A 71,916-nucleotide genomic window follows, 5' to 3' on the forward strand; every position below is an offset into this window, starting at 1 on the left:
TTCTCCATTTGTGTAGGTGGACACCACGTAGACAAATGCAATCTGACCATCAACCTACATGGTAGAAGGCCAAACAGTGTATGAAAATACCATGCAAAGTGCAAGTGTAAGTAACTTGATTATTCCCCTTATGCTTTTTGTTTGAAGGATAATTACCTTTGTCAATTGATGTACCGGGGGTGGTCCTATCAGAACTACGTTCAAAGAGAAAACACTTTCCAAACTGATATTTAGAATTGAATTATCTCTTCAGCCCTCAACTTTATAAATGAGTTGGCACACAAAGAATATCCAAACCCAAAAAATGTGCACTAAATAAGATAGCTGGCGTGAGACAAAGAAGACTTTAACTTAAAATATCAATCTACATGTGTGAAAAAAAGGTGCCACTACTATGTTTTTCACAGATTACACATGGGATTTTTTACTTTGGGAGAGTGAAAAACAACAACAAACCAACAACAACACTCCCACTTCATTTATTTAACCGAAAACTATATTATTGGCTTGACAGATGTCACCTGCCATACATATGTGTTCATTTCAGGAAAATTAAGTCTCTGGTTTCATTCTTTTGTTTAGCTCACTTTCATTTCCCCTCAACAGTGCATCTTATTCATTTGAACATTACTGCAAATGTATCTGATCTGTTATCTGAATGCATGTAAATGCTTAGAAAAAGGTACACACATTTATTTAACAGAACATAAAATAATATTTTGGCAATGGTGTGACACCATGATAATGAAAAAAAAAATCACATTCTTTCTCTATCATACACCGATTATTCATAGTTCCTCTGTGAATGCTATCTATTATTCTTCCTTTCCGTTCTCAGGATAATTATACACCAAAAATCTCTATTGACAAATAAATCTCACTCTGCTAGCAAATAGAATCAACATAAGTCAACATATAGTCAGCAATATATCATATATCATTTGATATAATGTATAGGATGTAACGCATAAATTCTAAAGAAAAAGAGATCAGCAACATAAATTTGATCCAACTGCCATGAGCTAGACCCTACACTATGTGAAACAAACAAATCTGAAGGAATCACTGGGAACTAACGTTACAGGTATTACACTTGTACAGTGCATTAAATCTTTAACTCAAATGTTTTGATATCTTATCGAGATATCACAGTTCTGAATGAAACCTTACTTCCTGCAAGACATGCTTCTCTGGATCAAAATCCTTCAAGTCGACCGTCTCTGTTGCAAACGAACCTTGTGCTTCATCAGCTAGCTGCACGGCAAATTTCTATTAAGTCATGAAGAAAAGGAAATACTTTATTAGATGAAATTAGTCACAAATTCAGATAATGGTTCGAACTCACTACTACATTGTATATACACTCAGTCTGCATCTACAAATCTGCAAAGAAAAAACCTACATGCTTTAATGATGCTATTCTGTTTTTTTAAATCAAAACTTCCTCATATTAATGAGAAATATTCAGAAATGAAAACTGCCATCGAACATTCAAGTCGAGAGCATTTGAACGGTGTGCTGCCATCTATACTACTGTTCAATAAATGTACATGTTCCGGGTAATGGCAGCCCCCACAACCCAAAATGACAGCTCCTTTGCACGGCCGCCTCCGCTTCTGGACTACGCCCTCTTGTGGTGTAATCTCTTTGATTACACCATACATCCCAAGAATATAAATGCCTGCTGAAAAGCACATGCCAGGTAAGCCTATTTTGTGGCTGTTCTAGTTCACGAACTAAGTTCAAATGATGGCTTTGATTTAAATCAGTTTTGAGAATTCAGGCCATGCTGTCTAGAACTGTCAGTCTCTTCATCATTGCATTAATTTCACTTCTGCTGTAGAATAGAAAACTACTGCATGTGAATTAGTGGAATTTCAGCTGGTAAAACTTCAAAAAAAAATGTGTCTTAAAAAGAATTACTCAATGTTGAAATTTCATTATTGATTTTTACTAATTACAATTGTACCAATGGGAAGTGGGTTTACCTTTGGAGAACTGTAACTCAGGAGCAACATGTCTATAGGGCATGTAATACCTTCACCTCCGCAAAAAAGAGAAACACAATGTTGTATGATACTTAGAAAACTGGGCACATCGTCGGTTTATGCCAAAAGGCCCTTAACACATAGACTTTGTACACCGTTAAGAACCTTTTGGCATAAGGCCAACGACATTTGAAAGATGTTCAAATACCTTGGCAGTTCCAGTCTGGGTGCCATAGAAGACTCTGAGGGTCTTTATTTCACATTTCCCAGAAGGCACTTGTGAAGAGGCATCGCCAGCTGATTCTTTCTGTTGGGAGTATATAACAGTTTTTGTATTTCAAAAGTATAGTCAGGTTGCAACAGGAACAAAGAGAAGGTACAACATCCTACATATCAAGTATAGAGCATGTACAGTTTGTACCTCACTACTGTAAAAGTGGATATTTCGCCCGAGTAATTTTTCATGCTCGGCTGGGTAAGATGAATTTCGTATGTTTTTAATTCCACAGAATCAGGACATTAACTACTGGAACGTATGGCATATAGTGATATATGAATATTTGTGTGCTTTTATTTTTGCGCTAGCTTCTGGTTGCGCGAAATGTGCTAAAATTTCCACTTTTACAGTACTATATGCCTTGCCGCAATCATAAACATTGAAATGATTATGACACCATGATAAACAACACCCAAATTACAATAACATTGTTCTTTATAGTGAGTAATACAACAACAGCGATGACAACAACAACACAAACATTAATCATGCACACAACTATGATGGTTTGTATCTCATTGTACAAGATGATCGGTAAAGACTTGTGTTTTTAATAAACTATTCAAGACGTAGCATGAGAGTCATGTGGATAAAATACTTTTTACATGTAAGAAAATTGTATTGTTTATAAAAGCTATGTGTAGTTGTATTCATCTTAAGTTTGACCAAAATGACCATTTATGGTGCAGTACATCTAATAAATCTGCATTATTTTTTTTTTTCAGTCATAGCATGAACATTCTGCAACCAGTTGAGTCAATAATAAATTGTGGATTAAGCATGTTATCTTAAGGCTACTTGAGACCTTGGAGACACGTCCAGTGTCAAAGTTCACAAAAATATTTCAGATTCTGTAAAGTGACAAGACAAAGGCAGAATCACAGTATTTGCAAACTAATTGATTTGAAACATTGGAAACAATGTGAATCAAAATAAACATCAAGATTCCATTTTGACAATGAATCAAGAAATGTAAAAGACAATAAGAAAATATACCTTTATCTGTACATCATTGCGCTTCTGTCTACTAAAAAAAATCAAGCCAATTGCCACAGCAATCACCGAGATGAAAATGACAAACATATCATTCCCCCAGGGTTCAGAGTTTGTATCTACATTGTGGTAGTAGAGAAAGGAAGAAAGAGGAAAAAAGACAGCAAAAAAATTAAAAGCCTCTGTAAATGGAAAAACAACAACACCCCAATTATGCAACAAATTCAAACTAAGCACTGTATACCCATCTCATATGTGAGTTAGATTTTCCTTGGCAAAGTCAGCTACAACCTAATTTATTTTGATGCCTGGCAATCAATCCATTACTGATAATTCAACATTTTCCTTTTTCAGAGTGATCATAATCATGATACATGTATGTGTAGACTCTATGTTTGGGTTGATTGTACACTGCGACCAGCCCGGCGCGAAGCTCCTACAGGCAGGGATGATATTGAGGTTTGTCAAAAAAATTAGAAATCAAAATTTTCAGGTGATTTTGATTACACGAAAAAGCAAAATGTGCATAGAATTCGGGAAAAAAAAAATCTGAAATCAGATTTAAATCCACAGAATATCATGCCTGTAATCTGTATAGCTGGACAGTATAAATGTGTACAGCAACGGAGCGCCCCAGGGCCGGGTTAGGTTGATTTTAGAGTTTGGAGTAATTTCAGGCCTATCTGTATTCAGCAGTTCATACCTTCTTCCACTTAGATAGTCTCTGCAAATTCTAGAACGTGCCAAAAATGACCAATTGGCAATGCTGGACAAACAATGAATATGTCGTATGAACTCAGGATCATGATTCATATTATTCACACGAAATATACAGCAATCATTGTCATTCAGTGTTAATTAGCAATCTCGGTGATCTGTGCTTTAATACTTGCTGGGGTAAACTGAAAATAATTTATACAAAATATAGGCCGTAGAGTAGAAGTTCTACATAAATCATAAAGTTTATCCGAGCCGAGTAATCACAGATCACTGAGATTGCTAATCAACAGTAATATTAAATCATGTAAATAGGTCTATCACTAAATCAGCATGATCAGCTTTATCAGTGTTTAAGGTTCTAATGTCATGATGTACAGGTGATATTCCTAAATAATAGAGAGAAGTTCAAGATACAAGTCAAAACTCAAGTTTTAACCATCATGGCTATCTATGGGCATTCGTAAGTTATACATAGATCTATGTAAATTTAAACATGATAAAAAGAGACATGGCCCATCGCCATCATGAAAATGCTAAGTAATTATTGGTTACGTACAATACAGACAGGATAACTGCGATCGGCCCGAAATCGAAGTCAATAAATAGACCACTAGTACAAGTCAAATAACTGTGACCAGCTAGCTGGTGACCGTGATCCAGTGACGAATGTGCTGTGCTGTGTATACTAATTTAAAGTAATTAAACGGAGCCTTGCCCTGCCCTGCACAGGGCTGCGTATCGCAAACATCAAACTCTTAGTGCGGGACTGTACACAACCTGGAATTCTACGCTATCAGTTAAAAAAAAAATGCTTATTGAACGATAGACTAACAATATTTGGAATAAGATGCGACAGGGGACACCGGTATATTAATTACCCACGGATGATTGTGTAGCACTACCCTGCTGGACTTCACTTGTCAAAAGCAGAAGCCCGAAAAGGGCCACGAGAGGAGACGCCGTCAGCGCCACATTTTTCATGTTGACCAATTTATCACACACACGTTCACACAGCACACACTCACTTGTATGTACACTACGTGGATTGAAGGTGGAACCAAAGGGTGTAGACGCGCTAGCTTCTATACTCTTTGCTACAACACTGTGGACTGAGACGGTCTGAACTTAGCCTACTATAAATTAGCAAAGCAAGGATGGAATAAGCCACCCAAGTTGAAAGTGCTGGTGGTTGATGTGAAGATTCATAATGCCTTATATTTAATATCAAATTATTAATTAATATTTAAGATAGATAAAAATTAATTTTAGTCATAAAAATATTTTGTTTTTTGATTTTATGGACAACCATGTACTCTGTTAAAAATCGCAGAAATAGATATTTCAATTTAGTAAGCCGGCTTTACCTTACGCGTGCAGTTTGTATTGGCCAACAGGATCTAGGATCGGTCACACGTGCGAATGGTTTCCACACAGTACGGTTGCATTATACACCGTACAGTTTACTTGTGTTTGCAAATGCCACGAGCTAGCTTGTCGTATATGTGTATGCGTTTACGTGTGTGTGTACGGTGTGTGTGTTTGTGTGTCGTGAGTACATACATGTGTGTGTATCTCAACCGGTGAAGCCCGCGTCCAGGCTACTTGTAATTATATTCTCTATTAAAGCAGTTTCTCAGCTTAAGTTTCGAGGGTGGAGCCCATTTTGCATCGTGATCATGAAATTGATGAAGCATATCTCCAATGTCATGTTAGTAACCGTCTGGTTTCTGATGCACGAGATCACAAAATGTGCCGGAATCGGTGAAGTCATATTTGCAGTGAACAGCGGAGGGCCTGGGCACGTAGACATGTACGGCACCCGCTACGAAGAGGACCCGCTGACCATCGGTATCTCCTCTGACTACGGAAAGAACATGCCCATCGCGAGGGTACCCCCAAGTGACGCTATTCTGTACCAGACAGAGCGCTATCATCTCTCAACCTTCGGCTATGATGTGCCCATTGAAGAGGACGGAGATTACGTGCTGGTGCTCAAGTTTTGTGAAGTGTGGTTTACTGCCCCAAAAATGAAGGTAATTGTTACTCGATCTCTTATCAGCCAGGTCGTCACTCGGAACTCCAGCCTAGCCTAGTACTACGGCCTACTGACACACACTGATAATAAACCGATATGATCAGCTGATTGATTCCTCCAGAAACAGCCTGTACCTGTGACTGTGTAGATAGGCCTATACATTGAACATACAAGCAGACCCCTTCCTCACACTCAGCTCAGAAGCAAAAAGTGTCGGTGACCATATTCTATACTCATAGATAATCCTAAGATAGATAGCCCAATAGGGCATTAAAAAACCATGGGCAATCCAGAGGACCAGGGTTTATTAAAATGTTTAGGGCTCATGCAATGTCATCTAAGATAAAGACAGCTATGAGCTATTCTCACAATTGGTCATTTTAAATATTGGATTTAAATATAAATAGGGTCTAGTCTAGATATATTCACATTCACAATCATATTTTTTTTTTTTTACAATCACACAAACATCAAATTAATTAATGAACCAAATCTCTAGGTTTTAATCATGTCAGTGCATTTTACATCTGACAATCATACATTTTTTACTTGATTGCCAAAATTAGAATTCCACGAAATTTCATATTTTTTTTGGTAAAAACTCAAAAAGTAATTTGCACATTCCATCGACTTCTTACAATGTATAATAATTATTACAGTCCCCAACTCCCCACCCTGCTTTTTATGACAGGTGCCCTTTCATCATGATGCTAGAAAAATAAAGATATAAATGCACTGATTCCATATAATGTTGGCTTCCTCTAAATTGTCTATTTATGACGTCAAGAAGTTTAGTAGTCTCCTTATTCAGCGATGACGACACCACAACGTTAAAATTTCATAACCTTAGAATTGATTGCCCGATTTTGCTCAAACTTCCACTGATGTATTCTGCTATTATTTGCTGCTTTCACTCAATTCACACTTTGGCTGTAGTTTCCTTTAAAAAGTGGTGCCCGAAATCTATTTCACCGCTGTCTAGCCTTGTATTAACCTTTTCTCTCCATGACTGACTTTTCACAGAAACATTGTATTAAACCAGGATGTATGATATAAACTGCATGATAGCCATTGAGATGATGAAAGTCTCCCCCCCCCCCCACTCCGGTGGTCATCCATACCGCATGCGCGTTTCCAATTATTTGGGAAGGGGGTATATTTTCGAAGCTCAGCTCGGGGGAAAATCCTCGAAAAATCCTTAAATTAACCCGTTCCTTACGGGAACCTGGTTTACCAGGTTCCCGTGGGAGCAACTGATATACGGGAACCTGGTTTACCAGGTTCCCAAAATGAAGACAAGGGTGCCTGCTTCAGTGGCCTAAATTCATGTTTCTTTGTGTTAAAATGCTCAGAAAAGTGGGTTTGATAAAAAGATCAGAGTTCATTCTATCAGGATTTGTTCTCCTGCTGTTTAAACAAAAAGGGGGTTTTACAGTATTATGTACCTTTTCCTGATTTAGTTTTTTGCTTGTTCTGCTGTAAACTCGTACGAACATGTACATAATGATCAAGGCTGAGATCAGTTAGAAATGCGGGTTCGCTGACCCCAGTCACCTCACTCAGGTACCTGGTTTTGTGTAGAACAAAAGATTCTGAGAGCTCATCAGCGCACGCTCTATTCATACCTCGCACCCGATCGATATTTCCATTGTTCACGGGCACATGTAGTTGACCGTAGAAAGGGGGACACAATGAACCGCTTGACTGCCTTCACACAGCTGGATTACCAACCTGTGTGCCTCTCTGTCGACGGGCGAAAATAATCTCGTTTGGCGGCATTAAAGGCACTCAGAGAATTGCGGAAGGAACGGGTTAAGGGGGTCTTTTATCATTTTCCCTGAAATATTTCTAATTAGGGGTTATTTACAAATCTTACCCAAACAATTCTGAAATAGCTAGATCAAGAAAAAAAAGAGAGAAAAAAAATCTGAAACAGGGGTGCATGTTTTGCTGTAAAGCATATCAGGCTCCAGCTGGCCTCGTTCTCTTAAAAAAAAACATGTGATGGGGGGCAATTCTACTGGTCTCCTTTCCAAAACCTTAATAATAGGAGGGTAATTTTGATGGCTCCTCTTCTAAAAGCCTGTGATAGGGGGTCAAAATCCTCGCCCCTTTCCCTCCAAATACCATCTTTTATATTCATAATTAGATAAAAGGTGAGAAATATTTTGAGGTGGCTTCAAAATTTGAAGCAGGCGGGAACAAGAAACATGTTCGTTATTTTACTTTGCCTAATAAAATGGTTTGTTTTGTTTTGTTTCTCTCTGTCTTTGCTCAGTGTGAAGACAGAGAGTAAGAGCAAAAGAGCAAACAATCAAATAACAATCAATCTAGGGTAAATTTCCTCATTCATCCTACACTTCAGGAGCATTTTAGCAACCAGCTTTATACCCATACAATTCATTACCAGTGGCAGGCCATTTCAGCAGAACATATGTAGGCATACGCGTATAATACTGTATAAACATCGTAATGGAAAGTAACGAGCAAGTAGCAAATCAGTAATTGCAATTCTTGCATTCGTCCAATATTTATGGCCACAAATTTGTTATCGATGGACAAAGTTGGTTCATGAAACTTGGCATCATTGAGTGCATACAGTTGTAGCTTAAAGGGATGGTACAGTTTCGGTTGAGGTGGGGGCTTCAGGTTTCCAACGTTTTTCGATGATTATCTATTTAGAATACCGGTAGATAAATAGAAACTTCTTATGAAATATGAAAGAGCCTATAATTCTAAGAGAAATTCAAAGTTTATTTGATAAAATTGGCTTTGAAATGGCTGAGATATCCAAAATAAAGCGATCCTAATAAAAGATGGGACCCACTTTTTATTGGGATCGCTTTATTTTACTTTGTTTTTTGATATCTCAGCCATTTCAATACCGATTTCCATCAAATAAACTTTGAATTCCTGTCAGAATTGTATGCTAAATATATTTTATCAATGCATTTCAAAAAGTGGTGTCTAAGTATCTTGCAAAAATGTTAAAAGTGTAATTCTTACCTCAACCAATACTACATGTATATACCATCCCTTTAAGCATGATTCAATACCATTCTTAACAGAAACTACTGAATCCATAGAATGAGTTGTACTTTTAAAAGGTCAAAGCTGTATTTTGTTCCTGATCCTCTGGAGTGTACATACCTGTATAATAACGTAGTACCGGTACTGCATTGTCTATTTTGAGAATTTATATCTAATAGGCTGTGACTCTCAGAAATGAAGTTTGGTGTGTGAATGGTAGATGTTATGATTCAAGGATCAATGAATGTAAGATAACAATTTTGTTAAAGGTACTGCAATCGGGAAAATTAGAAATGGAAGGGGGGGGGGGGGGGGGGGGACAATCACTGGCTTTGTCATGTGTATGTCTAGTCAGATGTTTCCTATGGTCTGAACAAACACCCTGCATATTCCTGTGTGTGTCTTCATCCCATAAACTTGTCAAAAAGTGACCTTTTTCACAGTATTTGTAACCTGTTGCCCCATCAGTCCATGAGTCTTGGTAGTCAAGAAATGTGCAGAATGAAGTGATTTGCCAAGTGTCACATATGATATTGTATGAATGACAAAACCTGAAAATTTATTAAAGGTACTGGTTACCATTGGGAGCAGTGATTCAAAAAATGTTCGAGTTATCACATTAATGCATACATGTGTAGGTCAGTTGTAACACAAAACATCCTACCATATAAAAATTTTGCAATAAAGCCTAAGATATGAGGAGATATCACTATTTTTCTCACTAAACCATAACTGTAGACGGTTTAGTCTAGGAACAATTTTATTCATATAACTATTGTTTACATTTTGTATGATATATTTAACAATACTTCAACAGTGGGAATCAGTGGGCATGCTGGGGGATGACTGTTCCAATCCTTGTGAGATTCATTTAAGAGTACCTTATATATCTATTGCTGTATGAAAATTATTTGCTTCAGAATGGTCTCATATTCAAGTAATGTGCAGTTCAATGTTTCCAGGTTAGCATGCCTGTACAGTGACGGGGCAATCGTTAACGGTAAACTGCACATTACTTGAATATGAGACCATTCTGAAGCAAATGATTTTCACACAACAATAGATCTAATGTACTCTTATATGAACCCCACAAGGATTGGAACAATCATTCCCCAGCATTCCCACTGATTTCCACTGAATAGTTACTAGCCATCCCCTTTAACATTGATTATACTGATTAACTTTTTAGCTCGCCTGAGCCGTAGGCTCAAGATTGCGATCGCTCTTCGTCCGGCATGCGTCGTCCGTCGTGCGTAAACTTTTACATTTTCATCGTCTTCTTGAGAACCCCTTGACCGATTTTCACTTGGCAGGTAGCATCCCTAGGGGATAGGATCTCAATTTGTTCAAGTGGGCACCATACCCCAGCTTGGGGCCCCAAGAGGGGCCCAAACCCCCCCCCCCCCCCCAAAAAAAAAAAAAAAAAAAATGAAGGAATCTTAACAAATCTTCTTCTCTAGAACCAGAAGTGATAGAGCTAAGTTAATACAATGAGTCAAGATATTGATGACTGTTGTTTCAAGTTTGTTCATGGGAGAATCAGGGGTGCCCTCCCCACCCCCTTTGGACCCAAGGAAGCGGGATGGGATGGGGGGGTCCAAATGCGGGCCTAAATTTTCATCTTCTTGCTGAAAACAACAATGGATTTTCACCCAACTTGTCAAGTAGCATTCCCATAGGGATAAGATCTCAAAGTGTTTGAGTGGGCACCATGCTTTCCTTGGGGGCCCCAGGGGGTCCACACCTCCTAAATTAATGAATATTGAATAATATTTTTTTCTAGTTCTAATCAAAAGTGATAGGGCTTTAAGTCTTTTTTCCCAAGCTGCATAATCCAACATTCTATAAAGTACAGTGTACTTGGCAGGTGTTTTTACCAGTGAGATGGAATATGTACTGATGGATACCATGCCCCCATTCTCAAAGCTACCCCCACCATAAGTTTCCAATGTTCTCAGGTAAGAGTCTGCAAGAATGCATGGAAGGTGAACTTGTGATACTCAGGTGAGCGCATGACCCCCGGGTCTCTTGTTTACACTGGTTGTTTCTATCCTAACTCACAGTTTAGAACTATTTTGAAGCACTACAGCTAGGGTTTTGTTTCATCTGCAAATGGTAAACAATGCTTTTAATCATCATTGAAGACATACACTTATATAGGTTACGTTCAGGCACAAAATTACCGGTAAGCATTGATGCAACAATGGTAGTATCAGACAGTTTTGAATTTGCCATGAAAAGGCACAATTAATGCCCTTGTGGTTGGCTGATGGTGAGCTTTAACATTGTCAATCTTGAGTCATTTGTGCAGTTACTACCAGGGTTCACGTATCTTTGTTTCAAACCTGTCACCTTTTTAGCTCACCTGGTGAGCTATTGCGATCGCTCGTCGTCCGTCGTGCGTCGTGCGTCGTGCGTCGTGCGTCGTCCAGCGTGCGTAAACTTTTACATTTTCATCTTCTTCTTGAGAACCCCCTGACCAATTTTCACCAAATTTGGCAGGTAGCATCCCTAGGGGGATAGGATCTCAATTTCTTAAGTGGGCACCATACCCCACCTGGGGGCCCCCAGAGGGGCCCAAACCCCCCAAAATTAAGGAATCTTAAAAAAATCTTCTTCTCTAGAACCAAAAGTGATAGAGCCAAGTTAATGCTATGAATTAGTACATTGATGACTGTTGTTTTAAGTTTGATCGTGGCGGAATCAGGGGTGCCCCCCTTGGGACCCAGGGGAGAGGGGTGGGGAGGGGTCCTAATGGGGCCCAAATTGGACATTTTCATCTTTTTCTTGAAAATGCCATAATGAATTTTCACCAAAGTTGGCAGGTAGCATCCCTAGGGGGAAAGAATCTTATTCCCATCAAATGGGCACCATGCCCCACCTGGGAGCCCCAGGGGCCTAAATTTGGACCGAAATTGTAAATTTTCATCTTTTTCTTGAAAACCCTATAAATCACTAATTTTCACCAAACTTGGCAGGTAGCATCCCTAGGGGGATAGAATCTCAATTCCATCAAATGGACACCATGCCCCACCTGGGGGGCCCCAGGGGTCCCACCCCCTCCCCCCCCCCCCTCCTGTAAGGAATCTCAGGTACATGTACAGATTTTCTCTAGAAATGGAAGTGATTGAGCTAAGTTAATACACTGAGTCAGTATATTGATGACTGTTGTTTCAAGTTTGTTCATGGGAGAATCAGGGGTGCCCCCCCCCACCCCTTGGGACCCAAGGAAGCAGGATGGGATTGAGGGGGGGGGGGTCCAAATGCAGGCCTAAATTTTCATCTTCTTGCTGGAAACAACATAATAGATTTTCACCATAATTGTCAAGTATGAGCATTCCCATAGGGATAAGATCTCAAAGTGTTTGAATGGGCACCATGCTCTCTTGGGGGGGGGGGGGGGGGGGCAGTGGGTCCACACCTAAATTAATGAATATTGAATAATATTTTTCTCTTGTTCTAATCAAAAGTGATAGGGCTTTAAGACTTTTTTTCCCAAGCTGCATAATCCAACATTCTATAAAGTACAGTGTACTTGGTAGGTATTTTTACCAGTGTGATGGAATATATGTACACCATGCCCCCATTCTCAAAGCTACATTGTACCCCCACCATAAGTTTCCAATGTTCTCAGGTAAGAGTCTGCAAGAAAGCATGGAAGGTGAAGTTGCGGTACTTAGGTGAGCGCGTGACCCCCGGGTCTCTTTTTTGTTGTTGAATTGATCCTTTTTAATGAAGAGCAAAGTACACAGAAGGCTTATTTATAATCTTCTGATCGATCTGTTCCTCTCTGCACAGGTGTTTGATGTTGTCCTGAATGAACAGCACACTGTGGTCCCAGGACTGGACATCTACCACAAGGTCGGGCGGGGGACAGCCCATGATGAAGTAATTCCCTTCACGGTCAGCAAGAGCAAACTGAGGGTCCAGGATGAAGTGTCCACTTTTGGAGGCAACCTGAGGGTGGAGTTCCAGAAGGTATTACTCAAATCTTGTTGTACTGTAGCAACACCTTTCTTGACCCCTCCCCCTTCCAATACAGTGCACTCCCGTTTAACGAATACGGTTACAAGTAACGAAATTCCGGTTACAATGAAGTAAAATTCAGGCTGCAACATTATCTGCACTGTGCATTTCTGCTGTTTAATAGTTCGGTTATAATGAAATTTCGATATAATGAAAGAAAACTGCCAGTCCCGAGGACTTCGTTATAACGGTAGTCCACTGTATTTCTGTTACATTTCATTTCAGGAGACATACAGTTTGCATTCTAAGACAATATGCGGTCAATTGTCACTGGCCAATCAAATATGGGTGTCTTTGCTGGATAGTGGCATGGCTGGTAAACATGCTCACTGTATGCTAAGTGTAGAAGTGACAGATTTTTATGCCTCCGCCCTAAGGGTGCTGGAGGCATTATTCAGTGCTGAAACTAGGTTGTAGTCATTTACTCCACTCCCCTCCCCCCCCCCCCCCCCCAACAGTAAAGGATCTAATATTAGTCCGTTTAATTGACAATATATGAGGAATAAAGTTTTAAAAAAAATTGCTGTCAGTGCCAGAACAGTGTGCAGGAAACCATCATATGCAATTATTTCCCATCTCCACATCTTTATTTTTTATTTTTTGAGGGGACAGGGGAAACTAATTATCGACATTAATGCATTTCATGCAATTTAAAATGAAGAAAACATTTTACAGATTTAAGTTTTTAACAATTCCACATTTGTAAAGTTGTTGCTTAGTGGGATTTTTTCGAACAAATTTTATACTTTGCATTAGGACAACACATTTTTATTTGAATCCTAAGGTTGTTATTGGTAGTACTTCGTATTTCCAGTTTTAGAAATTTGGTATTTCATGTTAACCATGCACGCAAATTTCCTTGGAAATTTACTTTACATGGTACTCTGTCATTTTACATAGAATTCAAGCAATCAGTGCTCAAGGAGCCATTAGTGAGGAGCTTTTGTTTCTAGTACATACATCCTCTCTTTGCCTTTCTCAAACTACTTTATAAAGGGCTTTCTGCTATCTTTCAGTCACCTTTAAAAGTGAAGAACAGCTATTTAAATTGTGCACATACAGGATGTGACAGTAGTGACACAAAGTTTCATGTTGTGATTAGTGTGGGATGTATTACGAGATGATGTGGTATGACACTCAACACTTTGTCAATGAGATAGCAGCATGTATTAGTCTTGAGTAGAAGCCCAGGAGGGCCTTCTCAAAGTCATACAAGATGATTGAGGTGATCCAGGTTCTGGGTTTAGAATCATGGTACCGTATGCAATCATGGCATGTCTGGTATGTGTAGTGCTGCAATATTAAATTCAGTGGCTTCATAACTTACAGCATGCTTTAGCAATGAGCAGGGCTGGGTAGAGTTTCTGCCTCTTGCAGACATGGTTGGTCAGTATTTTTTGTTCCATTGGATAAGATCAGCTTGTTTCTTGTAGACATGTCTGATGTTCTGCCAACTTCCATCCCCATTTGTGGTAATCTGTGTTTGATTGAAGGTACATTTACACTGTTGCAGAGCAGGTTCATAATAACAACACATTGTGGACAGTTGGTCCTACTTGTATTTGTAAAATATATTACAAAATCTCTTAAAATGTATCCCCAAGTATTGTATGCACTCCTCATCCTGGTATCACAGTGGTGTAAGAGACATGTACAGTGTAGTAATCTTGTGAAGACTTTACCAAGGTTATAAAGTATAAACAAATAAGGATAAGTCTAGAAAGACATCTAATACCCCTTTTATACTGGGCGTTAGCTCGCTTCAGGTGCGGACCTGAAGCGAGCTAACTCTCAGTATAAAAGGTCGAAAAATAGCTAGCCTGAGCTAAAGTTAGTCTTCTCTAGGGGGGGTGGATCAGGTCAGCTTCAGGTCCGAGCTACAGCTAACTTCAGTATGAAATGTTTCTCGGGAAAGCTTGAGCTAAATTCACTGACCCATGACCTGAAAGTGTGTACGGTGCTTCCGGGTGGCCAATATGTACGTTGACTGCTGTACAAGTGTACTGTTGCCACCGGCGCGCTGTGTATTACGCATCGCATGCACTGGTGTAGTATTTTACGCTGTCACTGTTCGCTGTTCGGTAAAACTGTCAATGAACTCTTTGAACTAGCAAAATATAATTGAATAAATGAATAAATAAATAAATAAATAAATAAATAAATAGACCAGCACAGTGGGTGGTCGAGATTGGCAGTATAAAACGACTTAGCCCAAGCTACAGTTAGCTCGCTTCAGAAGCGAGCTAAAAGTCGTGCACAGTATAAAAGGGGTATAAGAGAACTAAATTGTGTCATCTATCTAGTAGAAGCTATTCTGAGAGACATGATGGAAGTTACAGTTAATGAACAAGAGAAGAAAATACAGTAGGTTAAAGTCATGATAGCAAAATCTAAATTGAACATATATGTATTGCTTCAATACCTGAAAAAAAAAATGCTCTCTCAGTAAATATAATACTGTACGAGCTGAAATTTTCGCGGTGGTTTTATTTTCACGAATTTCGCGAATCGCCTTTGAACCGCAAAAATAACAACACGCGAAAATAACAACACGCGAATAAGTAAGTTCAGTTAGACCCTCGCAACTGCGAATTAACAACACGCGAAAATGTCCTCCAAGTAGCAATTCGTGAAAATATCTGTACGCGAAAATTTCAGCTCATACACTACTCATGGATGATTACCAAAGTCTCAAAGAAACAATAAGCTGATATTAACTTAATTCCAAGTAGATAATGGTATTAAATAGACTTGCTCAGCCAGATCAAATATAAAATTGGGTGCCTCAGAGTGCATGAAGACCAGATGGTCAGTAACATGACCCTGTGTACACCAAGCATACCTGTGTAAGGGAACAGATGCATCAAAATATATCTCAAATGCAGTACCAGGCTTTGCTCACTGAGGTTTTCCCACACTGCATGGGGTAACATTATTGACTTGCACTGAGATAGTAATCCACCAGAATCAAGGCCATTTATGTGTTTTCATACAGAAGGAATAATACACTTTGTGCTCTAAACTTGCCAGAAAGATGACATGATCATCATAGAAAATGTTAAAGGAACAAAATTTGTGGCATAACATGCTTATATTATGTATACATTTAGGGGAAATGACTTTACAGTGTGTGATTCTGCCACTTCTGATGGTACATCTAATACCTTCAGAAGTTGTGCAACACGTACACTGTGTACCAGCAACCTACAAGTGTATAAAACACTCTCAGCAGGAAAGGCACCTCACTGCATTTTTTCCAATCAATCAAAATGTGCATTTTTACTATAACATACATTGTACACAAGTACATTGTAGTCATAAAAATTAATGAATGAAAACTCTGCATCAAAAGATTGCCACGATTAGTTTTATGTGTTCTCCTTTCAGTTTGAGTGAAGTCATAAAAATTAGCGGGTGAAAGCTCTGCATTAAAATAGATTGCCATAATTAGTTTTATGTGTTCTTCCTTTGCAGTTAGAGTGAAGTGTGCAAAAGTGAGTCTGAAGAATACCCCTGACAATGAGAGATTATAGTGCAATTGCTGTTTGTGGCAAGACTGTAAGGCAGATATATTAGAATGTTGCTACAACAAATATATCAGTTGTAATCTTTTATTAATAATCTTTTGCTTTCATTAAAGATATCTCAGTCTGTTTTTTACTAAACGTGTTATTTTCTTGACTTTTGTATATATATAGGGAGAACTGGACAACCCCAAAGTGAATGCTATCGTCGTGTACAAGGGCTCAGTGGACGGTGAGATTTTATGTTTGACTACGAGTTTGGATAACTACAGTAGTCTCCATTTAATCGGGTATTGTCTGGCAGAGCATTTCTCACCCAGTTAAGCAGAGTACCCGATTAAGCATTACCCGGTTAAGCGGAGAGTACTGTACATGTATCTTTCATATGGCCACTGAGCTGAGGAAGCCATTAGAGAGTGAATATTTTATTGCTAGCACCACAGAACCTGGTTCCTTTCAGTCCCCTCCAATGGAGAAGGCATGTAGAATGAAATGCTTTGCCTACTAGCGCAGCTATAGTTTCCAGTGTAGTGAAACCAGGAACCTCAAGATCAGCAGTCTGTGGTCTTGTTGAGAGAAAATGAGTTATCGGTACCTCAAAAAGTCTAAATGTTTTGTGTGTTCTACAGGTTACATTGATGAACAAGAAATATGTTATCTTATTTGGAAATTGTCCTTGACCCCCCAAAAATGACATATCACCAAAAAAGAAACAAAAATAGAATATTTGATCTATTCAAATATGTTTTTTAAATGCTTTGTGCTCCAGCTTACAGTGTACGTTCACTTTTCAATCAAAAACCACTATTTGGGAGCATATAGTCTAACTTTGGAGATGTTCTGACTGCATCATCCATTATCCATTACAAGGATAAATGATTACCTTTCTTTTGTTGTATTTGTGCTCTTAGCTTTATAGGAATTTAATCCCAGTTTACTGGACATAAGAGTTCAAGATAGAAATTCTTCGCTCGTAGGAAAAGTCATGTTTTGATATATTGTAAGATAATTGTTAGCATCTAATACTATGCCAGTACAGACATCTAATACTATGCCCGTATTGCTTCCCAAAATTCCTTGTACATAGCCTTATTTGATGCTTTATATCATTTGGAATAGCTCTAAATTGATCTTTGATCTCTTTTTGCATGTTTGATCCTTCAGACGTGCCGAGGTTACCGGCGATCCCCGGTCTCGACGACGTCGATGAGGAGCCGGAGGAGGACGATGAGGACAAGGATGAGGAGGACATAGCAAAGCCAGCCAAGCAGACCCGCTGGAAGTCGGGACCGAAGGCTGTCGATCCGTACGCTGCTGATGAAACGAGCTTTTTATTCCCAGTACTAATAACCATAGCAATATTCATCCCAACTTTGTTTTGTCTTTGTAGATTATAATACATACCATCACCTTTCATTTGAAAATCTGAAAATCTGCAATTTTAACTGTTGAAAAAAAAAATAGAAAAGAATGGAGAATGGTACAAGTATTATCAACTTGGGTGTGCATTTTATAGGGTAATGTACGCTTAATTTTTTGCTATTACATTTCTTCTTGTGGTGGGTTGATCTTCTTTGTGTCATATGTTTAGATAGAGGAAAATGCATCGCTGCTATTTGTATCTGTTTCTAGCTCAGTCTCCTACTTCGTAGGACTCGAGGAGAACAAGCATTTTGATTTGCATTGCCAACTAGGGTACAGGCATATCTTTGCACCAGAAACGGGCAGTTTGCTCGAGTCATCAAACTTCAGAGTGTCTGGTACACCTTCATCTCTTCAAAGTGGCAAGGTTAACATTAGGTAGTAGTGTGGCAATATGCATACAATGTATGACTGAAATGTCCCTAGATTTGTGTAATGGATCGTTCTTTTTTTGTGTGTGGTTTTAAAAGAAAGAGTCATGATGTCCATTTGAGATAATAATAGGCTTGCATTCACGAAAGTAGGTTAGATTTACTCCATGGTTAATGCAAATTAAATGTGCACAAATGTGTGTGAAAGACTGCGTATACCTACATAATAACCATACATTGATACCTGCATGTGCAAGGTATGCATATTTCAAGCTTATTTCAATCCTTGGACTAAATACACACCATCGTTATAATTTAAGCCACCTTAGTGAATACAGGCCATAGAGTTTATACAATCATGATTGATATGTGTAAAAGCTGCTATTCTCAGAAGGGTTTAATTTTTGCAAATTTCGCAAACCACTTTTGGGCTGCGCATTTAGCAACACGCACAAATTTCACCACCTGATCTTGATCAAATTAGATTTACGAACAGGCATTAGTGCACTTAGGATAGGCTTGGTATCAAATCGCAAACACAACATCTTGTTAAAATGTCTGTGACCTCCACATGCAAGAAAATAACAGATTTTACAGTAATGCATCTAACAAGAAAAGACGGATAGATATACAAAGTCAGTAGGGATGCTGGCAAACCTCATGCACCTTCAGGCGCAATCTCTGTTCAAATGTTATTTGAGTAAGTCCCACCTATGCATATTTTTGTGTGTACAGTACAATACTTTCTAGGCCAAAAATGTCGCAGACAGTTCAGAGTGGTATCTGAAATACTTTCTGACCGAGCATGATTATCAACTTTGGATGTAAACTTCAGCGAAGCTCATGAAATGGTTTGTAATGGTTTGAAGCAATGGACATTTCAGAGACTGTTGGTAGATTGTTGTACAGGGGAAACTCGGTATAACGAACACTGCTATAACGAGATATCGGTTATAACGAGGAAATTTTCTTGGTCCCAAATTTCCTTCCACACAAGTCTATGTAAAATGCTACTCTTATAGCGAGATCGGCTATAACGAAATAACTGCTATAACGAGATAAATTTTGTGACTTCCAAACAAAGAAAAACATAGTAAATCAAACCTGCTATAGCGAGGTAAAGCAAAATGCCTTCGGTAGTGCTTTACTTCGCCTGTGCTATCATCTTACGAGATTGTAAAGCTTGATGCGCCAAAAACTGTCTTGTACACACATAATCATTTTCTTCAGTGCACTCCAGCTAGCACTGCATGTTGTACGTGTGAAGTGTGTGTGTGCACGCACACTGTATGCAGAAAATGTGGTGGGACGGCCATGTGTACACATGACATCATCATGACGTTTAGCAGGTGTGAGGCAATCTGATGCCGTGATTGGCCTTCTACTTTGGGAATTCCCCGTCTTCACACACACACGCAGTCATAATGTACATACAGAATGTGTCACATATACACACAGCATTGTGCAGACCATATTCAAGCTTTCCACACAACACACACCCATACGATAACCACATACCAATCCAATCCACAGACGATCTTGATACAATCGCAAGCTATATAAATTTACAAATTCAAACATCTACAATTAATGAGAAACACATTCTTGATATTGGATTGGCGGATTTCCTTGGCGAAAAACATCTTCTTACCCATAAAGGTGAGTAATTCCCTCACATACAATATCAAGTTATCAGTATTGATTGAAATATGATGGGTAGTCCCACATGTGCAAATTAATGTCTTTATTTTATGCCTTCTTTTATGCCTACTGATATAACGAGATATCGGCTATAACGAGGAAAATGACTCGGTCCCGACCATCTCGTTATATCGAGTTTCCACTGTACACTGATATTACACTAAGCTGAGAAAATTGTATTAGATGACACGATTTTGACTCCATCTGCAGATTTCCAGGCTGGTATTTAAATCCAAAATTTGCAACCATAGATACAGTATCTCAAAAAAGAGACAGAGAAAAAAAAATAGATATTGGACTTGAGAGAATGGATATTACTCATTTTCCATTGGAAGACTTGTAACAATTATGCTAAGTTTGACTGCCTCCTCCCCCCCCCCTTCCCACGCAAAAAAAAAAAAAACAAGCAAGAAAAACAAACAAACAAACATGCATTTACGCATTTTAGTCGAATGAATGTCCTATCCCTATGCAAATGTGTTGATCAACAGAAATTTACAGTGGTTGATATTCCCCAGCATTTATTGCTGCTATATATTATGTTACCTCGCATTACTAAGCCAACATGGAATCCAAAGGCAAGATTTCCAGTATTGGGCAGATTGTAGAAGAAGCAAGTCATAGCCTTCAGATGTTATAATAGCACTCACATCAAAGCTGATGTTCTTAACCCTTTGAAAGACTCTGTAAATGACAGATAATTCAACATCATGGAAAGTTACTCTTTAAGAAAAGGACCTTGAAGGTGTCCAAAAGGATCTCTGGACATACCTTTCTCACTCCTTGTGATTATAGCAGGAAAAGAGAATAGATATAGGCTCTTTCAACTTTTTTGCAGGGATTTTCAGATTTCCTGAAACTTTAAAGGGATGGTATAGTTGTGGTTGAGATGGGGATTCAGGTTTTAACTTTTTGCGAGATAATTAGAAACCACTTAATATGTGACATATGAAAGGGCATACAATTTTCAGAGAAATTACAAGTTCATTTGATGAAAATAGGGTTTAGAAATGGCTGAGATATCAAGAAACAAAGTAAAACAACTGTGGTCCTAATAAAAAGTGGGACTCACCTTTTATTTAGACCTCTTTTTTTTTGCTGTGTGCTGCAATATCTCGCTTGGTGACCAGAATGGTCTGTCAGTGAACACTTTGGGAAATATTCATTTCATTGTTTTGCTTTGAAGCATTGCCAAACCAAATACCAGACTTTGCGGACTGGTAGATGTGCTGGCAAGTGCCATTTATGAAGATGAGATGAATTATCATTACATCACAGATGCTTATCTCAGTGAATTTAAAAAACAGCATACCTGTTCATACAAATGACTGTTTTCTGGTTATGTGCAAAGTGAATGTCCAAACTGACTACCAATCAAGAGTACTAGCACCTTTGGTGTGCAAGAGGCCAGGCTGATTTGCTGCTCTGTCATATTGAAGAAGACAAATGAATGCAGAAACACAAAGATGAAATTTAAAAGAGTTTGGAGTTATGGAAATGGGGATTTGATATGTCATGGGTTACACTAGGGAGGTTAAAAGGTCCACCTCCTTGGTCACCCATATTATGTCCCTCGGTCACCCAGCCCCAGTAGTTACTTGAGCTACATCTGTCTCCCTCAAGGAAACACAATGTGCCACTTGTGTTTGTTTGTATGTTATTTTGCCAAATTAATTGTTTAAGTTGTGCTTCTCCAGGTAATGTGTACAAGTGTAGCAAACACTTGTGTTCTGCTTTTTACATATTTTGTTTCATGATCTCTGCATGGAGTCCTTCAGTTTCATTCAATGGCCACTAAACATCCTCGTGCATTGGTCCGCAGCAAGAACCAGGTTTATGCCCTGAATGATGACAAAGGCCGCCAGAGTAGAGATTCAAAATGGTCACTTTCTATATATCTGTTTTTATGTCGCTAAAATATTATTAACCCTGTTCTGCCTTTGTGTTGGCTCAATAGCGTGACTTTGTTTCCATTGTTTTGGGATCACCTGGGCCCTGTTTCATAAAGCTGTTCATAAGGTTATGCACGACTTTACGAATGACTTAAATATGGCAAGCCAAGTGGGTTTCCTAATTATTGTTGATTTGAAATTTGCAGGTGATAATGATCATTCTTACATGTTAACGCACATCTTTAGTTGAAAGTGTATATTTGCCCCAATATAGATGAAATATTTACATACAGTCATACCTTGTTAAAATGTAAGAAAAAAAAAATTGCACACATTTTGGCACTTCATATTCCAGTCATTCGTAAAGTCATGTGTAATTTTACAAACAGCTTTATGAAACAGGGCCGTAGAAACATAAAACGCTTATTCGGCAAGTCTTGAGATCAGGTTTGGTGACTGCAGTTCATTACTGTTGTAGTGTAGGTAAAGTACTTCATTGTGAGGTGCACATATTAGCAGAATGATCGTCGCGTTTCCCTAGCTGCCTCTTTTACGATCAATTTTCTGTCATAGTCTGTGTAAAAGTGATGTCATCGCATTGTGTATGCAAGTGTAGGTATTTGTGTCGAGTCGGCATAGTGGCATAGTGTCTTTGGAAGCATCGACACCATCTGTTTATACCTTGCAGCCTAGTGGGATTTAATTGTACCCTGATGGTTTGTTTATGTATATTTTGGGACGTCTCATAGAATTTTTACTACAATGTGTGTCTCTCTCGTGGTATTTGTCTAATGACTTTGGCAAGAGATTCCTACTGGTTGGTTGGTTTGTATGTTTCCTATTTTGTAAATGTGTATTGGCGTGTCACCTTGTGGCTGGGTCTATGTGTACATTATGTTTGCACTGCACATGAGTATGTGGTTGTTTAGTTCCCAAGGCTTGTAGTCTCTTAAGAGTTTCACCAAAATATTTGTTGATTGAGAAGGAAGGAGTAGAGTAGTCCCAATGTACAGGGATCTGTTTTTGAAAGTGTGGAAGGGAAAAAAATCATGGAACTTCTGGTTCAGATACTTGAATTACACATGTGTAGATATACTTTTGAGATAAGTACTCTCGTTGAGACAGAGTACTTCCTCATCTATTGAAACACTGTCTCCCAGTGGTTATGCAGTGTGTCTTGCTAATGGAAGTACACATACACACACATAGACACACACATTGACACTTTAATATTAACCTATTACCTACTTGCAATGTAGTATGAAGAGTATATTAATCTGTTCCATACTTAATTCTGAAATTCCCATAGACTTAATACACAGGCCATCAGGTTCCCGTATGGAACAGGTTAACACGATCAGGGGGGAAAAAGCAGAAAAACACACACACACACATACATGCTTTGTTTTCTGAGATATTGTGGAGTTTCAGCACCCTTTCCTCTGTTATTCTTTAAAGAATCATGAGCTCTTTCAGATAAGGCAGTGTACATGAATGGATTATCACTGATTAATGAATGGAGACTGCTAGGTTACATTCACAGTGACTTCACTTTTCATGGTACAGGCGACTCCTGTCCTAACAAAGTCTTCGGGACCGGTAGTTTTCTTTCCTTTTTAATGCAAAATTTTGTCTGAACGAAGAAATAAATTATATAAGATAGTAATTTGGGGACGTGAATTTTTACTTTGTTGAAACAGAAATTTTGTGATGACCATGCTCATTATGAGGAGAGTGCACTGTAGTTTCACAGATGCTTTATCAAACATGTTTCAACAGAAATTCAGAAAAATTTGCTACTCACTCAAGTGAAAAAATTGCCCACTTTTCAAGTTTCAATACACGTAGTGTATAGTGGCATAGTTCCCTTTCACCACAGCAGTTTGTGAGCAATTACTGCAAATGGAAAAGATAAACACACTGCAATATTTGTGGGTTATTGTTGTTTTTAACTGAGCACCTGGAAGGGAAGAAAGAGTCTTTAAAAATATCTTCTGATATGTGTACTGGAGAATGAGTGACGACATGATACACATAGATTTCTACTTTGTTTTCTGAGATCGGTGACAAGATTGTCATTAAGACGCACAAAGTATTTGGCCACTAGTCAAACAAACCCACACATGCACACATTACTCAATGAATTATAGATAAATTGTACCATGTGCTTTGTATTACGAGAAGCAAACTGCAGTGTTACTTCTTGTAAATTGTACAATCGACAGTGCAAAACATTCCTAATAAAATGTTTCACTTTCTTAAGAGGCTTTGTGTTGGATTACATCCATGTTGAGAAAGATAATTATATACCACGTCAGCTGCATAGAAATATGAATTTGCATTCAGGTGTGTGCGAAATTATGAATACATTGTGTTTGTTTGTGTGTGTTTGTGTGTGGGGGGGAGTTCTTTTTCAGTCTGCATGTTCAGTGTTTGGTTATCTGTTTTGTTTTTGCATTTTGTTTTTTGTTGTTTGTTTTTGTCTGCATTCAAGTGACTGCATGGTTGAATATCCAGTTATTAAAGGTATTAGCCCACAAAAGTGAGGGAACTATGTAATACAAAAGTATGATAAAACGTGTGTGTGTGTGTGTGTGTGTGTGAGTGTGTATGTCATGTAATGTATTAGGCAGAAGCTCCTTATTAAGCAATTTGATACAAGACCTTGGAGCCTAAACAATCAGCTAGTTCTCTAATATAGCTTGCTGTTGTCCAGGGGCGGATCCAGGAATTCCATAAAGGGGGTGCCTTTTCAAAATTAAGGGAGGGGGGCACACGCCCCCTTCCATTTTTTCTTTTTATTTCTTCCGTTTAGACAAAGAGATATAAAAAATCCAGAGAGGGGCACGAACCTATGTGCCCCCCCCACCCCCCCCCCCCCCCCCCCCCCCCCCCGATCTGCATGCCTTGAACCTTGAACCTTGAAGTAGTAATCCCTTTCAGCAGTTCCTTGAAACTATCCCGGAATGGTAGAGGTGTCGTGCGTCAGTGAGAGGTGACATGGCCTCTGCTATTCACTATATCTAGACAACCATTGAACATGAAATCATTTTCATTAAGTAAAATGGGAAGAATTGGGTATCAAGACAGCTAGAAAAGGAATACGAAATATAGAAAACTTGTATTACTTACTTTTCTGGTATTTGGATAAGGCAATTGGAGCGGAGAGATTATGGGTAAACACTGCAGGCCTCTTTAAGTAGAGTGGCATATTACGAAATCACTGTCAGAATGCTGTTGTGAATGGTGTACTTCATGATTGCAGTACCCCCACACACATGAATATAAAACAAATTTAGTGATTGATATGATCTGTGTTTATGAAGATATACAGCAGTTGTCACGATTTTGGTCTTGAATTAATTTTCCAAGGTGTATCACAAAGGAGTGCACATTGCAAATTGTCTTTTGTAGTTATATCATTAATGAAAACAAACTTCGCACTTCTATTTATCCGTGATCTACCCTTCTGTAAACATTAAACTGTCTTTGGTTCTTGGTGTTAGCAAATAGTAGAGCCTACGTATAGTGGGCAGATACAGCTGTCCTATACAGATGAAGTGTCATGGAATTTATCTTGAGCTCTCACAGATCTTTTTAAATATGTATCACAAAATCAGAATTTCTGAGGTGAAGGATGTCGATTTCATAACAGTGTGTTAAGTCAGCTGTTATTGATGCACGGTCAAATTCTTTAACAAAACTTGCACCCCACCTTGAGACTGTGAATACCCACGGTACTAAATTATGCTCATGAATAGGACCATATTTGTTACTGTAACTTCCGTGAACACCAGAAAACAGGTGCAGCAGTGGCAGCCCTCGGAAAATAAAGAAGAAGTTATAAATACTGTATATGAACTGTATGATTCTGAGCTGTAGAGGGCGACATCTAGAAATATTGCGCCAAGCTTGAATCCGAGTTCATCGCATAAAATACTCAGTATTGATATCCAGCACAACACTGAGATCAAGCAAATGACAATGTCATTATCGACTCAGCAAAGTGACGATGATGATCAAAATGTGTTTTCTCTGCGGGTAGATAATGCGAGAAATGTTTCGATTGTTCTGAAGGCCATTCATTTCAAGGATCGTGAGGTAAGTACAAGATGTACACATGTTTCAAATATCAAATAAAATTTACGAAGTAATCATAACCAACACGTGAAGTAATATGTGGGACCGAAGGCTACCCATGAAGGTCATATACCCGGGCCTTGCATGCTGCAGCTGCACGATCGTAAACTGTAATATGTAACTAGACCTCTCTAGTTAGAGTCTGAATGTGATACTGATAGGTGTCTGTCTAGCGGTTACTAGATTAGTCTAGATCCATTCTGGACTATAATAGGCTGTGGTCTAGTGAATTAAATTGTTCTGATAACTATGTAGATCTAGTAGGATCTACAGTAACTGCGACAGCCGCCACACGCAGTGTGGCGGCTGCGCCGTGCTCCCATTTCAGATCTTCATGTTGAACAAACGGGTGCCTTTGCGGCGCTATATTTCCTTAAATTTTCAACAGAAACTACTAGGAATACTTACATGGGTCGATGAAACCTAAATGACTATCATCGGCGACTGTTTGAGGCATTTCATTGCTTGTGATGCACAAAATGATGTCTTATAAGCAGCTCACCGATGTTCACAGAATTCACAATCACTCGCAAAAGCACACAGAATAGGGGAGCTCTCACATTAGCGAAACTGGGGGGAAGCCGCCAGGACCGCGCCTAGCGGCGCGGTCTCCGGGGCTAGGGGGGCATTTCATGAAGGAACTTGTCGGATAAAATATCTGACAAGTCTCTTTTATCCGACAAGTTTTGAGAAATTCTTTAGTCTGATTGGCTGATTCCTCTGAACTTGTCGGATATAATTGACTTGTCGGACATTTTATCCGACAAGTTCCTTCATGAAATGCCCCCCTGATCTACAGTGGACTGCAGCTGCAGTACAACTACAACTTACAAAAACAAGATGTTCAATGACCATAGTTAGTTAAATTTAGTAACGTTAAATTTTTTGGTAATTTAATTGAGGATGACCGCTGTTTCATTTCCTTCAATGAGGCCCTGGCCTGGCTGGGCTGGGCTGGGTCTATTAAAACTACAACTACAAGGTGCTAGCAAAGATCCTACACATGTATGGTTGGGTGTTCGTAATACCGGACACCTAACGTTTTTCTATCAATAGAAACGTGAAAAATCTCACAATTTGCCTGAAATTTTACTCACGTGTGGAGAAAATACTCCAGATTCACAAGCGCGCACTGAAAATGCGATCTGAGGTACGCGCTCTTAGATGGCGGCTTCGAACGCGTGGGGTGTCATTTTTTCCGCACTCAGTTGCCCTGCTCATTTCAACCGACCACCCTGACAATACGTATAAAGGGCATTTAAATGCGTTTTTTCGACAGGCCGCTGTTTTTTTCTAGCCGTCATTTTTTCCCCAATAATATGTGAATATATTTTGAATCCTTCGATATTACTTATGAAGGACTGTTTGATGAATTTGAATTGATTTTCATTCGGAAACTTTTCATCATAATTGAAATAAATTAGATGAGTCGGTTTGTTTTTTTCACATTCATTTCTCGTTTCTGCATCAACTCGTACGGTCGTAGCGGGCGACAAAATGTTTATGTCATGTGTATGTGTAACGTGTGTGCACGATCGTACAAGCGGCGGTGACAATTTTGCGGTCAAAATCGTCAAATTTATTACGGAAGGATACTCTACATCTAACAACGAGTCAGCAAAGGTAGGCCTGGTTATATGTAGTTACACGATAAACCTTATTCGATTTTGCTAAATTTCGGTAATTTAGAGGGAATACGAATAACTTAGTTGTTTTCGCCACATTTTACTCGGTAGCGTAGCCCAGTGAAGAATCGAACACCGTTGCGCGTAGTCCCATGCGTACATTTTCTTTCTGTACGCGCAATGCCATTATAATGCGCGGCCGGTCGTTATGGACCCGGTCGGTGGGTTGAACACCTACCATACTACCTAAGAATTCAAGATGGTCAACTCTCTCAATTTTACACAGCCGCTGGTGAAACAGAAGTGGCTGCCACCCGCTAGTGTTGAGCGGGTACACTGTACTACAGTGGTAAAGATATTGTTGTTTTGGTTTTAATGGCATGTATCACTCAGAATTGAGTATTTACGATATCGATGACGATAGATCGAACAAGCGTTCCATTAGCTGTGCACAGTCTCTTGGAAATCGAAATACCGGTAATAATAAACGTGCTCATGGTTTGCTGTAACTGCGACCAGTCCCAACGCTGCAGTATCAACAGTGTACAAAGAGCGCCCTGGCTGGGGTTAGGTTTGCTGTAGGTATTGATGCAGTTTAATGCGTTCACCAATTCTTAAATTTAGTCATGATTCTTTACAGAAAATTCCTTCTTTCTTGTCTTATAGCCTGTCTTGGTCCGACACAAATATATCGGGAAAATAGATCTACAGCTCACCTGGAAACTTTAGCCGCTCAACGCTAGTTGATGCACTCCTTAAAAATCCCACAGTTCCAAGTGGCAGCATTTCACTTTTTGAGAGTTGACCATCTTACATATGGTAGGATCTTTGGTGCTAGTGCTTTGTGTTTAAACAACGTGCAAGTTGTTGTGATGTTGTGAATCTTGCTGTTACACTATGTGCAATTATTAATTATTGTAACATTACTATCACAAATGTCAATGAACTCCTTAGAACTAGGCTCCTGCCCTTGTTTAGATTGCAGCTACACTCACAGCGAGCGTGCCTTCCATCAAACATTCACTCAGATTCAAGATAGTAAACCAGGACCCAGGTTGCAAGAGTTCCATCAAACATTCACTCAGATTCAAGATAGTAAACCAGGACCCAGGTTACAAGAGTTTCATTAAATCAAATGATAGATCATATTAAATCTATCTGGAGGTAAACACGATAGTGAACTATCGTCAATGTTAAACTACTCGGTAAGTTTTCCTTTACCGACCAGAGGCCCCAGACATTCTCCACTACTTCAGTACTGTGCATACACGTTGTACTCTGAATATTTTGTGAGGTTTTTATTTTCGCGAATTTCGCGAGTCAGGTGCTATTTGTGAAGATAAAGACATGCAAAGACATGCAGTATTTAGTTTTACAAAACAACTACCGGTACACTGATTTATATGTATGTCGAGTTAGATTTAAATCAGTGTTCTTTTTATTCCATAATTCTTTTATCAAATAACCTCGACTAAATATGATAAACATTCTCCGCTCTGTTATTAACTAAGTTTGCTCATTTGATGAATTTAATTTGTATTCAAATACATAAAATGTACATGGACTTGTACCACTATGTCCATTATGTCTTTTTTACAAGATACAGTGGATTCATGGGAATCAGATAATCAACTGAAATCTAGAGCTTTCTTGCAGGAATTGACAAATAATGATTTTCTGATGTAGCCTACCACAAAGAAAAGTATTCTTTTCTACAATTTACTCTTGTTTATTCAGTTCATTCAGTATTCAGTTCATTCCATATTTCTCCACTTTCTCTATTGTAACAAAAAGAAGAAATGAATATAAAGTACACATGTACACACACACACACACATACAAATACACACTTACACCAAGAGTGAAAGGAAAGTAAGGTGAGAAGAATATGGGCTTTGGTAAGATGTAGATATTCACTCACTTTTTTGTGATTCAAGCGGCCCTTTTAATAATTCCGACAGTCTCTGCATTATATCAAAATAAGAACAGTGATGATTTCTTGAAATGTAGTATGGTTGGTATTCACTGATATTTCTGCTCAGAGATTAAAGCAAGTCATTAGACAAAATCTGTTAGTTTTGCCTGAAGACTTCTTAAACAAGCACCTTCAACAAGTGTATTTTGACTGACATATCTCCACGGTATTTTTATATGAAAGGGACAGCTACTTTCCAACACATTGACAATAAAATGATAAACAAATGCAATTGGCACACCTACATTCTGAATACCAGTATGCCGCTTCAAACCCTGTATATTACACATAACATCTCTGTGTACCCCACCCCCAGCTAGCCACATTCTGTGCAAGTGAGAATGGACTTAAGGTAACAGTGGAGGATGCCAAGTGTGTACAGGCCAACGCCTTCATCCAATCCAACATCTTTCAGGAGTACTACATGCGGGACCCCACAGCAACCTTTAAGATCAATTTGTCTGTTCTGCTGGTAGGTTGTTTTTAAGATGATCCTCAATTCAACTTTAGATCAAACTTAAGTCATTCATTTTGTATCCTGTATTCTTACACGTAGCCCTCTCAAATCCCCCTTGATTTTACGACAGAGGCGAAATGGCATCAGAGTTTGTTTGTTTGTTTTTGAGTGCTGAAGTTAGTCTTCTGTTTGCGCCGGAATGAAAATACCATAATGTCTTGATCTTCAGAAGTGTAAACTCACATTATACTATGGATTGAAATAGAAATGATTGCTTAGTGCTAAATATTCATCTCACAGTATTGTACTGTGTGGATAAACTGCTCAGCATCTGTGACATTTCGCTAAAATTTAGTGAATATTTTGACAGTCTCTTTTGACTTTTGGTTAATGTGTCATAATTTGGGGTAAGAACATACACATATGTATCTCTCTGTCTTTTCATTTTCAGGATTGCTTGAATATATTCGGAAGTAATCCAATGGGTGGGGCGACTCCAGCTCTCAAGATGTCCTATGCAGGATATGGTTCACCACTACTTCTCATGTAAGCTACATGTTGTACATCTCATACCCGTATCCCGTGCTTTGTATTGCATATCATAGCATTGGTAGGGAGTGCTTTTGTGGGTGAACATTTCAGACCCTGCGAATGAGACCATGCGGCTTCCATGCACATGTGAGATATGAATCTCAACCTAGCATTAGTGCCGTTTTGTAAGGCACTTTATCCTCATTGCCAAGTCCTTTGGAGGAAACTTACAGCCATCAGTCCAATGTGTAGGAGAGTCTACCCTGTGCACAGAACCCAATCCATTTCTCATGTGAAGAAACCACTGATATATATACTCAGATGGTTAGGCCTACAGATGACAGTCTACAAGTTCGCTTTTCGCTGCCCATGCAGATTCAATAGGAGGTTTCCATGAAATTACATGGTGTAGTAATTTACTGATAATAATGACTTGATATGGACTTCTGTTTATGTGGAAGAGATGCTCTGTTTCTCCTGAAATATGTTTTACAACACAAGTTAATACTCTGTATCAATGCATACTCATATAGGCATTAGCTATGCCCTGTTCTATGATGCCAAGTAAATGTATTGACTTCCCCCTGAAGTATATTTTGCATAGCATGTTATACAGTGTATGACATACATCAAATGTGTATGCTGTAATTGAGCCATTGTGAAAGTCTTGTGCCTCTTTCTTTCCTTTCTAGGTTAGAGGAGAGTGGAGTGGTGACAGACTGTAGCATCAGGACTCTGGAACCCGATGAGATGTTGGATTTTAACTTTTGCAGTGCCAACGTCATCAATAAAATCATCATGAAGGTGGGTGCCAGAACACAATTAATGATAGAAGAAATACCAAGCAGGAGAAGTATTAATTGCGATAACAGAGAAATCATTTTATGATGATGTTGTCAAGATCTCAGAGACTTCCTTGTCACTTTCAGTCTCTCAGCAACACGTTTATAAATAATTATGATAATTAATTGAAAAATATGAACATGTTGTTCTTCATACTGTCTAAATATTATCATGCGATTGCCACATATTTATGAAAATGCACACTAATACAGTTCGACCTCGATTATCCGGCCTCCTTTTATCCGGAAATCTCTATTATCCGGACGCGTTCATGCAGTGAAGGACTTTTGTTTTCATCAAAAAATTGAGAAAAAACAGTGACTTTAAACTCAATTAAAATTTCTACAAAACTCACAAGATTTACTTACAATATTCCCGACAGAACTAACATAAGTTCACACCACATTATCATTGTTAAAGTAAGCAGTCATGATCTATAAATTCACCATAAGAACATGGATGGAAAACTTGTCAGTAAATCATGGCATAGATTACACCACTGTTGCGGGGTATGCTACCTGCCTAGCTGCCAGTGCGCTGGGACGGCAGCTTGGACGGCAGCTTGGACGGCAGCTATATACATTAACATTGTGTCTCCCATATCCGGCCAATTCGCTTATCCGGATGAGCGCCGGTCCCGACATAGCCGGATAATCGAGGTCGAACTGTATGATGTTTATATTGACACATACAGTGCACTCCCGTTACAACGAAATGCTCGGGACCGGCAGTTTTCTTTCGTTATAACGAAATTTCGTTATAACCGAACAAATACAATATATAACGAAAACAAGGAAACCACGTATATATATCATATTCTGTTTGCTGAATACTCATCTTACACTGGAAAGCTATGTGAAATGTGATTGGATAACTGTATTACAATAATAAACGCAAGTTCCCCTCAGAAACTGTGCGTGATACAAGGAGCGAACACACAGTGGTGTGAAGCGTTCACCCATGCAGAGACGCTATAAACGCTTGTTCTGCTATGTATTTTCGAAAGCAATTCGCATTTCGTTATAATGGAGCACATTTCTTTTGTTTTTCTTTGTCTGTGGCACTCGGAAAAGACTTCGTTATAACGGAATTTTCGCTATAACCGTGTTCGTTATAAGCGAATTTTGCACCATAGACTTTAATGGTGATAATTTTGGGACCAGAAGATTTACTTCGTTATAACGAAATTTCGTTATAACCGTGTTCGTTGTAACGGGAGTGCACTGTAGTATGTTGAATTGTAATGTGTTCAATATCTCTTCTTGATTTCTTATTCTCCCAGTCACATAGCACATAGACCTACCATGTGTCTGGGGTGTACAGAGTACAAGGCAGTGCTATGCACAAGAAATGATGACCTGATTGTCCAAATTTGTTGGTGCAAAGTCCATACACTGAGCAGAAGCGAGTTTAATTTATGTATGGCATACAACAACATGTCTGCTGATCTTATGATAAAGGTTGAAAGAGAACAGTAACAACACAACCCAAACAAAACAAAACATGTACTCTGTGGCATTAGGTGATTTCATGTTCAGTGCCAATGACTAGTATTTTGTACAAGTATGATCACAATATCTGAGAAATCTGCTAATGTACCATCTTCTTTGAATTATTGAAAATAACACATTACATTGTATGTAATGATTCCCCTCCCTCCTCCCCCCCCCCCCCCCCCCCCCAGCAGTAATAGGAATACAGAGACAAGGTGACTCAGTGCTGGTAATGCTCAAGACATTGATGTTTGTTTGTTGTAAAAAATCTGGTGAATATTCAGTTGTGGGTGTGTTTCTTTTGCCTCACTTATTTTGCTTTACGACCACACAGAGTGACTGTCTCAAGGATGCCTTCCAAGAGTTGGACATATCCAGCGAAGTGATTGAAATCCTCCTGTCTCCTGACAAGCCCTTCTTCCGTATTTCAACCTTTGGCCATGCGGGCAGTGCTCACGTGAGAGATTAATTAGGGTAGCATGCATTTGCTGTAGGGGGAGTTCTAAAGAAATATATGTACTTGTATTGTACTGTAAACATATGGTTAAACAGGGCAAAGTTGGTAGATATGTTAGGTGTCTTGTTATATCATTTAACTACTTAGAACATAAACAAAGATTGAAAGAGAGCCATTCTAATGTCATGTTCCATATTTTGAATATTACATCATGTGCTATTTTTGTCATATATAAACCAGGTATAACAGCACTTTTATCTTTCACTTTCATTAGTATTTTTTCCCCTTCTTTTTCTTTGTGAAAGCTGCCATTCAAAGTGATCTTCTACCAACTCACCAAGACAGTTTATTGTACAATTGTAAATTCAAGAAAACAAGAATGCACCTTTGGCATTGTCATACCTGTGGCTATATGTGTACTTCTCTCTACTTTTAATCTTCATTTCTTTGTCAACTAATCTACTGTATACGCCATATATTTCGCGAGTCTAAAATTTCGCGAATCAGGAATTCCCGGCAATTACATTCACATCAGGATCAGAGTCAATATTTTCGCATGTCTTTAATTTCGCGAATAGCACCTGACTCGCGAAAATTCGGGAAAATAAAAACCTCGCGAAATATTCAGCGTATACAGTAATATTCTGTCAGTTATCCACCAAGCCCTATTCCTCATAACGGGAATAAGTGTGCAGAGTAAATATTTAATGTGACCGTAAATGTGTTCTTGCGATAATATGCCTTTCCTGTCGCTCTTGTTATCCCTTACGTGCAGTCCGATTTTCCCAAGGACTCGGACATGGTTGAATCGTTCCAGTGTACCCAGACACAAACCAACAGGTGAGCTAGTCATCTTGAATGTTTTGTGTGCAGTCCATTCCCGATATAACGAACATGGTAATAACGAAATTCTGGTTACAACGAAATGAAAATCCAGGTCGCAAAATTATCGGCTAAGATCCGCTCTATCTTTTTTTATTGTTTATTTGTTTGGTTGTAACGAAATTTAGATATAACAAAAGAAATCTGCCAGGCCCGAGGATTTTGTTATAAACAGGAGCCCACTGTATTCTGCATACCTGGATGTACAGGCTGCACAACATGTGCACTTCCTTGGGTGGTGATTTATGTGGTGATTTTAGTGGTGATTTATTTAACATGGTTGTATGCTAATTGTTGGAATTATGCTAATTGTTGGAATTATGCGCTTTAGACGTTACTACTCGGGGGGTTTAACTTGTTAAGGAGGAATCCCAAGTGTACTCGGGCAAGTGCCTATGGGAAATGGGTCGTGTACATGTAGCAAAATCGGCCTGTCCTCAACAGGTTAGCAGACGATCAAGCTTTTAACTTGTGCCATGGCTCTTTTATCCTGGATCCTGCAGGTACAAGCTCGCCCTGCTGAAGCCCTCAATCAAGGCCCTGATGCAATCAAGCAAAGTCTCCATCCGGACAGACAACAGAGGCTTCCTCTCACTGCAGTACATGATCAGGAATGAGGACGGACAGATCTCCTTTGTGGAATACTACGTGAGTTGGGACATTTAGAACTTAACTGTATATGCCATATATTTTTGCAGGGGTTTTATTTTTAATGAATTTCATAAGTCAGGAGTTATTTGGGAATTTAACAGCACACAAAAATATCAACTCTGATATGATATGAATGTGACATGCATGCTTAATTTCTCTGTTCATTACTATACTCAATGATTACAAATTTAACCACTTGTGAAATTGTTTGGAAGTCCCGATTCACAAAAAAAAAGTTAGACTCGCTAAATATATGGCATATACAGTACCTCTTCCATTGTTATCAATCTCACACAAACAAGAATTTACCCCATAGATTATTTGCAAGTGTATTCAAATGTTAGTGGAAACAAGGTATCAATGTACATATTGTCAAATGGCTGAATTTGTGCAAAATTTGACAATTTGTATTATCAAACACAGCACATGAGAGCCGTGGAACATTTAGCTGTGGGAATGTAATGTACAGTAACTTGTATAGAAATCTTCATTTTATTGCGTATTCAGAGATAACCAGTATAAATTTCTCCCAAAACATAGCTTGAAAGATCAGCTTTGCATTACAGTTCAGGCTGTACTTATCTATTCTACTGTCACAATGTTTATGTCAATTCGGACAATCTGGTAGACTGACCTAAATGGATGTCTCTGTTATTGTTCCCTCAAGAAGAGTGAGTGTGTTGAGTACAGTGCACTCCTGTTACAACAAACACGGTTATAACAAAATTCCACTTACAACAAAGTAAAAATTTAGGCTCCAACATTATCCGCTCTTAGTTTTTTATTATGCCTCCGCAACGAAGTGGCCGGAGGCATTATGTTTTCGGGTCGTCCGTCCGTCCGTCCGTCCGTCCGTACGTCCGTACGTCCGTCCGTACGTCCGTCTGTACGTCCGTCCGTACGTCCGTCCGTCCGTACGTCCGTCCGTCCCGTTTTGTTTTTGTCGATATCTCAAGAACCGTGTGGTGGTTTTACATCAAACTTGGTATGAGGGTATATCCTTGGGGGATAATACTTTGTGTGGATTTTAGGGTCACAGGGTCAAAGGTCAAAGGTCACAGGTTATTTTGTGAAAAAAATTGAAATTTCATGTTTTTCTCCATATCTCGCAAATGGTTCAAGGTATCTTCATGGAACTTAGTATATATGCTTGTATCGATGGGCGGTGATTATCTAGGGAAGTTGGGGGTCATGGGTCAAAGGTCAGGGGGTCAAAGGTCAAGGTCAACTCCTCAAAATATCACTACTTTCCTTAAAATGCAATGTGCCGGAAGGTTTTTTTTTTTAAACTTGATGTATGGCATGTATTACCCAATATATATTTTTGGGGAAGGTTTTTGCCAAAAAGTCAAAGGTCAAAAGGTAAAAGGTCAAGTGAAAGTGCTAAATTGCACTTTTTCCTCCATATCTCGAAAGTAACTTAAAGGTATCATCATGAAACTTACATATTTATGCATGTTCAACCTAACAGTGATTCTCTTTGGAACTGTGAGGTCAAAGGTCAAAGGCCAGGTTTAGATAATGCTATTTTCCCATTTGATACTGAAATTATACTTTTTCTCAATACCTTGAAAATTACTCAATGCATAAACTTATAACAGGGTCAAAAGTCAAGTAAAAATCATCAGTTCCCCAAATACCTGCACTCTGACATTTTAATCATTCATCCAATTGAACCTAGTTCTAGGAAAGTGAACATTCAGCACATTTGTGTCAAACCTGTCATTTTAATATTTTGCCAATTGTGTGAAACTGTCATCACACATTGTCAAGACATTGAACTATAAACCTATCAGGAGAACCATGCATTATGGCGGAGGCATATCAGTAGCCGTAGCGATATATCTAGTTGTTTATATGTTTGGTTATAATGAAATTTTGGTATAACGAAAGAAAACTGCCAGTCCCGAGCACTTTGTTATACATCGTAATGGGAGTTCACTGTAGTCAAGAGTAGCTCCAGCCTCACAACATAGATTATCATGTCGCTTTGTGTTGTTCATCAAATATCCCAATGTGATTACAACACTCTCTAAAAATAATTTTGTTTCTTTTTGACTTGTTCTCTGCAGTGTGCTCCTGATGAAGAATATGATGAAGATGGATGATGACAGGATAACATGACACAATGGATCAGAGATAGGACTGATTTGAGTTGTAAAATACCTAAGAGGCTTTATTATATTAATAATAATTTGTGCCATATGATTTTTTTTTTTGTAATTGTTGCTTCAATGTACAGAATAAATACACATATGTTTTTAAACAATATTGGTTTGTACACATTTCACTTCTTGACACATGGTAAATGTTATGGTACAATGTTTTGACCACACGCTACATGTATAAAGCTTCAGTACTATTTCGGACTGCATTCACAATGTACACACAAACAACAGCTTCTGGTTATCTTCAACCATTTTAGAATTGTTCACAGTCACACGTACTGCTGTAAGCAAACTTTTTCTTGGCTCATAGGTCAAATGGCTATTACAGTTGACACTGCAAGTCCTACAACAAAATTTACATAGGGTTTCGACTGCACAAATAAGGTAAGAGTGATGGCTATGTGATAACTCAGGGCATAATTACAATCCTTTCAAACAAACTACTGTATGTGCAGTACATCTTGTACCATGATTTTTTTAAAGGCAAAAGCTTCTACAAAATATCAAAATAATACATCATTTTTCTTCACTATTAGGTAATGATGGTTGCACTGTGTTTCTGAGTGGGAACATGATAAAACAGCACATTAAACTTTGAAACTTCCTAAAAGGCTGACACTGAGACTAAGACATTAACCCTGGAATTTTAAATTTCATACAACTAGTGGTACAATGTACACTTGCCATCACCTTAAGTTGAAAACAACATATTGTATATTTTATCTCGTAATGTACGGTAGAGAATTCAGCCATTGGCTGCGCATTAGCCATTGGCTGAATTTGCGTAATATGAGAGGCCGTTCCGCGCGCAATCGCCATCTTCGTTCCAGCGCAATGTTCGATCGCGAAGCGATTTTTATCTGACCGAAAAATCGGAAAATATCATCGAAATCTGCGGAAATACGGAACTGAATTCGTGCTCTCTTACAAGCGTGATTATCGTTCTCAGCATGGATGAACCAGCTGACAAATCGGAGAAGGCAAAAGCCAAAAAAGATACCGAGCTGTGTGAGCCTAAGGCCAGCCCAGCTCCGGCAGCAAAGAAGAAGGCTGCAGGCAAAACTCTGTCTAGCGGCGGGAGGCCTAAGGCATCCCGCCCCGCGGCTTCGGGGAAGGCACAGCCGAACCCGCCCGCACCAGCTGCTACCGCTCCCAACCCGACTGTGACTACAGCGGAAAATAGCACGGAGGTTATGTCCCGCATTGGGAAACTCGAGTCAATGTTCGAAAAAATGATCGAGACTTTGAGCACTCCTCATCATGGAGAACAACATGCCAACACGCCGCGGGATTGTTTTAGTGAATATGGCGACTGCGACACACAAAGGGGAAGCAGCTCACCACCCGTCATAGAACTGGCGGATAATCGCAGCGTGGCTGATTTCCTATCGGCAAACCGCGATGACGCGGTCAGCTTGTTTTCGGACGTAGGCCTACAGGAGGCAGATAAAGACAAACGGCCAGAATTCAAGATACCACGAATGGCTCAGAAATTCGTGGCTCCGTCCGGGATAGGGGAACCACTAGATGAGGATGTCGCGGACACCATTGTGTATATGATGGGACAAAAACTTGACCAGAAATCTCTCGACGAAGCAGCAACTCGCTACCCCTGCCCATCTAACTGCACATGTCTAGAAACCCCTAAAGTGAACAGCACTATCTGGGAGAACATCTCGACGGGGACGAGACACAGGGATCTGAAACTACAAATGATCCAATCATCCCTCTTGAAAGGGATAAACGCGTTTGCTCGTACCCTTCCAGCAACTTTGTCTGAAGCTCAGCAGGATGCTATAGCTTTTCTCTGCGATGCAAACTTCTCCCTCAACTGCATGAGAAAGGACAGCATAAAGCCTGACATGAACTCAAATTTCCACCACCTGTGCAAGCCCTCTCACAAAGTGACAAAGTACTTGTTTGGAGATGACCTGGGGCGTCAAGTGAAAGAGATCCAAGAACAAAGGAAAACAATGTCAGGCATGATGAAATCACGCTTCACACGAGAGCAATCACGGTTCCAGCCGTACAAGAAACCGGATGTGACATCTCGCCGTCAATACACTTCGACTGGGTTCACCCGCCCGTTGGGGAGGGGTTATGACCGCCGAACATCACATTCCAACCCCATGGCCGGTTCATCTGCACAGCCTTTTTTAGGGAAGGCTTGGAGGGGGAGACCTCGAGATCCTCCTCACACTTACACACCGACAGCAGCAAGGGAGGGTGGCAACAAGCAGCCAACCTACCACAGGCAGAGCCAAAGCCAGGGGAGGAAATAGAACAGGTAGGTGACTATGAACACAACATAGATAACGATCTAGTTACAACACCAGCTGTCGTCGGAGGTCGTCTGAAGCCATTTTTCCCTGCTTGGGAAAATATCACGAGAGACTCACACATTATTCAAGCAGTTCAAGGCTATACAATAGAATTTGACTCAGAAAAATTTCCCCCTTCTCGAGAAAAACCTCTGCGCTCTTACAAGCGGAATGCTGAAGAAACAGCCAAGATTGACCATGAGATTCTGGTTCTGGAAGAAAAACAGGTCATTGAAAAATGTGCCCATGAAGAAGGGGAATTTATTTCAGAGGTTTTCACGAGACCAAAAAAGAATGGAGGAGTTCGATTAATTCTTGACCTGTCCGAACTCAACAAAAGTGTTCAGTACCAACACTTTAAAATGGATAATATTCAATCTGGTATTCTACTCCTCTCAAAAGGGTGTTATATGGCTTCAGTAGACCTCCGTGATGCATACTACACAATTCCCATTCACTTAGACTCTCGTAAATATCTCCGCTTCGTATGGAGAAACCAATTGTGGCAGTTCAAAGCTTTGCCAAATGGCTTATCTTCCGCCCCAAGACTGTTCACCAAAATACTAAAACCAGTGCTTGCCTTACTAAGACAACAGGGGCACACAGTTTTGTCGTACTTGGACGACACACTGATAATTGGGAACAATAAAGCAGACACTCGCTCAGCAGTGCAAGCCACCACTGACCTTTTGACTAGTCTAGGGTTCATTATTCACTCAGAGAAATCGGTACTTGAACCATCCCGTGAGATTGAATTTCTGGGTTTCCATTTAAATACATCTGAAATGAGAATCACCCTCCCAGCCAGTAAAAGCAATGACATTCAAGATGCATGTCGATCCTTACTTGCTAATAACAAACCTAGTATCCGGGAGGTAGCTAAAGTCATTGGGAAGATTGTGGCTGCCTTACCAGCATCTCAGTACGGCCCCTTGCATTACAGGCAGCTGGAAAGGGAAAAAATCAGAGCCCTGAGAAAACAGAAAGGACATTTCGATAGACATATGAGCCTATCAAATAGAGCCAAGGCGGAACTAGTTTGGTGGTCATCCCATGCACATCTCGTGTCTAAACCCCTGTACCCAGGGAAAGTATCAAAAGAAATAAGAACAGATGCTAGTGGACAAGGTTGGGGTGCCACAGACCTGCAATCCAAGACAGGTGGTAGATGGAATGCTCAAGAATTAGCAAGAGCAGCAGGTAATGAAATAAACTATCTGGAAATGCTAGCAGCCGGTTTGGGACTCAAAAGCTTCTGTTCAAATGTCAGAGATGCACATATACTGTTGAGATTAGACAACACCACAGCGGTGACATACTTGAATAACATGGGCGGCGTCAAGTCTGAAGCATGTAACGAAATGGCGTTGCAAATTTGGGATTGGTGCAGTAGACGACAAATTTGGATAACAGCATCTCACTTAGCAGGCTCTAAGAACACAGAAGCTGATACGATGTCAAGGAAATTCAATGACAATATAGAATGGATGCTAGACAAGACAATATTCAATGAGATAGTGCAGAGGTATGGGTTACCAAACGTAGACCTTTTTGCCACCAGACTGAATGCCCAGCTCCCAACATACGTCTCCTGGAGACCAGATCCAGGGGCATGGGCAGTAGACGCATTCACTATTGACTGGGGACCCCTAGTATTTTATGCCTTTCCCCCATTTAGCTTGGTTGCAAAGTGTCTCCAAAAAATCAGACAAGATGGCGCTAGGGGAATTTTGATAGTGCCAAATTGGCCAACACAGCCCTGGTATACCGTACTACGTAACATGCTATTGGAGGAGCCCTGGGTATTGCGAAAACACCAGTTGTTAACCCAACCCATTACAGGTAGACCCCATCCACTTACACATCTCTCCCTCTTATGTTGCAGGGTTGGAGCAAACATTTCATAGCTCAAGGACTGACGGAGGAGACTGCTGATATAATGGCAGCGTCTTGGAGGAAATCCACCAAGGAGCAGTATATGGTGTATATTAGGAAGTGGCAAAGGTTTTGTCATGAGCGTCACTTATGTTGGACCCATACGAAGGTGGGAAATTTGTTTGCGTTTTTTAATTCTATGTACAAAAATGGAGCAAGCTACAGCACCTTGAATACATCAAGGAGCGCACTAGCATCAGTTGTTCTTCTACGGGACGAGAAATACACCATTTCTACACATCCTTGGATTTGCCGGTACTTCAGGGGCATTTTTAATCTCCGACCACCCACTCCGAGATACAGCTTCATATGGGATGTGGGCAAGGTGCTGAGCTACCTCAGACAAGTAACTCCAGCTCATAAGATTTCGCTGTGTCAACTGACACACAAAGTATGTTTTTTACTAGCGTTGACTTCTGCCCAAAGAGTGCAAACACTTTCATACCTAACCCTTGACAATGTGAAGGCGTCCAAAGATTGTGTGGAAATAGCAGTGGCTGATTTGATAAAGCAGAGTCAACCTGGGAATGTGGGAGTGAAAGTAACACTGAAAGCCTTTCCCGAGGATAAGAAACTCTGTGTTGTACACTATGTTAAAGAATACATTAACAGAACAAGCACATTGAGGAAGGAGGTGAATGCACTATTTGTCACCTACAAGCAACCCCATGGGAAGGCATCAAAGCAAACCATCGCTCGATGGATAAAAACTGTGTTGAGAGCATCAGGTATCGACACCGATCTCTTCAAAGCACATTCAACGAGATCGGCGGCAACCTCATCTGCCAAGAGGAATCATTTTCCAATAGCAGACATTCTCAAGCATGCTGGGTGGAAAAATGAATCCACGTTCAGGAATTTTTACCTTAAACCGGCATCCCAGGCAACATCTTTTGGACAAGCAGTTCTGGGACAACAGACCTCTAGGAAGGGACAAGATTCAGTCCTGTAAACATAGGTAAAGTTGCCCAAAAACTTTCTCTGACAATATATTTCTGTGAAAAATGACTACTGTGAAAATCTTTGAAGTCTCATATTACGCAAATTCAGCCAATGGCTAATGCGCAGCCAATGGCTGAATTCTCTACCGTACATTACGAGATAAAATAGAAAATTAAATGAAAAACATTGAAATTTAATTTGTATTTTATGAGTAATGGGAGGATAGAGAATTCAGCACCCTCCGCTCCCTCCCTTACTCTGAACAGCCTTAAATGTGGCTTATACAAGATCTATTTTATCTCGAAATATTTTTTTCACAGTAGTCATCAGCTTTTAAAGATGGCGATTGCGCGCGGAACGGCCTCTCATATTACGCAAATTCAGCCAATGGCTAATGCGCAGCCAATGGCTGAATTCTCTATCCTCCCATTACTCATAAAATACAAATTAAATTTCAATGTTTTTCATTTAATTTTCTATTGTAGACCACAAACAATAGTAAATGAGGGACAACCTAACAAGAGGACAAAATATAAACATATTTCAGACTACAATCCATACACTCCAATTCCTCTGCAGAATCAAATATTTATGGGAATGAATGCTCTACAGAAAAGACTTAGTCATGCATGTATCTATAAGCACAGCTCAGAACAGATAACAAGGTGCCGTATGTGGACTTGCGAACAGGAACTGAGTGATTCCACAATCAATAGCATTTGTGTATTAAAAGTGGGTTTCTAGAAACAAGAAATGGATTTAGTTGAGATGAGAGAACACAACACCAAATAATGTCATCATGATCTGAATTTTCCCTTTCGCTAAAAATTTGGGGTAATAATACCTGTAACTATATATTGTACAAGTTTCCAGCAATACTCCCTAAAGACATGGCTAAATAATGATTTATGCACAAAGCATTGTCCGAAATGTCGGCAGTCTGGCACAGAAACACAAACAACATTTATAAGGGCGTCCCATGTGCCATAAAAAGTATACTGATGATAAATCTATCATAACTAGAAAAGCACTCAGAGAGCACAGACCTCCGCCAAGCCAGCAACTCATTTTCACCTTTACATTCATGCAATTTCCAAAATAGAAGCCTTTTGTGTATGTCATTGCACGGGGCCTCCAGAATGCACAGCTTGAACCCAAAGTTAGTTGACCTTATATGCCAAAAGATGAAAAATCCTGTCAAAAATCCATAAAAATTCCTGGATCACTACCAAAATTGAACGAGGTGTTCCTTGTGTCAATATTGACTTTTTATGCACATTTAATTTTAGTCCGTACACAACTTTTTGAGTTATTTTGCAAACAAACATATACCAATGATCACCTCCTCTTTCCTTGCCGGAGGTACGTGTAATGGCATTTTAAATCAAAATGAACCTCTCAGAGATGAAATGCCATACTGTATGAAAGTTGCCTCATAGGGATAGCTGTCTCACTGTGTTTTATTTAAGAATTTGTGTAATTCCTAGAAAGTTCTCTGTGCTATGTATTTTAGGCTACATTTACAAACACATGATAAGGTTTCATAACTTATTCAGTATCAATGACTCTATCGTGAAGAGAAGACATGCATTTACATTCCCTATGGCAAAATTTTCATGTCAGTTTAATGATAGAAAGGTAAGCAACACAAATCATCTATTTGTGACCAAAAGGGGAAAAGGTTGAGAAAATCACAATTAAAATATACTTGGAATGTGTCAAGTGGAATTAAAATATGTATAGAACATACAGGGAATAATTTTCCTGGTATTGCATCACAATTTGCAATGCATTTTTACACCACTGCTACACAAACTAACTTTTGTGTGGCAGTTTTCTTCCATAAAAGTGTGCAGGATACCATTTGAAATACAGCACTGTTCGTCAACTTAAATTGCTAATCAAATTTGAGTGGGAAAATTATTCCCTGAACATACATGTACACTGTATGTCTCTTCATGCTGTAACAGCATAATAATGTTCATTATGAAGTACATGTACAGTACATGTAATGCATGTAGAGTATTACAAGCTGTATGTATGATTTGTGTGCATACACCTAGGAGGATAGAGTATGAGAATTCCTAGTGATGTATGAAAGCACGGATCATGCATTCATGATACGTCTGTGTACATGTACAAGACTGAGCTACATGTTCTCAAAATCGAGAAGTAATGCAAATAAAATCATACACTCCTAACAAAGAACACAGTCAGCTTCATTCTGTTTATCTTCTGTGCAAGTTTGACAAGTGTTGTCTTCCCCAACCCCCCCTCCCCCCACCAAAAAAAGAAAAGAAAAAAAGAATGCTCCAATGCTCTGCTGATTTGCAGAAAGAGCTCTGGTGCTCTTTTACATATTGAATACTGCTACATTGGTTCCCACTTTGTTAATGTACACACGACAAACTATTGTTGTTTGCTGTTATTATGGTAACATAGGGTCCCATTGTGATGCAAATGACTGATCATACCATTCATAAAGCAAATACAGTTTCTCACTACTATGCAAAATACATGTGTACCTCCGTAGATCCCTGAAATCCACTGAATGAAATGCAAGAGTGTCCAAGATGAATATATATTGACAATTTGAAATGTGACAATATAGGTATTTGTTACAATAATTTGTAGTAATCAAATTGTTTTCGGAAGACGCGCTAATCGCTCTTGAGATAGTCTACACGCCACACGGAAGAAACAAAGACTCAGAAAGAAGAATGCAGTATTAAAGATGATGCATCATGCCAAGCAAAAAGGTTACATGGAAGAAAACATTCACTACATCACATCCAGGACTTACGAATGAACTACGGCAAGATTGCCAAAATTCAGTACCACATATCTGGCCTAAAATGTCAAGCACAGGACAATGTACCATGTATTAATACAATGCAAGAGTTGCTTCTCCACAGGTGCACCGTCATCAGGCACCATAAAACCATTTTACAGCGACTGGTTGGTACATTTCCTTTGGCAGCTACTGGGCACATTCAGCCTGCAAATCGACGTCAAAGCTAGATCACAAACAGTCTACCTTAAGTTCCTCTGTCAAGTCTGCCAAGCACATCTTCAAGTGTCTCCATTCAAGGTGCCTTGTTTTTGTCTCCATGATGGCTCCTGCAGCTTTGCGAGGATGGAGTCGGGGGAGAGTTCACCTCTTTCGTGGCTCCTTGACCTGCACCACATAGCGCTGGGCAACAGAGAGGGCGGGAGAGTAGCCATCTGCGTAGGAGTTATCCTCAAACAGCACTGAGTAATCATCGATGGGCTGTGGACAAGTATTGATGTGAAACAAGAAACAAGGAAAAGTAGAAATTACGCGGTGCGTAATATATGTCCCCGCCGGAAGTAGCATTTTGTAGCAAAATGTACAATACAGGTCACAAATCAAGGTCAAAGGTCAAAGGTCAAAATTCTGTGTAGAAAGTTTTGAAGCCCTCACCTGCTGCCATCACATAAAGCAAACGGAATCGAAATCGGGTTAGAAATGGCGAAGGAGTAGCATTTTGTAGCCATTTTACAATATAGGTCAAAAATCAAGGTCAAAGGTCAAAGAAATCAAAGGTCAAAATTCTGTGTAGAACTTTTGAAGCCCTCACCTAGTGCCATCACATAAAGCAAACGGAATCGAAATCGGGTTAGAAATGGCGAAGGAGTAGCATTGTGTAGCAAAATGTACAATACAGGTCAAAAATCAAGGTCAAAGGTCAAAGGTCAAATTTCTGTGTAGAACTTTTGAAGCCCTTACCTAGTGCCATCACATAAAGCAAACAGAATCGAAATCGGGTTAGAAATGGTGAAGGAGTAGCATTTTGTAGCCAATGTACAATATAGGTCAAAAATCAAGGTCAAAGGTCAAAGAAATCAAAGGTCAAAATTCTGTGTAGAAGTTTTGAAGCCCTCACCTAGTGCCATCACATAAAGCAAACGGAATCGAAATCGGGTTAGAAATGGCGAAGGAGTAGCATTTTGTAGCCAATGTACAATATAGGTCAAAAATCAAGGTCAAAGGTCAAAGAAATCAAAGGTCAAAATTCTGTGTAGAACTTTTGAAGCCCTCACCTAGTGCCATCACATAAAGCAAACAGAATCGAAATCGGGTTAGAAATGGCGAAGGAGTAGCATTTTGTAGCAAAATGTACAATACAGGTCAAAAAATCAAGGTCAAAGGTCAAAGAAGTCAAAGGTCAAAATTCTGCGTAGAAGTTTTGAAGCCCTCAACTAGTGCCATCACATAAAGCAAACGGAATCGAAATCGGGTTAGAAATGGCGAAGGAGTAGCATTTTGTAGCAAAATGTACAATATAGGTCAAAGGTCAAGGTCAAAGGTCACAACTGAAATTCTGTGTAGAAGTTTCAAAGCTCCCACATAGAGCTATCATATAAAGCAAACAGAATCAAAATTGGCTCATAAATGACAGAAAAGTAGCAAATTGAAGATTTTGATCACACACGGACGCACGGACGCACGGACACACGGACACACGGACGGACACACGGACGGACACACGGACGGACACACACACGGACACACACACCTACGGAGCCCGTTTCATAGTCCCCTGCTCGAACTCGTTCGGCGGGGACAATTAACAGGCATACCAATTCAAGGACAAGATGCATAGCTGGAGATTATGCATATATTTAAACATTGCAAGATAGTCAAAATCTGATTAGAACATTGAAATCCATTTGAATTTAGCTTACATGATCAGTTACCAGTGTTTTGCATGTGATGCACCATGCAGTACCCCAGGGTCCTCCAGGGTACCATCATACCTAAGGGTACCACATTGTATGGCACCATCTCATTTTTGTATAAGATGTTTATTAACACACTGCCACCATGGCGGCCAAAACTTTGCAGTCGGCAATAATGATCCCAATGCCAATTAAGCCCAGGCATAATTAAAAAGACAAACTGTAAATTCAATAGTTATAATAATACATGTAATAACTAGAGAGCACTCAGAGTGGGCAGACCTCTGCCAAGTTGCCCATTTTCACCCATACATACAAGATGAAAATCACCCAATTCACAAATAAGAATCCCTGTGAATTATATACCTCAGCAGCTAGCTTCCTGCTGCACAGCACCAGAAGCAGGGAGAGCATACGCTTTAATGCGCAAATGCAAACCTCAAATATAGTACGCGTAGCTTGAACTCAACTGTTCATTGAAGTTCATTGATGCTATTTGCCAAAAGAAAAAAAAAATCCTTCACAAACTCATCAAAAAATACCCAAGTCAATACTAAAATTCAATAATCGCTTCCTTTTCCTGTAAGTTTCATACAAATCCGTTCACAACTATTTTGACTTACAGTATTTTGCAAACAGACAAACCTACGCCAACAATAGCAAATAACCTCCTTAGTGGAGGTAACTAGAAAAGCACTCGAAGAGCACATACCTCCGGCAAGCAGCTTATTTTCCACCCATACTTCCATGCCCAATTTCCCCACCCCACCCAAAAAAAAAAAACAACAAGAGACCCGCGGGTCTAGCGCTCACCTGAGTATCGCAAGTTCACCTTTCACGCAGTCACTAATCTAAATCATTCACAGCTCTACCAAAATTTGACCAGGCATTCTCAAGTAGAAGATGAAAATGTACAATATCAAGGGCCCATTTTTTAAAGATTCCTTAATTTGGGGGGATTGGGGCCCCCTGGGGCCCTCTGGGTGGGGCATGGTGCCCATTTTGATAAATTGAGATATTGACCCCTAGGGATGCTACCTGCCAAGTTTGACAAAAATCCATCATGAGGTTTTCAGGAAGAAGATGAAAATGTACAATTCAGGCCCCCATTTGGACCCTTCCAACCATCCCCCCCCCCCTCCCCCCCCCCCCCCCTACCCAAGAGGGGCACCCCTGGATCTCCTATGAACAAACTTGTAGTATTATCTCAGCTCTATAACTTTTGATTCTAGAGAAGATTTATAAAGATTCCTTCATTTGGGGGGTTTGGGACCCCTGGGGGCCCCCTGGGTGTGGCATGGTGCCCATTTTAACAAATTGAGATCCTAACCCCCTAGGGATGCTACCTGCCAAGTTTGGTGAAAATGGGTCATGGGGTTCTCAAGAAGAAGATAAAAATGTACAATTTAGGCCCCATTAGGACCCCTCCTCACCCCCTCCCCTGGGTCCCAAGGGGGCACCCCTGATTCTGCCATGAACAAACTTGAAACTACAGTCATCAATGTACTAACTCATAGTATTAACTTAGTTCTATCACTTCTGGTTCTAGAGAAGAAGATTTTTGCGGATTCCTTCATTTTGGGGGTTTGGGCCCCCCTGGGGCCCCCTGGGTGGGGCATGGTGCCCATTTTAACAAATTGAGTTCTTAACCCCCTAGGGATGCTACCTGCCAAGTTTGGTGAAAATGGGTCATGGGGTTCTCAAGAAGAAGATGAAAATGTACAATTTAGGCCCCATTAGAACCCTTCCCGACCCCCCTCCCCTGGGTCCCAAAGGGGGGCACCCCTGATTCTGCCATGAACAAACTTGAAACTGCAGTCATCAATGTACTAACTCATAGTATTAACTTAGCTCTATCACTTCTGGTTCTAGAGTTGAAGATTTTTACAGATTCCTTAATTTTGGGGGGTTTGGGCCCCCCTGGGGGCCCCCTGGGTGGGGCATGGTGCCCATTTTAACAAATTGAGTTCCTAACCCCCTAGGGATGCTACCTGCCAAGTTTGATGAAAATCGGTCCTGGGGTTTTCAAGAAGAAGATGAAAATGTAAAAAGTTTACGCACAACGCACGACGCACGACGGACGACGGACGACGCACGACGGACGCCGGACGAAGGGCGATCGCAATAGCTCACTTGAGCCTTTGGCTCAGGTGAGCTAATGATAAAAGAGCCTTGTGTTTACCTCAAAAGCTTTCCTCCTGCGCGGCTCCTCAAGCAAAGCATGCGCTTTAAAGATAATAAAAAGTTTTGGTACCTCAAAAGTTTCCCTGAATTTCCTTGTCTTGGTTTGTGTTTCACGTTAAAGTACGTTGTCTGTGAGAATTACTCGCCCCAAAGTGCTCTCGTGTCTTGTAAATCATGCAATAATGGTTTCGTACCAGAGCCGTCGCCGTACGGCGTCGATAAATATTGTACGAAACCACTGACTGCGACCAGCAGCGTGCAGCCCATTGTACGCATAGCTAACTGCGACCAGCAGCCCCATACGCATAGCGTAATGGGGCTTCGCATTGTAGCATTCAGGATCATGACAGAATTAGTATCGCGGGTAAATGCCAACTTAAAATCCAAAAATTTCTTCGATTTGAAGACTGACCAATTAATTTGAAGTATTGAAAACAGGCTTCGAACAACGTTTGGTTCTGCCAATAGTCCCTTTCTTTTCGAATTGATGACTGAATGTGACTCGGTTGAGAGGACCTTGGGAGAGCTACATACACTGACTACTACGGCCAGCGCATGCGCACACAAACATCTTATCCGTTGATGGATTTGAAATTTGTGCACATGTGATGTGTTCGCATGCACTGGCTGTAGTATTCAGTGTATGTAGCTCTCCCAAGGTCCTCTCGACCGAGTCACATTCAGTCATCAATTCGAACAGAAAGGGAGTATAGGCAGAACCAAACGTTGCCCGAAGCCTGTTTTCAATACTTCACCTTAATTGGTAAGTCTTCAAATTGAAGAATTTTTGGGATTTTAAGTTGACATTTATCCTGCGATACTAAATCTGTCATGATCCTGAATGCTACAATGCGAAGCCCGATTACGCTATGCGTATGGGGCTGCTGGTCGCAGTTAATTGCATGATTACTAAGACATGAGAGCACTTTGGGGCGAGTAAGTCTCACAGTGTTAGTTATATGAAAGGTACTTTAACCTGAAACACAAACTAAGACAAGGAAATTCAAGGAAACTTTTGAGGTACCAAAACTTTTTATTATCTTTAATGCGTGTATGCAAACCTTAAAGATGCGCAGCTTGAACCCCTAAGTTCATTGACCCTATTTGCCAAAAGATAAACAATCCTTTAGAATGCATAAAAATCTGCATATCACTGCCAAAATTTTATCATCTGTTCCTTGTGTCATTACCAAATTTCCACGTAAGTTTCATCCAAATCTGTTGCAAACAGACAGACAAACCAACACCAGCTAAAAAGGAACTTCCTTGACAGAGGTAATAATAATGATGACACTTTTTCGAATGTTTTGAAATCATGTCTATTTGATTTTGAACAGTATTTCAGAATGAGATTGTTTTAGTCCGCAAACTTGTCCTGTGATTACTTATTTTTAGTCCTACATGGATTGGTAGCCCTACATGGATTGGTAAATGCATAGTGTGGTGCAGTTGCCTGTGTGGGACACTGAGATCAGTGGCACTGAGCGTGTCATAAGCACTGATGTCATGATGCTGCACTGCTGAGCCCGTCGATAACAACAAAAATTTCTTTCATAAGGCACTAAAAATCACTTTTACCATTTTTTTTTTTTACCTACCATACAGCTCTTTAGAAAAAGAATAAAAATATTCCAGGGTGCTAAAAACCACATGATGTGAGAAGTGTGGTCATGTGCATCAAACCTCCTCTTCCAGGACAAACTGTAAACTGCTTGATCAGACATTGACTGTACTGCATAAGTTTAAATTTCTCTTCATCACAACAGAGCCTATTTTGTTTCATAGTACACTGCACGAAACAGGTTGCTTGACTATTGGTCTGTGTGTGCTTGTCTGTCTGTCTGTCTGTGATAATCATGTTTGTTTTTGTTTCTGTGTATGTTCACACACAAAAACATAGCATAACTATGCATAAATTGCAAGGTGCTGGTATACCAAGCTGTCAAGATATGTATCAAGTGTGTCAACAGTTGCTAGGGTGTGAAAATAAGCATGAGCAATGACCTCAAATGCCTGCATTGTATTGATAGTGTCTGACTGATCGATTCATGTATGCCTGCATACTGTAAAAGTGGAAATTTTCGCGCATTTCGCGCAACGAGAAACTAACGCGAAAATAAAAGCACGCGAATATGTTTGCATGCTGTATGTTCCTGCAGTTGACGTCTTGATTCTGCGGAATTAAAAACACACCAAACTCTTCTTATCCGGCCGAGCGCGAAAAATTAGTCACGAGAAAATATCCACTTTTACAGTATACCACAAAAAATGAAAATATTCAATAACTTCAAGGTGAAGGTCAAGAATGAAGTATTCTTACCCCCTCAGGAGGCCGTTCTACAAGAGCACGGTAAAAACAGGTTGTCTGAGGGTACAGCGCCATCACAAGCTGTATAAGTGTGAATAGATAAAGAGAATTACATGCCAGAAAAATCCACACAGGAAAATATAAAAAATATTATACATCATGACATTCCAGTTAAGTTGTACTTTGCAAGTGTCAAGAGTCTAGTTTTCATTGTCATATATGATAGTGCACAAAGTAATTTGAGTCTCAAGTAACATACCACAGGCACCACAGCAATGACATACATGGCTATCATTACACTGTACTGCATACATCTCTGCCACTCCTGCCCTTGCTATGAACATCTAAGCTCTCATTCCACTGTGACAGATTATAGTTACATACTAGTATTACAAATACATAATTATCTACATACATTCGCAACCCAAACCCTGATCCAAATTCCGTTCTTACAGTGCCTTTCTTGAACAGAGCATCTGGGTTGCTCTCTGGATTTGCTTTCATGAGCGGCAATGGAACTATCCTCCGGCGTGACAAGAGATGTCTCCTGGAAAAAGACCAAAGTAACATAGAACACTTTCATACAAAAGAAAAATTCGTTTTGTAATCACTGTTTTTTATAATCATGAATCTTGATTGTAGTCTTGATTTGAGTTACACAACGTTCAGGCGCTTGAATGTGAAAAAGGTAATGTAAAGCTCTTCTAGATGATAGAAAAACCTCTCCTGTAATCAGATTTATAAATTCCCGTTGAATGTAATCTTGATTTAAGTTTTGGAAGCACCAGACCTGTCAATCAAACTCACAAAGTGCATGCTATCAAGTGCAGATCAGGTTGATTGCATTTACATTTTGCCCGGTCTCTGGTAAGAAGTGAATGAAGGGTTGAACTCGGCTCTTTGAAGGTCAAGTCTTTAATATAAAAACTGCGCATCAAGAATTGAAAACACTTCAAATTTGCAAATCAAGATTCTAAACTCAAGATTACAACAATTTGTTTTCAGATGCAAGAAATTCCTGGTTACAATCATGATTCTTCTAATAGGGATTCTTCTAAAAGGGATTACAATCATGATTACACAACATATTTTTCTACCATCTGTAAGGGGGGTCTGGGGCAATTACCCAGGACCCTTCCCCTGAGCCTAACCCTAATCCTCATCCTGAACCTAATCCTAACCCTAACCCCAACTCTAACCCTAAAAGCCAACCCTGACCATAATCTCTACTCTAACTTTATTATCAATATTAATAACCGGTATTTAGCTGGGGGGTAATTGCCCTCAGGGATTATGAACCAATATTACATTAAGATTTACTGGCATTCAAATAAAAGATGGACCACTTGCATTTGCAATGGCAAATCTGCTGCTTACACAGATAAACTTTATGTTGTATCTACATATTTCCCTCACTTGTTCCTTTTGTCATGTCATCCAAGCATTTCAGAGAAATGTTCATAAAATTTCACTTGGTCTTTGACTTAGGGAGTTTAAGCTGACTTGCAATAACTATAGTACGTATTCAAAGTACCAATTACTGTACCATCTCATTTTCTATGGTCAAGTCATGCATACATTCACAGTAATCTTACCAAAATTGTTCTTTAGTTACTCTGGCAAAAAAATCACTAATAATAATAATAATAATAATAATAATAATAATAATAATGATAATAATAATAATAATAACAATAATAATAACAATAATAATAACAATGATAATAATAATGATAATAATAATAATAATAATAATAATAATAATAATAATAATGATAATAATAATAATAATAATAATAATAATAATAATCAGTCACCACTAGCACACCTCCCACTTCACAATCAAAGAAAAATACATTTTGAGAATACTGTACAGCTCTGTCTTATGCAAAATGCAAGATAATGATCAACTGTTCAAACATACTCTTTTCCCTCTTCATCGATGTCATCCACTTCATATTTGTTAGTGCTGGAGTTGAAGGATATGACTTCCGCCAGAATCCAGTTCTCATCGCCGTCGCTGCCTCGAACTCTGGCCGCCACGTAGTCTCCTGGTTTACATACATAGTTTGACTCTGCCGGAACTGATCCACATAAATGAGGTGGTTTTCTGAGGAGACACAGAGCAAAAAATGAAAAGATGAGTTTATGCAGCATTTTCAAGATTGGTACAAACTAGTGCTGCAATACCTCCATTATCTGACATCCATACAAATGTGACAATAAGTTCCAAGTTGATTACCAAATATAGAAAAATAGATAGCAGGTACCAAAATCTTTAATTCCAGATGCCCATCTTAAATACTACATTTTATTTACAGTGGGCTAGGGTTACGTCTTGCCTGGATTTTGGAACTTTCCTTTCATATGCTGCAAACAATGTGGTCATACACATGGGAAAATATGACATCATACAAGTTGACTCACTCATTTTCAGTTCGCCCTATCCAGAGAGGGAGTGTCATGGCAGTCTGCTGCAGCATGTTCATTAAGACCCCACGCCTCATGATCTTGCGAGGTCCATCCGTGTCAGAAAAATGGCCAGCGTTCCTTGCCTGGAGACGCTGTTCATTTCGTAACGTTTTGATGGCATTAATCTTGTCCAGCGATTTCCTCAAACATCTTGGGGCAAAACAGACAGACAAACTATGGGTGAGACGATGTACGAGCAAGTTGCATAGGATTGGCTAGGGCGTGAAGTGAAATGCAAGATACTGGTATAGAACACTGAGATATACAATTAAAAGTATTACATCTATGGAGTGAAATAATTGTTCAGTCCAGCAAGAGCTGAATTTCAACTCGTACAACATTTATAACAACAACAACAAAAATTCTTGTAATCTGTCTTGCTGGATAGACACTTCAAGTATAATTGATCAGGACTTTAAGGTCTCCAACAAATAAGATGTGCTCAACTAAGATCTCTCGATCATGTTGTTTACATGTAAATGCAATTTCTCACCAAAACTTTGCAAGATTGAGATATGGGAACTTCTGGGCCTTTAGTGCTTTCATTGGGCGATCCATTACAGTGTAATAAAAGTCTGACTCATGAGTCAAATGCGGCTCTTGGAATTGTTCTTACTCAGCTTCTGTTTCAGCATCCGTAAGTGCTGTCTGGTAGAGGCTACGTAGTTTTGCACGGTAGTACGACGATATCTTCTGCTCTTGATGCACTCTCTCCTGAATCTTTGAAATGTTGCTGAGGTTGCTATCACTTTTATTTTTGCACTGAAACAAGACCGATAAAAAAGAGAGACAACATTCCTGCAATATTCTGCCAGTTTCCACATTGACAGGCAGACAGCACACAGATACACATCTCATCCATAGGTCATATGACATCTTATCTCAAGTCTGAAGATCAGATATCAACCCTCTGTTCACGGGAAGTGGATGTGTCCTGTAATACATTATAAGAAATTCCAATATCATAAAGGCAAGGGGTTGAAGGCCAGCCCTGACACTAGTTTGCAGGCACAAACCCTTGTTGGATGTAAAGGAGTCTGCGCCAAGACTACTACTACTACTACTACATGCACCACTGGCACTGCAGCCTCTTCCAACAAGGAGAAGCTACAGTACAGGGCCTATGGGACAGTGACAATGCTGCATGTAGTTGTCTTAGCGCAGACTCCTTCACGACCAACAAGGGTTTGTGCCTGCAAACTACCCTGACACAATGCCATGGAAGATAAGTCTGAAATAAGCCATGACTAAAAAAAACAAAACACAACAAAACAAAAAACAAAACTGGCATGCCTGAAGAAAGCAATGCACTTAGACTCGTTCAAATAAGTGTAATGATTACACAGAATTAAAAAAACAAACAAACATGGTTTCATTGTCTTCAGTCATACCTCTGAAAAGTCTCTCTGTGCTTGTCAATGCCATCATTATAATCATTTGCTCCTTGCAGAATTTTCTCACTAGCGAATGAGGTAACAGACCAGTTTGTCTGCAAGACATCACAGGGATGGTCATAATAATGTACATACAGAGGTTTACACATCAAAGTGTGAAGAATGAGATCGTAACAGGTGTGCATGTACCCATCTGTATTTCATGTAAAATCCCTGACCACTTTTGCCACATGTGGCACATACAATTTTCTCTGTATGCTACTAACCTGATGGGTGTCTCTAACAAGGCGATAAAGTTCAGCTAACATATCCTGGATGGATGATGTGCTGTCACTCATGCTGCTCTGCTTGGCAGCATCCTCTGTGCCCTCCTCCATGGGTTTGCCTTCACCTTCTGCCCCACTCCCCCCAGTCCAGTCTGACTGGGACGTCTGGCCCGGGGAGTCGGTGCTCTGCTGGTCTGGCGACAATGAGCTGGCCGAGTGAAGCTTGTCCCCTTTCCCAGGATTATGGGCACCCGCTGCCGAAGACTTGGTTCTCCGCATTTTCATGGGTGAAGTGCGCTTTCTACAAATCCAGTCCTCTTTAAAACCAATGCAAATTACAGAGTTAAACTTAACAAATCAACATCAAAATTAAATTTTTGAAGAAATGGTAATTCTTTGCTCAAGATTGTTAGATTTCTTTTGTCTTGAAATACTTCAAAGCTTAGTTCAGCAACAATAAATAGGTCCCTATGTTGTATGTGTATTGCAATCATATATGTAAGAGTGTGCACTGTACTACAATGGTTCAAGCGTAAAACACTTACAGTCCAAGAGCAAAATGCTAGCAAAACAAACAAAATAATGCCTCCGGCACCACTTCGTGGCGGAGGTATAAAAAAGTGGACATATCAGTATTAGGTGTGTCCAAGAAGTAAAGACAGAAAGTTGAAGGTGTAAGTCAGCTGCATTGACTGGAAATCTTCAATCGATAATACATATCATAGGTGTGTCCAAGAAGTAAAGACAGAAAGTTGAAGGTGTAAGTCAGCTGCATTGACTGGAAATCTTCAATCGATAATTGAAGACTAGCCAGAGGTAAGTATCCTTGGGCAAATGTTTAGAAAGTAATATTCTCATAACTTTCACGGCAAAATCAGCTTGTCCTCAGCAATATGGTATGCATGCACATTGGAGCACTGAGTAAAATTATAGCATTATTTATACATGCATTATAGTAAGGCACAGAGAAAAAAAAGGTATCATTTTGATATCAGCCTGTTCTCCATAGAAAAATGCAGGATGCATGGAACTATAGAGACTAGAGTAGAATAGTGAGTAGTGTTTACAGTCGTGTAGCATGTCGACCAACACTAACCACAGCTTTAGTATATTGGTACAGTTGTATATGTGGCCATGTGGCAATCTGCAAATATTATGGACTAAAAATCAAAAATGTGACGTGTCTTTGATGCATAGTATCTCTATTCATCAGTCAAGGTGCTCAGCTAGCTAGATAAAGAGTAATTTTATATCATCAACCAGCTATCTTTTTTGAGCCATGTCATGCCTACCTGCATTTAGTGCATGGCTGTGAAGCTGTGCATGTTTCACCAACCGTAACACTAACAGATGTTGGCAATCCAAATTTTCTCACCGAGAGTATGCGAGATTGAGACTGATGTCCCTCAGGAGTGAGAGTTGGCGAGACACAACAGTTCAATCATTGATTCATGATGTCGGATGATCATATTTTTTTCCTGTCTTTCGCTATCAATCATGATACACGATCTGTCACGAATCAAGCTGAGCCAGATTATTATCTTTAAGGTGAGCTACAATCTACATAATTACATGTCAACTAAATCATTTCTATCTAACTTCACATGCATGCTTAAACTGCCCAGAAAGAACACATTTGATAGGCGATGCCGCGCCGCGCCGCCACCCACAGTACCACACATATCACATATATGTCTACACACGACGGGGAGAGCGAGCCGGCTCCAGAGGGCTAGTGTCATTAGTGATACACTGTAGGGTTGGACCTACTACTCATCGACCGCCTAATGTTTATTTGCTTGATAAGAATATTTAACACTGAAATTCACGTAAAAAACTTGACCTACGTGATTGAGAAAATCCAGCTCTATCAAATGCCGTTGTTCCCTTTTCGATTCGAAGTTTCAGTGCAAAAATATCGCCGACGAACTCGCGTGGCCTAGTTTCAGCTCCCCGCGGTAAATCGCGTTATTAGGATCGACCGCTGTTTTTGCATTGACAATGCACGCAAACAGAGTTGTATTGAACACCGTGTTGTATGAAGCTTTTTAGAAGCCCTTTAGAAACTTCCATAGACATTACATTGTGCCCTCATTACGATTCGGTGAAAATATTCATTCGAAATTTTGTCCTTGATCAAGATTTTGTTGATTAAAACCATTAATGAACAGTGAATTATTGCGTTTTCCCACTGCACACCATCCTCTTCTTACATTCAAAGCCAATCCATTTTTATGTGCTTTGCACGCAGAGAAGTGCGTACTACGTGTTCAGTGCGCGAATTATACGCGGTCGGTTTAAAAGAAGGTGGTCGATATCAGCTGATATGTAGTAGGGCTACCATACTAGATAGCATAAATGCCCAGCCACAATATCAATACATGGGACTACATCCATACATTCACACAGTCAAAGGCTCTACGCAAAAAGATGTTATAGAATAACGTCGTGGCGTTCATACTCGGATGTCAACGCAATCAATAAACTCAATATCTTCTCAAATATCAAACGATTTGCTTTTCGTTAATAAACACTCACCGATACATGAATTACAAGCAACCTTAGTTTGATCTACCACTCCGTTCGTAAAGTAAAGAGATGCAGTAGGCCAGTATTCGTTCGTGTTGTCCGCTCATGGATCATGAAGATCATGCTGCTGGTCGAATAAAAGAGAAAAAACAATAACAAAAACAGGTTTGACCGGTAGCGGTCAAAGTTCACTACATTGTACTGTGATTTTTAAGGCAGCAAATTGGCAAGCTGATATTTTCAACAAAAAAAAAAATAATAATGATAAATGCTAATAATAATACTGGTAGGCTAATTACAACATGAACGACCCCATTATGCCACCATACTGTTGATGGTACGCCCTACACATCACCAGAAAAAAGTGAATTAATCAATAAAACGAATACCTGGTACTTTAGCAGGTGAAATAATAGACAGTATTTTATATTGAAATAAATGAATAGATACGTAAATAGAACAGATAGACAACCACGGTGATAAGCATAATTGAATATGAAGACAAACAAAAGAGCAAATAGACCTACATTGGCCTAAGAAGTAAATTTAAAAAAAAAAAAATGGATGAATTTATTACTTGCCACTCATAGATGAGTAGAAGAATAAAAAATGAAGAACTGAAATGCGTTATTAATGAATTGAGATATCATAATCCTGAAAAGACGGATACCTCACTGTGATCATCTAATGAGATTTGACGAATGAAAATACAGACGAATTTACGTAGTAAAAATAACATCGCCCTAGTGCAAAGTTTTCTGAACTTAAAACAATAATTTTGAAAATGTTTATTCTTCATCTTCACAGAAAAACATATCATTTTGTCAAGATGTTGAAGCAAATCATGATCCAAGAACACAAGGAATTAAAGTTTCGGCAGGAGATTTATGGACCTATATCTGCCACGATACCGGTAATCGAAAATGATAGGGAAATGAGCATCGGGGGGGGGGGGGGGGGGGGGGGGTGGGGTGGGTGGGGTGGGCGGGGGGACTTAATTGAGCAGGGGGAGGGGGAGGGCACAGTGATGGCACCCCAGCCCCCTAATAAACCCCATCCCCACCTCTCGGGCGTCCTCTATTTTCCTGTAGGCCTAATAGACTCAGAGATTGGGATTCTCAATCAAGTGATGTGATCGGAAAATGAAAAATCCGCACGCAATAAATTCGGGGGTGTTTGTTTTATGGTTTCTTTGCTTGTTTGTTTACTTTTCTCCTGTGGTTTGTCGTCAGATTCTACCTTTCATGATATCCTAATGTAGTGTGAGAATACACAATCTGGGGACCGTTTCATGAAACTTTTTGTCAGTGATTTACACTGACAACTGTTAAAAGCTACTGAAATCCTTGCGTCTGATTGGAGGACAGCAAATTTGTCGGTGAAAACCTCCGACGAACTCGTTGATGAACCCCCCCCCCCCCCAGGTCATGTCACGAGTGATGTTTGGTCCGTGAGGCTATCCACTTCAATGACTTGGTGAAGAGTCACACGGAACGCGGAACAGATATGACCTACCTTCCATGACTGTGGCTATCGTTCCAGTTTATAGCGTATGTGTTACTTTTTTGTGATAAACAAGATCACTGACTAAATATTTTACCCAATGTGTGTGAACCATGCAGATCGTAGAATCTAAATCAATTCTGAAAATGCGAAAGCTTCCTCTTGTGTTGATGTGCGTGTGTTGTGTGTGTGTGTGTATGTGTGTGTGTGGGGGGGGGGGGGTGGGTGGGTGGCCGGGGGGTGTGGGGTCGAGAGCAGGTGGATGCGACCCTTAGCACACTCTTTCTCAAACCTCAGCTCGGTATATAGCCCTTTTAAGACTGGATTGACAATATCATTCCCAAAGGTGTGCATCAGATCATTTAATTTCACTTCTAAAAATGTAAAAGTTTCTTCGTACAGAGTGACAGAGATGACACACATGTAGAAGTGGCATTTAACCCATTCCATACTGAATTCCGTATTCCCCATATACTTAATACACAGGCCACCAGGTTTCCCTTATGGAACGGGTTAAAAAAGGTGACATATACGGCGATTTTTTTTTAAACTTTTATTTTGATGTAATTGAATCAAATATTAAAGGAGGCGTTGCGTCTGCCGAACAATAGTGAATTGTCAACATTCAAATGCAACCCCTTGAGAGATGTCCAAAGTTACCCCTATATAAATAGACCCTCACAGTCCGTTGAAAACATGCACTTTACAGCTCCATATATTAGGCTTACAGCTTTTCAAGTTTATTTTTTCTTATGTGCCTTTGAAGTCGTCAGGTCATTATTGTATAACTCGGACAGTTTTGTTTTCATAAAATCTCATGGAAATATAGAAGAATGATTGTTCTACAAAACTGGGATGCACATTAAAAAGCAACCCTGCAAGTTTAGTGCTCAAAGTCATACTTAAATGCCATGAGTAATGCGAACATTACGTTCCATCGGTACACGTTCCATTGAAAGACAAATTATTTTCATGAAATGTCATAGGAATGATAGAATAGACATTGCTTTATATAGATGGTGCAAGTAAAGACATCTTTGTCGGAGATGCAGTCCAAAGCTATCACCTGCATCTTTAAACATGAAGTATATAAATATATTACCAGTTAACGCGAATGTTGTTCCTAGCGATAGTTAACGAGTACGCCTATGGTGAGTTTTTTTTTTAATGGTCCCCGGAGAAATTCTTAAGACCATGTAATTTGCCCAAACAGAATGGCTGCCATAATATAATCATTTTTTTTTTAATGGGTATACTTCATGTAAATTCTCGACAGAAACACAAACAATTAAGCACTGATTTCATCCCATAGTGAGAAAGTGAAGGGGCTTGATAAAAAAGTTATAGGCCTACACATCATGTACATCCTATAGCATCCCACAATTTCATTAACATTCAAATTACTGACAAAAATTTGCATATTTTGCCAGTAATTTCTATGTTAATGAAATTGAGGGAGTATATCATATATCGGAGTTAACATCGAGCATGCGGATGCAGTAACATATATGTTTTCATTTTTTCTGCAGTTAGGACCAGACGCACCAGACTGGAAATATTATGGTGTTTCAATCTTTCATAGTTACAGATCCGCCCAGGTACTAGTACATATAGTCAGCGAATTATGAAGTGAATGAAACATAGTAATGAAACAGAATAATATGCAAATGAGGATCTGTGACACACATAAGAGGTTGAGATTTTATGAGATCTTTTATCTTTAATCTGCATTGGCTGTGCGAATCAGATTATGAACGACAAAAACAAACAAACAAACAAAGAAAAATCTCATCAAACTTAGTGGCTGTCAGTAAAAAAAAAAGAAAGAATGATTATACACTGATGCATACTAAATTCTCAAAGAGGCCTACCATTTTGCCTGTTGTATAAAATGCATTATAGGCCTATAGTTTGTATAGAAATTTTAATTCTGTTATAAAACTGTCAGGGATAACTAAACAATGATGTTGAAATTTTTCCAAGTATCGGAGATTACTGGAGCTAAATATGATAGACAACGTAATGTTTTCACCCACAAATAAAAATGCAACAACAACAAAAAACCCAAATTTTGGCGGATTTTCCATACTGCTTCTGGCTTCACTCACGGATTCTTCTCTTGTTGAGAGAATGACCACCGAGCTAGCTCAACTTCGGAGAGCACTGGGTGAGCGCACGAGCATGACCTGTGCGCGCGCTGTGCATGAAGCCATTCTAGTCCACCACAAATGAACAGGGAAACCCTACTCGAGCTGCTGGCGCGCAAGCAAGGCACAGTCATTGTACGCGGCCTGTACAATGATACAGTATACATGAAAGTACAGTCGAGACAGCGTAGAATCTTTGCTTCTGTACTACTATAAGGGCTGGTGCGGAGAGGGATCGGGCAAAGGATTGTGTGGAGGAGACATACAACATCATGGAGGCTCCAGGCGAAACTCCCTGGTATATAATGCCAAACTTTTTCGCAGGCTGCGTGTTTTGGCCAAGTACGTTTCACCTGACTTGGTACCTTTTTGAAAGATCTGGCAAATTTACTGAAACGCAGTCATGCGGTATGGCAATGCGGTGAGTACAGACCATGTCCATGATGAATAGGAATTAGGATATCAATTCGTAGGAAGGATGCGGATGAAGGAGGCATAGACTCGACCTAGGCAAGGGCAAGGCGGACTAGCTAGCTGAATACGTAAATATTAGATAGTCTAGACTCGGGCAGCGTTACTCGCATGTCTAATGAATTGTCCAGAATTTTTACTTCCATGAGGTGAAACGTGAAGTCCCTAGATGTTGCTTCCCGGGGCATGACGCCATAATGAGCTGAGCCGCTCCCGCTCATGCGCTGACCACTGTGTACTGTTGTTTATACGGCTGAGCTGAGGAAGGTGTGAGGTGCCCAGCCTCGGCGGTTCAGGCCGAGCGGAGCGGAGCGGAGCGGAGCGGTGGAAGATGTGTGTTACCCGACCAGTCGTCAGCGATGGGTGCGGCGGCCCATTCCATTGACTTGACTACCGGTACCGGTATATGAATAACGTTATGCTATTCTCGCATGAACAAAAAACCCCGGCAAACCCCTATTCAGCAGTAACTTACACTTTGTAATATGCTTGACAAAATGCAACATTGACGGCATGTCAAAAAACTCAAATGATGTCTAGAGCGACTAGACTTCTCTAAGTAGGTCTTTTGTCTATACAGATACAGTACTTATGTCATCATCACAGTCATGACTCTTGGAGTCTTGCAGTTGTACGGTAAAGCTTTATGACACTGACAGAGTCAACCATTCACTCTTGGTCCACAAGCTCCACTAAAGTATTTTACGGGATCAGAGGGCATACAGATAAATGGATCTGCAACTTCCTCACTGGCAGACGTCAAGCTGTGCTGTGGCGATAAATGCCATAATGGAACTCGTTACGGATCTCATTGATGTACAGTCTGGAATCCCGCAGCTGCCCAGGCCATTGACCGACAAGTATGTCTTAAATTCCGCGAAAAACCTCTTATTCATAATAATGACTTGGCTGGGTCAGTTTTTCGCTTCTTGAAAAGAAGCGAAAAACTGACCCAATGTCATTATTATGATTGAGAAGTTTTTCGCAGAATTAGACAATACTTGTCGATCAACCCAGGCCAGGCCAGTGTGCTGGGCCTGAGGCCATGTCTATTTCTTGTCTACATCAATGGCATACCAGAACTGCTCACCTTCAGTGTCAGGCTATTTGCAGACGACACAACAACATACTGTATGATGTAGGCCTACACTGTAGTTTAACTGCAAGCAACCAGGAGGCCATCCAGCAGAACTTGGATAAACTAACTGGTCGAATGGGAAAAGAAATGGGACATGCTATTCCACCCTTTTTTATAAGTGTGTTGCCCTGTCTGTTACCCATAAACGGAAGCCACTGTGGACAGAATACAAGCTCCATGGACACACGCTTGATGATAACTTTAACAGTGTGAAATATCTAGGAATCACCATCACATCAGATTTGATTTGGTCAGAGCACATCACCACAATCTGAAGACTCCTGGCTTCATCAGACGCAACCTCAAGGATCTCCTCGAGAAGGATTAAAAAGAGGTTGCATACAAGACCTATGTTCGTCCTATTATTGAATATGGCCATACCATCTGGGACATACCCGATCAGGATACTTGAGGGCTTTGAGGCTGTGCAGAGATGGGCAGCACGTTTTGTAATGCAGCGCTACACCAAGAGGAGCTGCAGTGGCCCTCTTGACTCTTGCAGACAGTTGCCAAATTGCACGCCGAGCAATGCTGTACATAAGATAATGCATAATCTTGCATATGTTGAAATGATCAAGGAACAGCTTCAACCACTCCCTATACGTCAAAGAAGAACTCACAACCATCAATACCTGGTCTCACCCAGCACAACTCCCTGTCACCAAAACTCCTTACCAAGAACCATCAAAGACTGGAACAGATTACAGTAAAAGGGGATATTTTCGCGCGACTAATTTTTCGCGCTTGGCCGGGTAAGAAGAGTTTCGCGTGTTTTTAATTCCGCGGAATCAAGACATGACGCACAGGAACATACGGCTAGCAAAAATATTCGCGTGATTTTATTTTCGTGGTAGTTTCTGGTTGCGCAAAATGTGCAAAAATTTTCACTTTTACAGTACCCCAGGAGGTGGTTGAGGCCAATACCATCAACAATTTGTATCACAAGCCTCGGCCCAAAAGTAGTTGCTGAGCACTCATTTTTCATTATTATTATTATTATTACTACAGTAAACCTCGGATAAGTCGACGTCGAGTGAGTCGAAAAACACTTAAGTCGAAGCAAAATAAAAAGTCCCGATTTTTCCCTATGTATTTTCTCAAGAAATATTTGGATAAGCCGAAGTACGAGAGTCGAATTTCGGCTGTGTCGAAGCAAAACATTCAGTCCCTTTTGTACAAAATACACGTAGTTTACATCGCTTGAGCCGAAGAAGATTTGTCTGGCATTCTCATTACATTTAAAGGAGAACAAAAAAATCGGCACGTCGCAGATCCCCGTCCCTGACCTGCTGCAGGTAAGCATGCACACTCAATATCTTACACCGTACCGCTCCGCACGCATGTCGAATAAATACGCATGTATACATGTATACACACAGCACATCAATCCATACTTTATCCATACACACAGAACATCCATACTTTATCCATGTCAAGCCAGAACTCCTTGGTCAACCAATCGCTGCTTTAATATTTAAGTGACAGGCCAAGTGGGCGGAGCTTGTTTGTGCGTGCCCGGCTGGCTGTACAGTTTTGTTCAATGGAGGTGGGATGGGCCTGGGAGAGTTTGTCTCAGGGTAGGTTGACAGAGATGGCTACCTATGTTGCACCATAGACGTAGCACATGCACATTGTCACATTAGCGCAGACATTCTCAAAACTACAGTTAACTACCAGTATTGATACAAATTCCATGTTCAATTTAGAACAAAATAAGAACATTATCTTCAAGAACAGACAAATTTGAATGCAAACACACACACGCACGCACACGCACACACACACACACGCACATGCATGCAAATGTACTATAATACATGTACATAACTGTGAGTCGAAAAAATATCGACTCTCGCGAGAGTCGAAGTTCACTTAAGTCGACGCATTTTTGTCAGTCCCGAGAGCTTCGACTCATGCGAGGTTTACTGTATTATTATTAATGGACTTGCCAGTTCATTGATTATTTATTTATTCACTTATTTGGATGATGATTTATTTCTGCAACTACATGTACTTGAACCCTCTGAAGACTTCACATAACTTAGACCTTGAAAGTGACAGAGTAGTCATCACGCAGAGTTCTCACAGACGAAGAAGAAGAAGAAGAAGAAGAAGAAGAAGACCCACGTGTAATAAAGACCCCTAGTTTGTTTGTTGGTTTGTTTTTAGATTTCTCTCCTGTGAAATACCCTCTTACTATTCCTACTAATTTGGCCTTTGATAATTATAGTACACTGCTGTAATGCCTGTTTTAATAATCATCCTTTTCCCACAGGCTTGTGTCCATCATCCATGCTGTGATGGCTTCGATAGTAGGAACCATCTCGGTAGCCAACACCTACAAGGACATCATTTATGATGAGTGAGTAATGTCCCATCATGGCATGCACAGTACATGTAGGCAATGCCCTAGAAATGCTGCTGAGTGTCAAATACATAATAATATAGAGCTCTACAGACATTTATGAGATTCGATTGTCAGTAAATCATCCAATATTGAGATTCCTTGTCATTCCTTAGATTGTGATGTTTGTTTGTTGTTTCCTTTTACTAGCTTGTGTAGTCAGGGAGGTGAGATGAAACTCACCTCCCTGGTGTACTTTGATGACTTTGACAGTTCCTGTACGATGTACTTGAAATATGGCTATTCTGCTGAAAATGTATCAGTGACATGATAGCTCTGTGCATATAATTATATGATATTGGATGGCCTTGAGATTAATACAAGGAAATATTGGACGAGCTATGCACAAATATTGGACGAGTCGAAGACGAGTCCAATATTTTGCTTAGCGAGTCCAATATTTCCTTGTATTAATCGAAAATAGGACATTCAATATCATCATTATTATCCTACAGAGGATTTTAGCAAAGAATGTTTTCACTTAGGCCTACCCTTTCTGTCTCCGACTCCGAGTGCTGTTCCTACTGTGTAGTGATCCTGACGTGGGGTATGGTACATGTACCGGTACACTCTTCAGTGCAAGTTAATCCACTTCAGTCTCTGATAAAACAGTGATCTATTAGCCAAGGTAGCCGTCATGTTACTGTTAGACCGATATCTAGCTAATTTAGACCAGAATTAGATGTATTTGTATCCGAGATCTGAGAAACAATTCACGTCACATCTACCGTAGATCGTGAAAGATCGAATTACTACTACCACAACTAGTCCTACTGTGCTGTATATAACGTACTTGTACACACGTACACGTACGTAAATGTACAGTAACTGTAATATGCATATCGCGCATGCAAATGGTCAATTCCATTGTGACTTATGGGACAAAGTGACAATTTTCGGCAATTTCAAACCAGTATTTTGAGAAAATAGTTGCATCAAATGCATTTTTCTCAGTTTATGGTTAGATCCATCATATCACAGTTTATGAAAACACCATACTTAGTTTGAAAAGTATCATTGCATTACGTACAGCAACGAAAAATTGCTGTTGTGACTTATGGGACATCTGAGGACCACCGTTTTTCACATGGGAAAGTAAGTTCTGAAATATTCTTACACACAGAGTCTCTGGAAAGATATTTTCTTTCCTGAATGTAGCAAAGGGTTGGTGCTTACCCTGAGCCAAGTGGTATGAATATCTACTCATTGGTACAGTAGCAGGATAGGGAAAACCAGCGTGACTGATGGGACACAAAAACGTGACTTATGGGACGCTATCAACTACCACATTTTGAAATTGAGAGAATGATATTTACTGATGCCAAAACAAGTTTTAGAACATCATAAAACCAATCTATGACCGAAGAACATTCAGAAAATAAGCCATCTGAGAATTACACAAGCTGTATTATGGTCATAATAGTGTATCAGAAATGATACATAAATTCTGCAAAAATTGGCAATTTTCATGAAAAATGAAGGTTTTTCGGACATAACTCCACTCCACGTTCACTGATGTTCACAAATGAGGTATCAAAATATCTGTTGTGAACGGCTGCTTTGAGTAAACAATACCAGATCATCTAATTAAGCTTCATTAATCATCTATACTCAATAGTTTGATTTTCATAAAATGCAACCTTTCCGTGGAATTGACCAAATGCAAGCGCAGCGGCGGCGGCCGGCCGGCTACATTATATCGCGCGCGGGCTATCTAGCAGTGCAGTAAACGCTGAGCATGCAGAGCTGCAGATCAATCGTCGCCTTGCGCCTGCATGCACAAAAAAAAATGCAACTTGTTTTCATCAAACCTAAATTTAACTTCCTGTTATGAAAGTGATATTTTGAAAAATTGTGTAAAAAACAATTTCAACTAATTGATATATGAAATTTGTTTGTATAAACACAGAATTTTAGAAGAAACGATATTCTAGTTAATTCATGATTGACCAATCACAGACGTTTTTACTTCATATTTCAGGTCATCTCGTATATATCTCAACCAATCACGGTGCAGTTTATAAAAAACTTTGGGGAATCCCCTCTTGCCCTCCAATATTTTAAATGTTGGTCGCCTCGGCCAAAATTATTGGTCGAGTACAACAAACCTTCTATGTGGGTCGGAGGTTATGAGGTGCGTCAACAAAATAACACTTGTATTTGGGCTCTAAAAATCCTCTGTATGGATAATAATGTACAGTATTTCCAAAGGCAGAGGGAATCAAGTCCTTCAGGAAGGTAAAGGAAGACTCAAATCCGTGCATTTTCTTAATAGAAAGTGTGAGTATACATTGTAGCTGTCAAGGTTCAAGACAGCAGTTAGAAGTCCCTTTTGAATTGTTGAAATACTGTTAATATCAAACTCCTCTAGCATTTCAATAAGCCCTTCACCGAGCTGCTGTCCATTTCACACTCTAAAACTTTTCTCCTGAAAGTTGTGCGCATAGAAATCAAGAAGATATTTACTAGCAACCAATAATTAATGGATTTTTTTTTTCTCATCACATTAAAAAAAAAAAGTTTCAGCCTTTTTATGTTTTAATTTTTCAGACAGCATGATATTATTGTAAAGTACCTGCCAATAATCATGATGTTTTATTGAGTCCTCTTTGAATGATATCTTTCCCAACTAGTCACTGGCTGCTGAATTTCTTCGCTGCGTTCGCCTACTCATACATGCCTTACGACACCTATGCCATGTTCCATGTGCACATCCGGGAGAAGAATCTGAACGAGGCCCCATTCTCCAAGCAGCTCACTGCATTTCTGAAAGGGTTGAAGCTCGAAGTGTTCCATCATGCCATCTCGACATTCCTCGGATACCCCATTATACTGGTAGGATAGAGGGCGAAAAACTCCTTTTTTCCCTTCATTTCAATGTCTTCTAAGCTCTTGAAAATTTTTGTAGTTAATGAGAATACAGGGCGAGAAAGAAAGTGTGCAAAGTCTGTTCTTTATGCCTGATGCATGAAATGGGAGTTAATCATTTTGCACAAACTTGATGGGCTAACAAAATGAAGTCCGGTTGAAATTCAGTGATTCAGAATTTTTTTTGTTTTTTGTTTTGTTTTCATCTCTGCATGTCCTAATGCCATGATATCCCTCCAAAACTGGTGCATGTGGAATTATTTTATTGAAAGAAAGGGTACCTAAACTAAAAAGAGTCTCTAAAATGCAGGTAATTCATGATATTTAAAGTCATCTCATTTCATTATTATATGATCCATCTTTTTGAACAAGAAGGCACATTGACATATGGTGTAAATTCGGATAAGATATTACTTTGATAAAGGGTGAAACACATCGACAGTAAATCATTGTATGTCTGAAAGCATCTCTGTGTGTTTAACTATGTTACATAATCATAGACAACAAACTTTACTAGAATTCAAATTGTTCTGCAACATTGGTCCAATTATTTTGCAAATTATTCATTCTTGTCATTTATTTGCCTTGAATACTTTGCAGCGTTATCGACACAACAAAGGAACTTTCATCGTGGGCTGTGTCTACATCACCGAATACAGTACTCCTTTTGTTAACTTCAGAAAGATCCTCATTAGGGTAAGCTTGAAATACAGTAGAACACAATCTCATGTGGTAGCTTCATCACTTCAAAGTTATTTTCTACACCATGCTCAAGTCGGCATCAAAAAGTTAAAAAAAAAAGACAAATTGAGTGATAAGTTTCATGAAATCAAGACCTAAATCTTCAGAGTTGTGGAATTACCTTTTGCAGGAAGTTATTATGCATGCATCAAGTCAGAATGCTAAGAGTCATGACTGAACAGTTATTGGGATAGTCACAATACATGTACATTCTACTAGTATCCTTTTACCTTTGATTAGAGCTCAGTGTGAATGCATTACTTCTTTGGAGAAAACAACTATCTCTCACTTGTAAAAAATGTTATTGTTGTTTTCCATGCAAGAGCAGGATGTGTCATATATCCCATGTAGATATGAATATGATGAAAGTATGCAGTCTGCTCTGTTTCTACAAAAAATTTGGAATATACTTTAATACCTTTTTCCCTTTCTGTTGGCTGTTTGCAGAATGGGTACGGCAGCTCTCTGGCTTTTGTCATCAACAATTTCATCGTCCTCATCACCTTTTTTGTTGTGCGTGTTGCCCTCTGGCCGACCATGTATGTCGTTTATGCCATCAACAAGGAGCTGACTTTAGAACAGGTGATAACCAGCATGCCCAGGGGCTGTCACATCGCCATGGTGATCGTTATGGTTCTCCAAACATCGTGGTTCGTGCTCTTTGCCCGGGGCTTCATCAAAACTTTGGTCAGCCCGAAGAAGACGTTGAAGAAAGAAGAGCCGATGGCAGCAGGAGAAGCCAATGGGTACGTGGATGTTAATGGTAAGAAAGTTGACTAGTTGAGGTGCAGCTGAAGAGACCAAGGGTTTCTAATTTATTCTTCCACTGCGGGGGACAAGCAATATTGACAGTTCATGCAGGAAGATTTGTCTGTAAAAATTGGTTGCTATTTTTCTAAAATCATGTGCGGTCAAAATCATACATAATTTTGTGTGGTACGGTACTCAGAATTATACAGGACTGATTGTGCCTCTGATGAGTCCCATGAATTGCCAGATCAGGGATTATATGATGAAGCAGACTGGTTCGTAGATGTGGTGTGATTATTAGTGTGCATTAATCATGGAAATGAATATGTTGTGCACTTTGACTGTCTACAATATATTTCATGTGAGTATGAATTAGTGTACTTTGTAGTTGCACTGTCTTGTGCTATTTTTATATGATACATTGTACCTTCTAAATGGGATACAGGGGCTGCACTCCTTTCTCTTTACTTAAAAAAAGAATAAGAATGAATTGGGGATACTTGTGTGGGGAATGTGAAGCTTTTGTGGAATATGTAACCTGATATTGGCCAAACTGTGAAGGAAGCATGTGTCTAGTGCCATGTGAAAATATTTTACATTGAAATATTTACAGATGTCGGTTTCATCCTCATTGAGAAAATTGATTTATTGGTTGATCCCTCTTCATGCCCATGAATTGTCCAAAATGTGGACATGATTGGCAAATTACATCTTAATGTAATCAGTGAGGTGGTGACTTTCCTTCAAGCAAACCAAGAAAGCTTTTTCTATGTTGCAATTATATTTCACTAGGAATAATGGGAAGAAATATGCCTGCAGTACATGTAGTTGTTTGATCTTTGAAGGATTTCTGAACTATAGGCTCCTTCTTCGTGGAAGTTCTGCCCATAGTCTTCATCAGTATATATGTGGTACAGTACATGTAAATGTGACATTGCTAATTTTGAAACTTTCCAAGGTCAATTGATATCAAAATTTAAAAAAACACTAATCTTGTGCAGCTTGAGACATTCTCATCCAAATTTGTATGAAAATATTAAAAGATGTTCACACAATATAAAGCTTTGTGTGTCTTTTTATATCTACTATTACCCTACAGTAATTGTACCATCAAAATGTAATTCACTTTACTGATAGTTATAATGCTAATTCAAAATTGCATTTGAAGTCATTAAGCATACCATTGATTTTTTCAGATGGCAGGAAAAGCAATTTATGAATGATACTACAAAATGTATACTAAGTCGAAGTGGACATACACTGTACAATATGTATCTTGTAAGTTTGATGATTGGCTGCGAAGAATTGCAAAGAAAAGGAAAGAAATATGAGTGTGCTACCTTATCAAAGTATGCTCATTGTAGGTTAATATACTCTTAATTGATAGTATAACTTCATGATTGATTTAATCTTCTTTAGCACTTTGTGATTGTGATTATAATGTTTTTAGGCATTCATATCTGAGCATGGTTTGCCTGTTTAGTTTTTTATTTTATGCCTTTGCTATGATGCTAGAGACCATAGTCAACCGCACAACCATACATTGTAAATTTGTTCTAGTTTTCACTCTAAAACTTTATTCGAAAATAAAACTTACTCTAAAATTTTATTCTGTATTGAAGATAGTCATGAATAAAC

The 71,916-nt window shown here is 39.6% G+C and overlaps 6 protein-coding genes and 1 pseudogene across 6 annotated transcripts; 5 read left to right on the top strand and 2 right to left on the bottom strand.

Moving 5' to 3' along the window:
• Positions 1–4,959, bottom strand: part of LOC139735189 (S-adenosyl-L-methionine-dependent tRNA 4-demethylwyosine synthase TYW1-like) — an 11,927-nt pseudogene extending 6,968 nt beyond the window's left edge.
• Positions 4,960–5,610: 651 nt separating this feature from the next.
• Positions 5,611–18,416, top strand: LOC139735130 (malectin-A-like). Its single transcript, XM_071645895.1, has 4 exons — positions 5,611–6,011; positions 12,842–13,021; positions 16,768–16,825; positions 17,758–18,416. Exons 1-4 carry the CDS (start codon positions 5,655–5,657, stop codon positions 17,988–17,990), a joined length of 828 nt encoding a protein of 275 aa, XP_071501996.1. The 5' UTR covers positions 5,611–5,654; the 3' UTR covers positions 17,991–18,416.
• A 7,533-nt stretch (positions 18,417–25,949) lies between these two features.
• Positions 25,950–37,206, top strand: LOC139735172 (cell cycle checkpoint protein RAD1-like). The gene is made up of 8 exons (XM_071645933.1): positions 25,950–26,080; positions 30,036–30,191; positions 30,628–30,722; positions 31,400–31,511; positions 33,378–33,500; positions 34,276–34,340; positions 34,886–35,030; positions 37,106–37,206. The coding sequence occupies exons 1-8, from the start codon at positions 25,958–25,960 to the stop codon at positions 37,139–37,141; spliced, it is 855 nt and encodes a 284-aa protein (XP_071502034.1). The 5' UTR covers positions 25,950–25,957; the 3' UTR covers positions 37,142–37,206.
• A 708-nt stretch (positions 37,207–37,914) lies between these two features.
• LOC139735170 (uncharacterized) lies at positions 37,915–41,543 on the top strand. Its single transcript, XM_071645931.1, has 2 exons — positions 37,915–39,488; positions 41,408–41,543. Exon 1 carries the CDS (start codon positions 38,152–38,154, stop codon positions 39,481–39,483), a length of 1,332 nt encoding a protein of 443 aa, XP_071502032.1. The 5' UTR covers positions 37,915–38,151; the 3' UTR covers positions 39,484–39,488; positions 41,408–41,543.
• Positions 39,497–42,660, top strand: LOC139735171 (uncharacterized). Its single transcript, XM_071645932.1, has one exon. The coding sequence runs from the start codon at positions 41,399–41,401 to the stop codon at positions 42,407–42,409; it is 1,011 nt and encodes a 336-aa protein (XP_071502033.1). The 5' UTR covers positions 39,497–41,398; the 3' UTR covers positions 42,410–42,660.
• Positions 42,661–45,542: 2,882 nt separating this feature from the next.
• Positions 45,543–56,034, bottom strand: LOC139735132 (SAGA-associated factor 29-like). Its single transcript, XM_071645896.1, has 7 exons — positions 55,728–56,034; positions 54,684–54,829; positions 54,023–54,217; positions 53,520–53,705; positions 52,049–52,142; positions 51,608–51,676; positions 45,543–45,670 (listed from the first exon to the last, which is right to left on the bottom strand). Exons 1-7 carry the CDS (start codon positions 56,010–56,012, stop codon positions 45,554–45,556), a joined length of 1,092 nt encoding a protein of 363 aa, XP_071501997.1. The 5' UTR covers positions 56,013–56,034; the 3' UTR covers positions 45,543–45,553.
• Positions 56,035–62,127: 6,093 nt separating this feature from the next.
• Positions 62,128–70,970, top strand: LOC139735133 (TLC domain-containing protein 3A-like). Its single transcript, XM_071645897.1, has 5 exons — positions 62,128–62,327; positions 65,791–65,877; positions 68,553–68,754; positions 69,388–69,483; positions 69,976–70,970. The coding sequence occupies exons 1-5, from the start codon at positions 62,179–62,181 to the stop codon at positions 70,306–70,308; spliced, it is 867 nt and encodes a 288-aa protein (XP_071501998.1). The 5' UTR covers positions 62,128–62,178; the 3' UTR covers positions 70,309–70,970.
• Positions 70,971–71,916: the final 946 nt, after the last annotated feature.

The sequence above is a fragment of the Diadema antillarum genome, unplaced genomic scaffold (assembly GCF_040938485.1).
Source record: "Diadema antillarum isolate AM-2024a unplaced genomic scaffold, OU_Dant_1.0 seq00000565_RagTag, whole genome shotgun sequence".
Classification (NCBI taxonomy): Eukaryota; Metazoa; Echinodermata; class Echinoidea; order Diadematoida; family Diadematidae; genus Diadema; species Diadema antillarum.

Excerpts from the sequence above, each read along its gene's own strand:
- LOC139735172 (XM_071645933.1), top strand. The coding sequence starts at position 25,958 with ATGACAATGTCATTATCGACTCAGCAAAGTGACGATGATGATCAAAAT. Across the intron at positions 30,723-31,399 it reads GGTTCACCACTACTTCTCAT|GTTAGAGGAGAGTGGAGTGG; the intron begins GTAAGCTACATG and ends TTTCCTTTCTAG. Across the intron at positions 33,501-34,275 it reads GCCATGCGGGCAGTGCTCAC|TCCGATTTTCCCAAGGACTC; the intron begins GTGAGAGATTAA and ends CCTTACGTGCAG.
- LOC139735170 (XM_071645931.1), top strand. The coding sequence starts at position 38,152 with ATGGATGAACCAGCTGACAAATCGGAGAAGGCAAAAGCCAAAAAAGAT.
- LOC139735171 (XM_071645932.1), top strand. The coding sequence starts at position 41,399 with ATGTTGCAGGGTTGGAGCAAACATTTCATAGCTCAAGGACTGACGGAG.
- LOC139735132 (XM_071645896.1), bottom strand. The coding sequence starts at position 56,012 with ATGAAAATGCGGAGAACCAAGTCTTCGGCAGCGGGTGCCCATAATCCT. Across the intron at positions 54,830-55,727 it reads TTGTTAGAGACACCCATCAG|TGCAAAAATAAAAGTGATAG; the intron begins GTTAGTAGCATA and ends GTCTTGTTTCAG. Across the intron at positions 45,671-51,607 it reads TAGAACGGCCTCCTGAGGGG|CCCATCGATGATTACTCAGT; the intron begins GTAAGAATACTT and ends ACTTGTCCACAG.
- LOC139735133 (XM_071645897.1), top strand. The coding sequence starts at position 62,179 with ATGGAGGCTCCAGGCGAAACTCCCTGGTATATAATGCCAAACTTTTTC. Across the intron at positions 65,878-68,552 it reads AAGGACATCATTTATGATGA|TCACTGGCTGCTGAATTTCT; the intron begins GTGAGTAATGTC and ends TTTCCCAACTAG. Across the intron at positions 69,484-69,975 it reads TCAGAAAGATCCTCATTAGG|AATGGGTACGGCAGCTCTCT; the intron begins GTAAGCTTGAAA and ends GGCTGTTTGCAG.
- LOC139735130 (XM_071645895.1), top strand. The coding sequence starts at position 5,655 with ATGAAATTGATGAAGCATATCTCCAATGTCATGTTAGTAACCGTCTGG. Across the intron at positions 6,012-12,841 it reads TTACTGCCCCAAAAATGAAG|GTGTTTGATGTTGTCCTGAA; the intron begins GTAATTGTTACT and ends CTCTCTGCACAG. Across the intron at positions 16,826-17,757 it reads GTACAAGGGCTCAGTGGACG|ACGTGCCGAGGTTACCGGCG; the intron begins GTGAGATTTTAT and ends TTGATCCTTCAG.